We start from the raw sequence: 72,089 nt of genomic DNA, 5'->3' as shown, positions 1-72,089 counted from the left end.
AGCACATTTATCACTAACAAGGTGTCATTGTCTATTTCATTCATTCAGTCCATTAGACTCAAAATCATAAGTTGGAAGTCCATACACCAATGAGTTTCTCAATTCATGACCTTATGACAAAATAATAGTTTAAACAATGTGCGGAAAAAAAACGCGAAAAAGTCAAAGACCCAAAGACGGCTTAAGCTCTGCTAGGTTGTACATGAACCATACGACAAGACTTAAAGCATCACGAAAATGCGAGCTCAGCTAGATAACTATACATAACAGTATCTACTCTAGGAATTCAATTAGGCTCATAGATTTCCAACAGCCCTATATTAAAGTTAGTTGTTTCAACGGCTGGCTGTCTCATTTAAGTTTACCCGGACACAGGTGGGCTGTTTGAAGGTCGAAAGGTTTAATAAGGGATGCTGGTATCAGCGTAGTTTCGACTAGTAGGCTTTTTCAATTATCCATTTTTATTTTCGACTGACTGGTAAATTCGCTTATGTAATGTATATTTTAATGACCTACTCTGAGGTCCTTTGCCTTATTTTCCGGTTTCAAAACTAACCTGTAATTGTATCCCATTTTAGTTTTTATTATCTTTTACAACTTTTACAGTTTTTATAAGAGTAGAGTCGCTTAAGAATCTTTTCTTTAATTACAAAAGTAATATTTCATCCACAGACATCTGTTATTTTTAATGAGTTCCATTTATTACATGCTCTCTTTGTTTAAGAGTAAAAAAATCTTTTATTCCGCCATCTCGCCCGCGGCTGTATCGTCGCAGGGAATACGAAATATCCAGTGGTTACAAAGGAGATATAATTAAAATTAGATCAAGAAGTGTTTATTGTGGAGTTCCCGTTTATTCAAAAACTTTGCGGAAGTTTTTCGGTGTATTTGGGTGATTTTATTGAAATGATGTAATTTGTGCACACATTTTTAGGTTGGAATTACGCTGTAGTTTTGTTAGTGTTTTTAACTGTATTGTGTACTACTTTCATTTTTGTTGCGTGGTGTGTATATCACATGATTACACGTTTTCCTGTACGTGGGAAGTAATGTGTCCCTAGGATATTAAAGGGGTATAATACCAAACCTAAAAGCACAACTGTTGTCGGTGTGGAATTAAGACGGCGACATACGATGTGTAGTGCGCTCTCTCTTCCGCAACGGCAATTGTATTGTTTCAAGATTAGGCTCTAGGTAGCCTCAGGCGTTGGGTTTTTTCGACTTATTTCATTTAAATACACTTTTATCTTTATTATTTTTATGTGGATACTGGATGGCCTTTTAATTGCATGTGTGGGTTTTTATTTTTGTGGTTGACATTTAAAAGTCATTTGTTAACTTCAATTAAATGTCAATTTGGTCTCTGCTTTAGGTTTGCTTGGTGTATCTAGTCTGGTTGACTTGTATTGGAATGTTCAAAATATTTGCCTGCACGGATAGCAAAATGGTAAAGGTTACTACGCCAAGCCCACACTTCGCGACGTCTTAGGGGTTCGGTCCCCACGTATCCCAAGCATTTGTGGGATCCACTAAAAGTTCTTCTGAGTCCAGATACGATCGAGCATTTAAAAAAAAATGGGCTGAATATTTGTGAAACCCTCCACGAAACATGGATTAAATTACAGCACAAAGCAACGTAGTATTCGTAGTACCAAGTTTATGATACAACCATGTAAACCTCTATCTTTTATTATAAGTATGTAATTCCTGATTTCCCATTGAGATAGATTCTTATAACTAACAACCAACCAAACATTCTGGGTTCAACCAATTCTTACCTCCTGATCCATAAACATAACACATTATCATTCCCAGAAATAGTGAAATCGTATTCCATATCTCGGGTTCAACGTTTGACATTAACATCAGTCAAAATAAAGGCAAAAAGTTATCAAAATATGGGAACATATTTTTGGTTTCACAAAAGCAATGAAGTCGTATATTAATTGATATACTTTTCCTTTTTCCGTGACCTTTTCCTTAACTCTATCGTTACTCTTGTGTTTTTGATATTGGTTAGTTGGTGAACTATAACCTATAGTTGTTCCAGGTAATAGCGGAATTGTAGAAGATAAGAAAAAGCTGGACATGATTTAAGATTGATTGCTTAAAAAGATAGCAAGCGTTACATGCAAGCAACGTCGCAGGTGCAGCTGAATATCTAGTTAAGTTCAAAATTGTCTGTTTCCAGCCTTTGTTTTTAATTATTTCAAATGTTTATTTTGTCTGTGTTTTACGACAGCCGCTGGACGAATTCGCATAAATACAGCCTGTCTCGGATCAAGCGTTCCTTGATCACACAAATGTTTTCCCTATGCCCACAGCGGGTTAGCTTGGTGACTTGTACCTCTCGGCTATCTGTGACGAAATGCACAAATACAATGGATTCGAGCAGTAGGTTACGCTACATTATGTGAAAGATTTAAGTTACGTAATAAATATATTTTTGCCCAGCAGTGGGACACAGTGGGCTAGAGAAAAAAAAAAAAAAATAGTATTCAAATTTTTCTTGTTTATTTTAGCTCTCCCTCCACTACTGTTGTTAATCCTTAGAAAATTCACACATCATTACAAAAGCTCATACAATTCCAATAAGAAAATCAAAGTATCCTCACGTGTTAATATTCGCAATGAAAAACAAAGACAAAAAAACTCGAGCATCACGGAAGCTTTTCATTTGTTTTATCCTACACCCTCCCATTAATAATCCTGTCGCTTATCCCGTGTTCAGACAAACCGTTAACAGTAATTACGTTATCCTTACCTAACTAATACGTTTCCTATAGCACTGAGTAGTAAGTGGTATTGCCGAGGTCTGTTTTGGAACATTACCAAATCTCTCGTGACGTTTGGTTCCAAGGATCGGTGACCTTGAAACGACGTCCTCGTTTAGGAATTATGGTTGCTGGATGTGGATTCAGGTTGTGCTTACTGTTTAAGTTTGTTCCTGAAATTTGAACTTAGTTAAATACTTCGCAATGTCGCGTTGGGTATCAGAACTCCTTGCCTTTTTAGAGACGGTTGAATATAGACTAATAAAAGGGTAAGTGTGGGTCTTACGTCAATTTATTAAAATAAACTAGGATCAATTTCGATTAGGCGTTAACTGTCAGTACTGTGGCATCTCTCACTACCTCAGAGCAAGAGGTTGAAAATTCCAGTCGTTTCTTGTTCAAATCTATACTGTTTAGTTGTTGTTATTCTCAAATACATTCCGTCAGCAAACCAAATTATATCTTAACAATCTTCAAGAATCCAAAGTTTCCTTTTGTATTTATAATACAGAAAAGATTAACAGAAATTCATTGCCGAAGCGACGGAGCAATTATTCAACAATCAAGTCTTGGGTATTGCGGAATGTCTAAAGATCTAGAATTATAAGAATATTTCTTAAAAAAATTACCACAGCTTTGATTTTTGCAAGTTTGTACTTCCCATTTTATTTAATCATGCCCTTTATAACTTCTGATAGCTTTATGGTGGGACCATTGAACTGCCCAGTGGCAGGTCGGAAGTTTCAATCCCGACACGCCATTTCAATCTAGGAAAAGATGAAGCACCATGCTCTTAAGTTGTTCCTATGTTAAGATCAGCTTCCAGATTCATCCAGCTACCACATTTTGAACATAAAAACTCCCTAGTTATAAACCTCACGTACACAAAATTTAAATTTCTCCTACTGAATAAAGTCCTTGGAATATTTCTCTGAACGCATTATTTTAATATTCACGGAACCATTAATGAATGTGAACAGTAGTTATGACCAGGAAACTTGTGTATTGAATATCCAACCTTCACTTTAATGTTTCAAAATGGTCTAAATATATTGTTCATGCGAACTTCTGGTGAATAACAAACGACCTTAATGCATGCGACGTAAGATTCATTGTTTTGTTAATGATTTTGAATTTATGATGTTTTGACTAATTGCGTGTGCTAAAGGTAGAGAATTTTTGTGTTTGTTATAAAGTAAACCTGATTAATTTTATTGGCCTATAGCACTGTCCTGACGTATCGATGTTTAAAGGAATGATAAGTACCAAATGTTTACCTAAGGTACCTTCTAACTATACACAATACATTAGAACAATTCAATTGAAGTGCAACTGTCCACATTCTCAACACCCTTTACAATTTAATTCGAGCTAACGTCGTGCTCGTGCTACGAAACTTAAACGCCAATTATAAAACTGTCACTTAACAGAACGCTTCCAGTCGACTATAGCTACGCCCTCTAGTGACGTAATACGTGGGGGCGCAGGGCGTGGCGGGGAGGGGGGGTAGAGAGGGGGCTGTGAGGTGGGGAGGGTAACTTCTTCAACTTCACGCCACGCTCGGCGGCTGGCTAGTTTTATTCCTCCGCTAAGCCATTAGATAGGTACCGACTTTAATTCCTTAATCAAATGTTGAAAGTTTTAGATTATTGCTTTAGTTGTAAGCCCTTTGGATTTTCAAGTTGCGTATGTGAGGGTTTTAATTAATTTATGATTTTAGGAGATTATCCCTTTTTTTCTGGTACGGATTAATGATTTACCAAAATTTGTATTGAAGTTTCAGCAAGCAAAGCAACTCGCTTAACAAGTTTTATGAAAAAAAAAATCATTTATTCAATTTTCGGTATAAATTTTACATCAAGCGAACTTCAATCTTATATCTACAACATTTTTCAATCTTTAAGAATAAAATTGAAACTTCTTCCTTTGATTTATTCTAAAACTAACTGAAAATCCATTATTAAAACTCTTCCTACAATCTTTGTTTAAATGCTGCAGTTTAAATAATACGAACTCTTAACTACCCTGTGGTTGCGGACCACCATCTTTAAGAGAAAGCGTTGCGGAAAAGAGACGTCGTTATACGCCTTGTATCGCTCCGTCTCGCTTCCACGCCTGCAACAGTACTTATGTTAGAGTAGTGGTAGACCTCCAGTACACGTTGCATCAACTTCGCTTACTTGTTTAGTTTGCGGTTTGTTTCTCTTAGTTTACAGTTGAGACTACTTTTAAATATTTACCCTGGTTAAATGGGTTTTAAACTCTATTTAATGTGTACACTATTTTCTCTCCGATAAAGTTGTAGTTAAAAACTTTATTCTTTTTCATAGTTAAACGGAGCCGTATTCCTGAAGCTCCGTTGTTTGTCTGTCTGTCCATTCGTCCGTCACCAGGCTGTAACAGCTAGACAGTTGATATCACAGACAATGCATTTTTGTCACTGAAAAGACAACAAATACTAAAATAAATAAAAAACTCCCACAAAGGACAAGGAATTACGGGGACTGGGGGGGGGGTCCACATTCAAATCACATACACAAAGACACCCAGACTAAATAAAACGTGGATTAAAATTCCTATGCGGGGACTGAACACCACGCACATTGGATTTGTCGCTTTTCCGCTTATTTACAACTCGGCTACTGCAATTAAATGAAACCACAACCGAACAATATATCACAAAACATTTCACGTAATTTGGTTGACAGGTCTACTGATTTGTCAGAGAAGGGTGTTGGGTCCACTTAAGATCGGTAGTGCCCTACTCTACAAGGACTAATCTCTGGATACTAAAAGGCAACTTGTCCTTCAGACATTCTCAGACCTGTGTCTGTCTCTACTTTACACGTGAAAGTGACAAAGGCAGCATGAGACAATCGGTAGCTAAAAAGAGATTAAGATTTTAGGTACTTTTCGTTCTTTTCTTTCCGAACCAACCACGTCAGAATTCAGCAAGCAAAACCCTGAATTTTTGCCGAAATTCTTGGAAAAATAAGGATTGTGTACGGTCAATTTCTTTCCCGCTTTCTCGCAACTATTTACTTTGCTGCAATTTAAATGTAAGCACACATACACAAAGTAAAAGCAAAATACATTTAATCCATACGCCATTTATTCTCCTCAGCTTGCGGCCAAGCTTAATAGAGTTACAGTTTCTCGATCTCAAACAATATCAAAGTCGGGCAGGCGGATAATAATCCCACAATAATAAATACTAGACTTTTGTCAACAAAGTACGGTCGGCTACCAGTCAATCCAGTTGAGTCTTACGTGGAGTGATTGTCTATCTAACCTCTCACCGCATCCCAATTAATCAGACTTTCTAGCTTCTGACTACCAGTATCGGCTGTCGAAACCCATAAACCCATAAAACCCACCCTAAACTCAACCTCGCCAAGCGTTGCTTAACCTATCATTGTTATTTCGCCACGAGCTCTAATCCGCAATATAACAAGACAAAACATCGGCTATTGTTAATTTACTCAGTGCAGTCACGTCTCCCGAGTTTCTTACGGTAATGAGAAAAGGCAGATCAGGACGTGCGAATTGTTATCCTGGTTGTATTGTTCTAGATAGGATATGTCAAGCGATAGTTTTTGTTTCTAGTTATTCCTTTATCACTGCGAGGATTGGTCCTCTCGTTATTAGGTTGCCGTATTGTATTATTAACTCCAGCTGACTTTTAACAAGACTAAAATTATTACATACTTACCAATACTACCCATTTACATCAAAATCTTTTCTTTTTTGAATAAAGTCGAAGCAGTGTAAGTAAATGAAAGATGATGCCAAAAATACAATATTCCATGATATTTAAATAATTTTTTGACCTCCGGAAATTCTACCGAGCTCAACCTTTACCCTACGGATGTCATTAATAAAACACAAACGTTTAAATAAAACATATGTTTTCCATATTAAAACTTTATTATTACAGCAAATAGTAATTTAATATTCATTTACGAGATGACAGTTAATTTGAGGTTAAATATTGGCATGAACAAGGCGAGCTGTTATTGACAAGTTATATGTAATTGGCACCCAACGGGCTTAATAAAGTTGCTTGTGTGACTTCTGGTTGAAATCACATAATAATTGAATCAGTTTAAATGTATTCGAGTGTTTAGATATAACACTTGATTAGATGTTAGTAAATATTGCGAACGATTTTAGATTAATTTTGAAGCAGAAAGATAAATAAAGCCTACACTGATAAGTTGATTAGAGATTTTGGGGAAGCATGGCATTGATTAGATCTGTAATTGGCGCCCAACGTGGGGCTAGTTAAAATTGTGTGACTTTGACTGTGGACGTATTTGTGAGATTCGGAAGTAAGATCATGCTTAAAATTTTATAATTTAAAAATATTAATTTATATGTGCCATTTCCTTAATGAATGTTAGCCGACAATAATGGTTATTGTGTTTGATATGACAGGTGATAAAAATATGCTACGCTTAACCAAATTCATAATAAGACATCGCATAGCTTTAACTGTGCTCAAAACCTACTCTATTGGATATTCGTGGCACTGAAGAAAAGTCCTTCGGTGAAAAAAAGATTCTTAGAAATTACTCATGTTTCACGAAATGTATTCGCCTGAAATGCCCTTCCAAATTATTTTCGGCTTTTTCTTATTTCACTTCGAGTGCTTATTGACGTAAGTGTTTATATTTAGAAAATCTGTAAATAACATAAGTCAAGTGCCTACCGATATAATTGAATTATATTTGAAAATAGCTTTTGACGTTTTTGAGTGTTCGTTATATCTATGTTTATTGTATTATGAAGACACGCAATACAATGTAGCTAAACGCGAAAAACGTCAAAATAGTGTTTTCACTTATTTTAGTTTTTAACCAATTTTTCAGGTTTAATTTGTTTGCTTCAGATTATTTAAGACTTGAAGATATTTAAACTCTGTAAAATAAATTTAAATTAGTATACCTATTTTGTTAAAGTCATGACCACACAACATCTATATCAGAAGCTTAGTAGTGGTAACATCACAAATCAGTCACGAACGCCTTACACCGCCGTTTCTACGGTAAACCCGGTAATTTGGAATAACGACCACTGTGAGGGCTCTTCGAGGAATAAAACGAGTTTTTTGTATTAATTATGAGATATTTATTAAGTAATAAGCTAGATTGTCAACTAATGTTTAAGTTTGTACAGAGGATTAAGACCCTGTTCAACATTCTGTTTTGATTTTGATTTATGTTTCTTTCATTTTATTTTTACTCATGTATCTACCTGTTTTAATATAGATCTCTGTTGTCTGAATAAATAAATTATTAGTTTTAGGCAGAAAGTTATTCTGCTTATTGTTAGTATAGTAAGGTGTCTAAAAATTAAGTTAAGTTTTAAGGTGTCAAGTTGTTGTTGATGACTTTAGATAATTATTGACTGATTGGGTTTAAGGCAATTTTAATTTTTTAATAATTATCTTTATACCAATTTTTGCGAAACCCTCCGTGTCGCAGAATTAAATTCCTTAGTCGTTTTAAAATTAGCTACCTTAAAATTATACCTATTCATCCAAAATGAGCGAGAAATTAGTAAGAAAATGGATACATACAACCATGTAGCTCATTTTGAATAAGTAAATCATGTTCGTAAGAAAAAAGTAGGTACCACAAGCGTGGGCGATGATACCAAACCGGTTTCTGAGTTACTCCATTCGTTAATTTATAATAAACCGTGTGTGTTTTTGTTACATATAGTTGGAGGGTCGGGTTCTGAACATTACCTTTATGAATATACATAAACAGTAACGCCTACGTAAAATTACATAGCACTGAGTTATCAAATGTGGCTTGTGTGATGTATTTTAGCGGCGCTCATGTTTTAATTATCTGGCAAGGATTTTGAAATATTTGATTTGTTTTCATTTGAAAGGCAGGTAACACATAATTTGTAGATAAATATAACATGGTAATAAAGTTCCTGCAGGTGAGTCATTATTTAGTGTAGTGATAGAAATCGGTAAAACGAACGACATTCTGCCATTTTTGTAATCAGTACCTACACTGTTAGAAGCTAAGGCTTACAAAAATAGATACCCATTATATCTATGACCGTCTAACAGTTATCATCGATTTTAATTATTATGATTTGATAGTGTAGATTTTATGGCGACAACAGAAAAATAAGGCCTGTGACAATTTTAAGTGTCTCCCTATCAATGTGTAAGATACAGCCTGGTGTCAGACGAAAGGACAAACAGCGGTGCCGTAGTAGGTTCAATTTTTCCCATTTTGTAGCGATTCTTTAAAAACACATTGACTCTCATTGAAAATTTTTACTACTAACTCCAAAGCAATGAAACAAAACCCCGTAAGACCTCGCTTTTAAAACCAATCATTTCCCGGACATACGTTTTAAGGCACTTCTTCAGAACCGTACAAAACCAAGTACACCAGCTTATCTATTACGAGCGCAAGCAAAAGGGGACGATATAATCTTAACATCTGTATAGAAACCTGAGATTCCATTAAGGTAAGTGGATATCATTTCCAGACTCCCATTGTTCTCTAACAAAGATTCCGGTTATATTTAGGATGTTGAGATGTTCATGCCTAGAATATTCGTGGTTTGGACATCGTGTTTGTAAAATAAACCCTTAGGCACTATAGAACACAATAATTATGAGATGTTATTGTTCTAAAAACAAAGATTAAAATACGATTTTACGCAAAAATACATGTTTAATAAAGTTTCAAATTTTATTTTACTCAATAATTGTAAATCTCTCATTTCTATCGTCGAAAGTTCGAGATGATAAGACGAGCCATTAAATGAAATGAACATATTTAATCTAGTTACGAAAAGGATTAAACGTTCCAATGTGAATAAAAATATACCAAAAGGCTCCAATTTACAAAGGGAACAATAACAAAAATATTATTTCCAAATTAACATCTAAAGGGATACAATGATTCCGCTTTCGTTTCCGTTCACGTAACCGCTTGTTAATTGGATGTGAAAAGCTTTGGATTCAGCAGTTATGTCGCTTGCGAAAATTTGTTCAGAAACTGCTTTCGGTAGTACTTTGTACAGACAGCAACGAAAGTATTTGACCACAGACATAGTTTACTACGGCATCTGGTCGGGTTGGGGGAATCTGGGCGTTGTCCATCTTACTTTGACACTTGTATTGAGCCTATTTTTAAATACACAAGTTTGATGTTATTTTATGTTACGAAATGAGACGCTGCTCTACGCCTTAAAGGGCGCTGTCACGTTTCCAAAAATAAAATATTATTTCAAATTTCAAAGAGGTGAGGGTTACTTAATCGATTGCAATCTGTTGATTACTGTTATCAAACAAAACAGGTTTGATATAAGAACTCCGCAGAAAAATAGCTGATAACCTACCACTGTTCGAAAGGCCACCGCCTCGTCAAGTACTAATCGGGTATAGAAGAGAGATGCGACTCCACACACTGTATTGCGTTATCACATTTCCTCAACCATAATTTACTTTTAGACGTGATGGTACTCTCTAGATGATACTGAACAAGTCTAGCACTTTGCTAATCTGATTGTGTTCATCGCTTCATATCGCTGACTGTACACAACAGTGGCGATATTAAAGTATGTGTGTTTCGTTCCTTTCCTAGATAATTAGATCTCGATACGAAATCAGAGGGGCGTCGATAGAATCTCAAACAACCGAGGCTTTGTATAAAAACCTTGGCATGTTCCCTTCTGTTTTGTTGGCGTAATAAAAATATGTCAATATTCTTTGTTCATTGGTAGCTTTTCCGGCCCTTGTAATAAATGGAAATAATAAATACGCATTACCTATATACTCATCTGTAGTTGCTTGATGTTTTGGTATCATAAAACTAATTTGTACACAAAATTATTGCTTCTTGTATAATCATGATGATGTTTTAAGAAGTAGCTTGGACTGGATAAGGATTTTGGAGGATCGGGTGTTGTGGTGCAGCTTCGGGAGGTCTATGCCCAGTGGAGGAGTAGATAGGACGTGTTCGTTGATTGATTGAAATAATACCTACTTACATTTAAAAGCAGTTTTTAGAAGGACAATTTTTTTTTTCTTTATTGGAAGATAATCATTACTTTTCAGAACAGAAGTGGAAGATAACCCACTGTTTCAGATATTAAGCAAATTATTTCTATGAGGGTGATGGCACAAAGTTGAGTTAGTAACCGTTAAAAATATGGTGTGTCATTCAATCAAATGAAAACTACTATCTCTATTCTATATGTATATAGACACCTGATAGATACTGACAGTATTTGTGGGTGAAAGTTGTCAGAATACAAATAAATTCAATAAATATGTTGCGTACAGAAACCCACGTGAAAATACGAGGACAAAGTGAAATAACAAGCGAGGTCTACGTTTTTACGTTTCACGAACTGCGTTGTTTAATATACTTATTTATTTTGGCGGTATTTCGTATTGCGTAGCCGTATTTTCTTGGTTTTAATTGAGTGCGATGGGCGGGTGCTGTTGAAGCGTCATTTCGTGCCTATTTGCTTGTACATTCATTTTGGCTTAAAAACAATTCTAAGGCCTTTTTAACTAGAACACAAGGGATTATTTAATATATAGTATTTAAAGTAATAGTTTTTTGTCCTTTTTAAGGTAATTACATTAAAAAAATCTTTATTCTTTTTCTATGATCAGACCATTCATACCTCTCCGGTTATTATTCTGATACATTTTGTCTTAAAACATAAGATTAATAAATAAAAAAGTAAATATCGCCACGACAAAACAATTAACAATATTTTGAGAACTCTTTCAAACACCCTCTATTCACGTTCGTTTAACACTTCCTACACCAACTTTCACCAATAATTAAATTAAACCAGAAGCCGACTCTTCATTCAATCGTAGTTCAGAGGGCTCTGCGTACTGCGTAAAACGGAACGTGATCCCAGGGAGGGCGCGCCAAGGTAAAGGACAGATCGATAGCCACACACAACCCCTTTTGTTACTTGCACATTAGTATACAGCGTGCTCTCGAAAAGATAAAAGAAATAGCTCCATGTGATGGGTCTCGATGATTTGTCGATAAATATGAGTAAATGATTTAGGTCCGAGAATTTTTGATGAGATCTGAATGTCGGCTGATTCTTGTAATTTTAATTAAGATGAGTTTTTGGACATTTTATTGATATACTGTAACTTGTAGGCATGGTTCGAATTAACCAATAAAAGTGTTCGAAAATTGTAACAAATATAATATCCATTGATATGCATAAAAATCTTTCGCGTTTTAACTTAAAATCAATTAACTCAAACCAATGATGAGGAAATAATTGAAACTACATATGAAATGGATAAATCATGCGATATTATCTGAGATATAGTTTCTGTGTCCACCGCTTTTTCAGTGGGAGTGGTTCAGCCCTGAAGCTATAAAAACAAAAGAAGTCTGGCGTAGGAGTTATTGGTTATTTGACTACAATGACGCACAAACTTGAATATTTGATGCTATACAATACAGATATAGATATTTCTTATCCTAAGTCACTCTAAGGTGAATTTAAAGACTAATTATTTGATCGCTTAATATGAAATATTAAATACTGTCAAACTTGTCATAGCTCAAACGGTATTTCGAATATGACGAAATTCATTAGAAAACGACAATGTGTATATAATTGCCAATAATTGACTCAAAAGTTATAATTGAATTAAGTAACATTCATCATTCAATAGAATTCGAGGACTACCAGGCAGAATCGTAATCCTTACATATTATAAAACAAAGTCCCTCGCCGCGTCTGTCTGTCTGTCTGTTCGCGATAAACTAGAAAAGTACTGAACGGATTTTTATGCGGTTTTCAACGATTGATAGAGCAATTCTTGAGGAAGGTTTTAGTGTATAATAAGTTTAGGTTTTGTGTAAACTGACGATATTACAGCGATATTAGTTAAACATGTCGGAAAAAATTAAGCCATTCGAGAGCTTTCATCGAGAACGCTGCCAAAACCTTTCGAGTTACAACAAAACAATGTATGGCAAGTTTGTACCTCTTTAATAGATCTACAAAAAAGTCCGCGGTGGTATATGTCTATCTTCCAAGGATAACCCACAATAACCATTTTTATGTGTTTTCTTAATACAGTAAAATTATTGGTTACTTACGAACCTCTTTTTAACAATACAGTATTAATCCTTATCCAACTAAATAAGTTAGATATATTATGCATGTAATATAGAACAAATTGCCTTTTACACTACGCCAAAAACGTAAATAGGTAATGAGTTATCGTAATATTAAAATCTCCGCGCGAGAAATTAAAAATCGATGAAACGTAGCGAAGATATCGTTGGCATCTATATACTAATTGTACTATATATATACTAATTACTATGTATATACTATGTATGTACTATGTATATACTAATTGTTTGTTTGAACGCGCTAATCTCAGAAACTACTGGTTCAAATTGAAAAAATATTTTTGTGTTGAATATACCATTAATCGAGGGAGGTTTTAGGCTTTATGTATATCATCACGCTGCGACCAATAGGAGCGAAGAAAAAGTCATAACTTATATCTTCTAACCACGCAGACGAAGTCGCGGGCAACAGCTATCCTTATCCTTATCCTTATCCTTACATATTATAAAACAAAGTCCCTCGCCGCGTCTGTCTGTCTGTCTGTTCGCGATAAACTAGAAAAGTACTGAACGGATTTTTATGCGGTTTTCAACGATTGATAGAGCAATTCTTGAGGAAGGTTTTAGTGTATAATAAGTTTAGGTTTTGTGTAAACTGACGATATTACAGCGATATTAGTTAAACATGTCGGAAAAAATTAAGCCATTCGAGAGCTTTCATCGAGAACGCTGCCAAAACCTTTCGAGTTACAACAAAACAATGTATGGCAAGTTTGTACCTCTTTAATAGATCTACAAAAAAGTCCGCGGTGGTATATGTCTATCTTCCAAGGATAACCCACAATAACCATTTTTATGTGTTTTCTTAATACAGTAAAATTATTGGTTACTTACGAACCTCTTTTTAACAATACAGTATTAATCCTTATCCAACTAAATAAGTTAGATATATTATGCATGTAATATAGAACAAATTGCCTTTTACACTACGCCAAAAACGTAAATAGGTAATGAGTTATCGTAATATTAAAATCTCCGCGCGAGAAATTAAAAATCGATGAAACGTAGCAAAGATATCGTTGGCATCTATATACTAATTGTACTATATATATACTAATTACTATGTATATACTATGTATGTACTATGTTTATACTAATTGTTTGTTTGAAAGCGCTAATCTCAGAAACTACTGGTTCAAATTGAAAAAATATTTTTGTGTTGAATATACCATTAATCGAGGGAGGTTTTAGGCTTTATGTATATCATCACGCTGCGACCAATAGGAGCGAAGAAAAAGTCATAACTTATATCTTCTAACCACGCAGACGAAGTCGCGGGCAACAGCTATCCTTATCCTTATCCTTACATATTATAAAACAAAGTCCCTCGCCGCGTCTGTCTGTCTGTCTGTTCGCGATAAACTAGAAAAGTACTGAACGGATTTTTATGCGGTTTTCAACGATTGATAGAGCAATTCTTGAGGAAGGTTTTAGTGTATAATAAGTTTAGGTTTTGTGTAAACTGACGATATTACAGCGATATTAGTTAAACATGTCGGAAAAAATTAAGCCATTCGAGAGCTTTCATCGAGAACGCTGCCAAAACCTTTCGAGTTACAACAAAACAATGTATGGCAAGTTTGTACCTCTTTAATAGATCTACAAAAAAGTCCGCGGTGGTATATGTCTATCTTCCAAGGATAACCCACAATAACCATTTTTATGTGTTTTCTTAATACAGTAAAATTATTGGTTACTTACGAACCTCTTTTTAACAATACAGTATTAATCCTTATCCAACTAAATAAGTTAGATATATTATGCATGTAATATAGAACAAATTGCCTTTTACACTACGCCAAAAACGTAAATAGGTAATGAGTTATCGTAATATTAAAATCTCCGCGCGAGAAATTAAAAATCGATGAAACGTAGCGAAGATATCGTTGGCATCTATATACTAATTGTACTATATATATACTAATTACTATGTATATACTATGTATGTACTATGTATATACTAATTGTTTGTTTGAACGCGCTAATCTCAGAAACTACTGGTTCAAATTGAAAAAATATTTTTGTGTTGAATATACCATTAATCGAGGGAGGTTTTAGGCTTTATGTATATCATCACGCTGCGACCAATAGGAGCGAAGAAAAAGTCATAACTTATATCTTCTAACCACGCAGACGAAGTCGCGGGCAACAGCTATCCTTATCCTTATCCTTATCCTTACATATTATAAAACAAAGTCCCTCGCCGCGTCTGTCTGTCTGTCTGTTCGCGATAAACTAGAAAAGTACTGAACGGATTTTTATGCGGTTTTCAACGATTGATAGAGCAATTCTTGAGGAAGGTTTTAGTGTATAATAAGTTTAGGTTTTGTGTAAACTGACGATATTACAGCGATATTAGTTAAACATGTCGGAAAAAATTAAGCCATTCGAGAGCTTTCATCGAGAACGCTGCCAAAACCTTTCGAGTTACAACAAAACAATGTATGGCAAGTTTGTACCTCTTTAATAGATCTACAAAAAAGTCCGCGGTGGTATATGTCTATCTTCCAAGGATAACCCACAATAACCATTTTTATGTGTTTTCTTAATACAGTAAAATTATTGGTTACTTACGAACCTCTTTTTAACAATACAGTATTAATCCTTATCCAACTAAATAAGTTAGATATATTATGCATGTAATATAGAACAAATTGCCTTTTACACTACGCCAAAAACGTAAATAGGTAATGAGTTATCGTAATATTAAAATCTCCGCGCGAGAAATTAAAAATCGATGAAACGTAGCAAAGATATCGTTGGCATCTATATACTAATTGTACTATATATATACTAATTACTATGTATATACTATGTATGTACTATGTTTATACTAATTGTTTGTTTGAAAGCGCTAATCTCAGAAACTACTGGTTCAAATTGAAAAAATATTTTTGTGTTGAATATACCATTAATCGAGGGAGGTTTTAGGCTTTATGTATATCATCACGCTGCGACCAATAGGAGCGAAGAAAAAGTCATAACTTATATCTTCTAACCACGCAGACGAAGTCGCGGGCAACAGCTATCCTTATCCTTATCCTTACATATTATAAAACAAAGTCCCTCGCCGCGTCTGTCTGTCTGTCTGTTCGCGATAAACTAGAAAAGTACTGAACGGATTTTTATGCGGTTTTCAACGATTGATAGAGCAATTCTTGAGGAAGGTTTTAGTGTATAATAAGTTTAGGTTTTGTGTAAACTGACGATATTACAGCGATATTAGTTAAACATGTCGGAAAAAATTAAGCCATTCGAGAGCTTTCATCGAGAACGCTGCCAAAACCTTTCGAGTTACAACAAAACAATGTATGGCAAGTTTGTACCTCTTTAATAGATCTACAAAAAAGTCCGCGGTGGTATATGTCTATCTTCCAAGGATAACCCACAATAACCATTTTTATGTGTTTTCTTAATACAGTAAAATTATTGGTTACTTACGAACCTCTTTTTAACAATACAGTATTAATCCTTATCCAACTAAATAAGTTAGATATATTATGCATGTAATATAGAACAAATTGCCTTTTACACTACGCCAAAAACGTAAATAGGTAATGAGTTATCGTAATATTAAAATCTCCGCGCGAGAAATTAAAAATCGATGAAACGTAGCGAAGATATCGTTGGCATCTATATACTAATTGTACTATATATATACTAATTACTATGTATATACTATGTATGTACTATGTATATACTAATTGTTTGTTTGAACGCGCTAATCTCAGAAACTACTGGTTCAAATTGAAAAAATATTTTTGTGTTGAATATACCATTAATCGAGGGAGGTTTTAGGCTTTATGTATATCATCACGCTGCGACCAATAGGAGCGAAGAAAAAGTCATAACTTATATCTTCTAACCACGCAGACGAAGTCGCGGGCAACAGCTATCCTTATCCTTATCCTTATCCTTACATATTATAAAACAAAGTCCCTCGCCGCGTCTGTCTGTCTGTCTGTTCGCGATAAACTAGAAAAGTACTGAACGGATTTTTATGCGGTTTTCAACGATTGATAGAGCAATTCTTGAGGAAGGTTTTAGTGTATAATAAGTTTAGGTTTTGTGTAAACTGACGATATTACAGCGATATTAGTTAAACATGTCGGAAAAAATTAAGCCATTCGAGAGCTTTCATCGAGAACGCTGCCAAAACCTTTCGAGTTACAACAAAACAATGTATGGCAAGTTTGTACCTCTTTAATAGATCTACAAAAAAGTCCGCGGTGGTATATGTCTATCTTCCAAGGATAACCCACAATAACCATTTTTATGTGTTTTCTTAATACAGTAAAATTATTGGTTACTTACGAACCTCTTTTTAACAATACAGTATTAATCCTTATCCAACTAAATAAGTTAGATATATTATGCATGTAATATAGAACAAATTGCCTTTTACACTACGCCAAAAACGTAAATAGGTAATGAGTTATCGTAATATTAAAATCTCCGCGCGAGAAATTAAAAATCGATGAAACGTAGCAAAGATATCGTTGGCATCTATATACTAATTGTACTATATATATACTAATTACTATGTATATACTATGTATGTACTATGTTTATACTAATTGTTTGTTTGAAAGCGCTAATCTCAGAAACTACTGGTTCAAATTGAAAAAATATTTTTGTGTTGAATATACCATTAATCGAGGGAGGTTTTAGGCTTTATGTATATCATCACGCTGCGACCAATAGGAGCGAAGAAAAAGTCATAACTTATATCTTCTAACCACGCAGACGAAGTCGCGGGCAACAGCTATCCTTATCCTTATCCTTACATATTATAAAACAAAGTCCCTCGCCGCGTCTGTCTGTCTGTCTGTTCGCGATAAACTAGAAAAGTACTGAACGGATTTTTATGCGGTTTTCAACGATTGATAGAGCAATTCTTGAGGAAGGTTTTAGTGTATAATAAGTTTAGGTTTTGTGTAAACTGACGATATTACAGCGATATTAGTTAAACATGTCGGAAAAAATTAAGCCATTCGAGAGCTTTCATCGAGAACGCTGCCAAAACCTTTCGAGTTACAACAAAACAATGTATGGCAAGTTTGTACCTCTTTAATAGATCTACAAAAAAGTCCGCGGTGGTATATGTCTATCTTCCAAGGATAACCCACAATAACCATTTTTATGTGTTTTCTTAATACAGTAAAATTATTGGTTACTTACGAACCTCTTTTTAACAATACAGTATTAATCCTTATCCAACTAAATAAGTTAGATATATTATGCATGTAATATAGAACAAATTGCCTTTTACACTACGCCAAAAACGTAAATAGGTAATGAGTTATCGTAATATTAAAATCTCCGCGCGAGAAATTAAAAATCGATGAAACGTAGCGAAGATATCGTTGGCATCTATATACTAATTGTACTATATATATACTAATTACTATGTATATACTATGTATGTACTATGTATATACTAATTGTTTGTTTGAACGCGCTAATCTCAGAAACTACTGGTTCAAATTGAAAAAATATTTTTGTGTTGAATATACCATTAATCGAGGGAGGTTTTAGGCTTTATGTATATCATCACGCTGCGACCAATAGGAGCGAAGAAAAAGTCATAACTTATATCTTCTAACCACGCAGACGAAGTCGCGGGCAACAGCTATCCTTATCCTTATCCTTATCCTTACATATTATAAAACAAAGTCCCTCGCCGCGTCTGTCTGTCTGTCTGTTCGCGATAAACTAGAAAAGTACTGAACGGATTTTTATGCGGTTTTCAACGATTGATAGAGCAATTCTTGAGGAAGGTTTTAGTGTATAATAAGTTTAGGTTTTGTGTAAACTGACGATATTACAGCGATATTAGTTAAACATGTCGGAAAAAATTAAGCCATTCGAGAGCTTTCATCGAGAACGCTGCCAAAACCTTTCGAGTTACAACAAAACAATGTATGGCAAGTTTGTACCTCTTTAATAGATCTACAAAAAAGTCCGCGGTGGTATATGTCTATCTTCCAAGGATAACCCACAATAACCATTTTTATGTGTTTTCTTAATACAGTAAAATTATTGGTTACTTACGAACCTCTTTTTAACAATACAGTATTAATCCTTATCCAACTAAATAAGTTAGATATATTATGCATGTAATATAGAACAAATTGCCTTTTACACTACGCCAAAAACGTAAATAGGTAATGAGTTATCGTAATATTAAAATCTCCGCGCGAGAAATTAAAAATCGATGAAACGTAGCGAAGATATCGTTGGCATCTATATACTAATTGTACTATATATATACTAATTACTATGTATATACTATGTATGTACTATGTATATACTAATTGTTTGTTTGAAAGCGCTAATCTCAGAAACTACTGGTTCAAATTGAAAAAATATTTTTGTGTTGAATATACCATTAATCGAGGGAGGTTTTAGGCTTTATGTATATCATCACGCTGCGACCAATAGGAGCGAAGAAAAAGTCATAACTTATATCTTCTAACCACGCAGACGAAGTCGCGGGCAACAGCTAGTAGAAGGATAATTACAAACAGTAGATCTATTGCAAATCTCTTGATAGGTACTACTTTGATTCTATTTGACGAACGGCGGTATAACAATTTATCACTTAGTGTTCAGCCTCTTCCACTCGAAAATATTCGAGCATTCAGAGATGACAGATCAATGTCATAGTTGTCGAGACGAAATGTCAAATCTATACATTTGAGAGTTTTCTATTGACATTTAAGACTGTAGGAAGGTCACTTGGCTAGATCATCAGAATACAAAAATAGTAAGTAATTTACTGCAAAAGTTTAAAATCGTGCCAAAGTAATATAGTAAACTATTGCCAAATATTTCTTATAAACACGTGATAAAAATAATTTAACGTAGAACCATCTGCCATTACGTATAAATTAACATTTATTTTACCAAATACCTGACCTTACTTAGTCATATTGTCTTAAGTTATTGCCTAAACTTTGTGTCTAGAATAATGGTTATACTAAGTGCGGTTGGCCTAGGTTACGGCTGAATTAGGGCTAGATTAAATTTTAACGTACGGAATTTATTTTGTTCAAAGTTTTTAGTACACAGTTTCTATGATACTTTATTATGATCTTATTATTTAATTTATTGGCAATGAATGATATAAAAAACGTTGTATTAGTGTAGTAAAGTATTGCCGCTTTAAAAGAAGCTACATTTTTTATATTTATTGTCAAACGAGATACATGACTTATTCATGTTAAAAATCAAAACCTGTGTTTAAAATTCTTCTTTCTTCATTTAGTAATCGACAAGTAGGTAATGAGATGGGTTTGATTGATTGTCTTTAATTTGTAATGATAATATTGATAATTTTCCCTATGAACACATTTGATAGGAAGGTCATGAACGTTTTATCTATTTTGTTAAAATAAAAAAATGTAAAAACTCCTTGGATGACAGCTGTGTGGAGGCGTGACCCGCGACGAGCTGGCTGGTGAGAAGGAGCGAAGAATGTTATATAAGAATAAAATATTCAAAATTTACTCTTCTTTTATGTTTTATTATTCCACTAAATATTATTTACAGTTTGAAACTAATTAATGTATTGCTTTACTTCATGTTATTTTACTTGTTGTGTGTGAATATACATAATTATATTATGTTTGCTCCTCCAGGTATAAGGGAAGCACTTTCATTTATTTATTCACTCACAATCGTATAAGTCCTAATTTTATCCCAAAATTGCAAGATGAAAAAAACAAGCTTAAGTAATTACACTTCAATTAGAACTACATTACAAGAACATTATAGGAGTCTACGGAAATTTCTAGAATGTTTTCGAGAACCGGAATATGCGAGCGGCTTCGTCTCATGAATGTCAATTAAAACATGTCGCTCTATATTACTTTGGTCTACCTACCACCTTCTAAAGTAAGAGTTGTGGGAGTGAGACGCCACTCTCCGTGTAGTGCGCTGTCCCTCTTTAACAAGAGCTTCTGTCTTGCTATTTGTATTAGTTTTAGGCCTTCTGGAATGTTCGATACGCCCACGCGGTAGCACAACATGCCGTACAAGACCCATTACACACTCATCACAATTAGGCACTTCTATGTACTAAGTTAATGTCACTTGCCTTTTAAAGTAATTACGCTTTTTTATGTTGGATGTAACAATGTATTTTTTTTATGCGATTCGCCTTAGATTGTGTACTAGTTAAGTAGATTAGAGAATGAAGTTAAAAGGACACAGTTTTCAATGTTTTTGTATTAAAGTGGCGCTGGGAGATATAAATGTGTATTTACTTATTAAAGAAAGCTTCGTTCATCGATACAAAGTAGAAAAAGGAGAATATGCTTTGCGCGTGGATTTGTGATAGTTTTTATATCTATATAATTGATTTTGTTCCGGTCCATACAACGTACGTACTATGTATTTATCGTGTACTAGATTGCGTCGCAGAGTAAATAATGGAGCCTATCACAAAAATTTTAACCGGAAATATTGCGAAATTATATACCTTTGATGTCCGCATTTAAAATCGTTCGGTCATTAAAAAATTCTACGAAATATCTGTGGCTGGCTAAATACATATGATTTAATACTACAGTTTCAGGAATAGTCATAATTTTTTTATGGCCGTGTCGGCTTCGCCGAGTAACATAGCTTTTTATTTTTAGGTCTTTTTGTTTATATGAGGTTTTTATTACCAGCCAACGGCAATTTTTATGTTTTAAACGTCTTCTACTTATGAGCAAAGAATTTGTAGACTTTGAAAGCGGCCTTCATAAAGAAAAATGATTGAACAAAAATTTCGTTGAAAAAAAACCAATCAATTAAGCAAAAGCGCGTTTTAATGGTACTTAACGATTCAATTATTTATGATTTAAGGAGAATAAATTCTCTGTAATTTTGATTCATTGCTTCTTTTTTCAAATAGAAATTATTTAGTTCAAATTAAATGTCACGACTACGTGTTTTGTAGACTAACTGTCTGGTCCAGCAACAACCTAGATTTGTGATTATAATGTATGTATGGTAATGTATATAATAAAATGTAATGTATTTCGTATTTCGGTCATTACAATCATGGCAAATATTTTCACACTAATCTGTACAACTCAATACAATAGTTTTTCTTTGTTAAATTAAGTATTTAGCTAAATCCAGCTTTGAACGTATTATTATAAGAAGCTAACTATATACTATATGCTTTATACCTTTTCTTCTATAAATATGTGTCTTAGCGATGTTTAAGGATCACGAAATATATTTTAAAAGAGAGATTTCAGTGACCGTACACTTAATTTTGGGCTTCCAAAAATGTTCCCAATCATAAGCCAGAACAATTTGATATATACAAACCTACGGAACCGCTTCGATATAAAACCCATTAAAAAGTTTGTTCCTATAAATCCCTCGTCCCTAACCCTTGGGATCATGCGACTGTTTAAGGATCTAACAAGCTAATATAACTCGGACCCCTAAAAAGATTCACTTTGTTTGATCTCATACAGATTTAAATTTAATTTGATTGTGATTACACTCGTCGACATGACTTTAAATTGAATGATTATTGTGTTACAGTTGAATCAGATTGCGTCATTTAACAAGTGGAAACGAAATTAGGCTGAATGAGAAACTTAGGTTTTAAGGCAATAAGTCGTCACCACCTAGGTTTTTAATGTAGTCATAGGCAAAATTATAGAAAAAATGAGCATTTGACAGTTTTTGGAAAAAAAAAAACAAACATTTTCACAATATTTTGTCAAACTGCATAATGTAAGTTAGTCTCTAGTCTACTCAGACTTTGGATCATCAGTAAACCTCATCAAGTCTCTTAATTTCGAGAGCCTCATCCTAAAAGGGTCATTAAACATAAGCTTCTAAATTTTCCTCTCGTGTAATTAAGTCGCAAAAAAGACGATTGAGCGAAGCGGTTTGGCCTTGATCTTGGTGTGACGTCATAACGTCGGGGTGGGACTCACACCCACGAAGGGGGTCTCATTGTAAGCTTGCCAAAGATAATAGCTGAATTCGGTATTCCGTTATACAAAGGTGAGAACGAACGGAATTTTCTTGGCACCGTCTCAAGTGAGTTTAAATTGTAATTTATATCCTTTTGTAAAACGAATGACCTCTTTGGAATTGAGTTGGTATCGTAGATATTTTTGGAGAAGACGACGTTATTTTGGGCGGCAAAATAGTTTTGAGTGTTTATGGTGATATAGTTTAGTGTTATTTTAGTAATTAAATCTCTTAATATAAGTTAAGTTTCGAAGAATGTCCAGGTTTTATTAAAAAGTAGATGCCATTTTCTAAACTCTTTAGAAGTTCGTGTTGCTTCCTTTCCCTTTTAATTTGCGCTGCGCATCTAACTTAATTACTACACAACGACAAGGTTCATTAAGTTCATTTCTTCGATAATCTTCGTTAACACTGGAGAGTCTGCAAAGATTATTTTATCAGGCATAAAAGTTTTATTTAAAGATCTTCGTAATAGCCGGCGCAAGTCTGCTGCTTAAGTTCTGTACTTAAGCATTACGTTTATTGATGTCATCTTTAGAACCATATGAAGCTTAAGTACATTCATAACTAGCAGGAATTTACTTATCTAGGTACCAAAATCTCGCTAAGCTTCGACTTCGATATGTATAGTCTTTTCCCTTAAAACTGTTTCCTGGTAATTCATTGCTTATTTGTTCATTCAACAAATTCAAGTTCAGGTGTTTTTTTGTATTGAATTATACTGAGAAGCATGGCATAGTGGGTATTCATTTTGAAAATCTCCTGTTGCATGTGAATAAGTCAATTTTCAATAGAATTTTCTGGCATTAGTTTCTTACTTTTACAAATAGTCTTTTAATACATAAGATTTAAAAAGTATCTACATTAAAGTAATTATTTTATGCTCAAAATACAGCTGAAACATTTGGAATGATTACGTAATTTTAACCAACTCTAACTCTACGGTAGTCATTTAAAAACGTTACATCATCTAGGCATAATATTGTCTAAGGCTTTACGAAAATATTATTATCGAAAACCGTTGCCACAGCATTGAACAGACTTAAAAGAAAGCCAAAATAATTAAACGATCAACCAACCGGTTTCAATATTCCATTATTTAGTATCGTTGGGGGTCACAGGGCAACCATATCAGAACTGTAACCTTGAAAAGGTTACTCACTTTCCGTAACAACGCCTGTTACATCATAAAATAACAATACGGAGATCTCGAAATTTTATTAGAAGCTATAAAAATGAATATCATAAATTGACGAATTTTCCTTTAACATTCTTCTGGAGTATACTTTTTGCGATAGTAAAATTTTCACTGCTGCCCGTTTCGGAGATGACTTGGGAATCATGGTCCTTTATTTGTCCTTTTTTTCTTTCCTTTCTTTTTTTTTGTCTTTTTTTTTAATAATCATTATAAACCAAGACGTTTCGTAAAATTTGAAATTTTACAAGGTAGCTTCCAGTTTTTAGATTTAGCTAAATACCGCATTCAAAGCAGAGATCATGATTCAATGATCAACGATAACTTTTTAGTTTTGCTTTGGTTTTATCTAGGTCTATGTGACTTGAACATCAACGACACAAAAACTGTCATAAATGTAATAAAAATTAACAATCAGTCACGATTTTAACTTTCAAACAAGGAAATTATAAGTAAACATGTTAAAGGTGCTTCTGCTCACAACGTTAAAAGCGCAGTATAAGTGACATTTAAACCAGCATTGCAAAAGTTATCTCCAGACATTTGTACAGCAATCGTTAAAAAAAGATTTCTGTCACACCGAAGCGTACTATGGGATTATTCTTCTAGAATAATTTTATGAGTATATTGGATTATTCTTCTAGAATAATTTTATGTATATATTTTGTTGTAGATAGAAGAGAAAAAGAATATACCATATTATGTAAAAGTTTATCAGGTTCTATCTCATGAAACGTGATAGCCATATACACTTGAAAATACTACTGCTATAAGAAAAATACTAAAATAAGCATCAAGGTTAAGTAACGCTTGTTCCGTCCATTTTGTTGGTGGGTGACAAATAAATTTGTTTGTTATCTATCTTTACCCTATTTATACGCACCTTTTCGAAAGCGTAATTCGTACAAGAAAGACAGATAATACGTTATTTTGTCTTGTGACCTTGGTTTACTGCAAAATTAACAGCCGTCGACGTTCTCATATTAACAAAGGCATGTCCCGTCACGTCACGAACCATCGCCCACGCCCAATAAAGGGTTCAGCCTTCTGAATCACATCTCTCCTTTCTCCATTATAATAAAGACAAGTTTAAACTGTACAAAATGTTCGCATAGAAATTACAAATAAATTTTAATTACTGTTATAAATATTAAAGACGGTGTAAATGCAATCTGTCTTTACGACTTTACTACACAAACGTGACGTCAGACCATTAAAACTTGGACTGTCTGTACTTATTATCTTCCCCCTTTTTCACTCCATTTGCTTTAGTAGGGGGAGGGGAGGTGTTTCACCTTACACTGGCTCTTTAGTGATCCGTCGGAGCTTTTGAAATTTTAGATGGCAACAGTCCTATTTTAGTCGACGCATTACGTTCTCTGTATTGAGTTTCTAAATGTTAATTTTGGTTATAAAATTCTGATGTTAGGTCCTTAATGTAAGTTTGGTTCTTTAAAAGATACCTTCTTTGAAATATGTATTATGAAAAGAAATAGATGCACGGTTTTTAAATTTGATGTGAGGAAAGCTTATGTTAGCATATAATAATATAGTCACAACATATGTATATGCTAATATAGTTTTTTGCAGATGACAAAAGATTTAATGATTCAACACGGTATATTCTGAAATATAATTGAGTTTACTGCTGCCTCAAATTTTCATAGAATATTGTTCATGAATTTAAGTTAGTAAATGATGCAGATAAATGTCAGTAGGTAAATGCATCTCTTAATTACAAGTTAAACCACATTTCGAACAACAGTTTTCTATAAAGTAACATTTATTTTTATCCCAGCGTGTCCTATTAAAATGCAAATATATTACAAATGTAGGATACGATATTTTCTCGTTAACGACACCGAATAACATGTCTAAATATCTATGACTTACCAGCCCTTATAAAAAAGATATAGTTTTCTTAATAGCCAGTTACATACTTACTTAAAAATATTCAAACGATATAGGTACCATGTTATCTCACCTTCCAGAAACAGAATTAAAATAACACTAGTATTAATCATAAAACAATAAACGGTCTGTCCTGTTTAACCCATTTACCGTGTAATAATGTGGGTATTTGTACTCTAAGCTTCTCATTTAAAATCATGTAGTTATATTAGGGCTTCTAAAAGCTAATATTGATCATGTTTAACCAGAGCACGCTCGTTAGCCGGCGTGGCTTTCGTCAATCAGGTCGCAACCGCTTCCAATAATCACATTCTGATGAATCGGTTTGGTCCAATCATAGTCACGTGTACAATGGTGATTTTAATTTTGCAATTTGTATTTCTCTCCCTTTTATTATTTTTGACTGAAATCCAATTAGGTGACATTAAGTCTAAATTGTAAAGATTTTCTTTTGATCTCACATCATAACATTTTGGGCCAGAATGTCGTTAGCAAGATCGCTGGGAAATTGTCTATTTACTCGTAAATTCAAAACACCTCTCGCAAAACCATACATTAGACAAAAGCATTGCGTTAAAATCCCAATAATAACTCACGTATGAAAATACCTATACAGATACGTAGAATATTTTACAGCTTACGTCAAACCTTGATACGACAATTATGCGGATGTCACAAATGTTATCACACCTGTGACCTGCATAGAACAATCAATAAGAACATGGCTAAATGTCTCGCAGTTCTATTTCAGGATACTCATGCAACAAAACAAAACCCACCCTATACTGTAACACATAGGACTTAAAATCAAATAAAGACGTGTGCACATATTGACCTGAACAAGATCGGGAACAGAAATAGGTCAGGCGGGGTCGGTGTCTCACTCCAATTCTTTTTAATTGCTATGTACGATAGTCGTGTGTAGGTCTACTGAATTCACCTGTGGATATTGTCGGCTTAACAGATGACTTTGACCAAGTTCAAATGACGTTTGTATTTCTATTGTATTGACGTGGGTGAATAGATCGGATTAGGGACGAAGGAAACTTTGCGTGGGTGAGATTGGACCACAATCATGTGAATTAATTAATTACATTAGGAGTAGCTAAAGCATTTTGTAGGGCGTCAATGTTTCTAGAAAACGAAATTGGGGCAGTGTCCTGACCTAGTTCATGCGACAATGCTCAAGAATTTCAGGGTGCAGTTTCAAGCTTGCCAAAAGCGGTTTAACATTTTGGGCGTATTTATGAACTATTGTTGAAATGCGTCTTGTTTTCAGATCGGTTCTGTTTTAGGGCACCAACAATGGAAAAATGGAAAGGAGGCATACTATAAAAGTATCCCCTGTGCTTATAATTGTTATTATCAATTACCGTTATTGTTTAAAATTAAAGCGTCGTACAGTGCATTTTGAACTTTTATTTGGCTGAACACCCTACATAATTGGGTGTACATGCCACGTCTAACGAGTTTTCTAGCAGTCATAAATTCGATGGTTACCAATTCTTTTGATACTTTGTTTGTTTGTTACTTTATCCTAGGAACTCTAAGTGTAGCATACTTGTCGGATGACTGACTCTGACCGGTTTATTTTGAACTCATAGTAATGATATAAAAAAGTAGTATTGCAATTTGATATATTGGTTGACATCCCTGACTTTTCCCAAATTAATATAAAATGTTAACAAAATTTTAAGTATACAACTGTTATGATCGTTTAATTCTGACCAAATATACAAATACGTGTTCGCACACTCAATCAATCATATTCGATTAGAAGGTCAGGAATGATGAATTAGTTTGTTCATGAAGCTGCAATACAGATGTTTGCATGATGCAGTTTTGATAAACATTGAAACATTCTATAAAACTGCTTGCTCTACATTCTACATTTTTAGTTTTCCATTTAATTTTTATAGCTATAATCTTTTTAAAATTGACATTGATATTTTAATTTTTTAAATAACTTATGTGTACGAGTGGCATAAACGAAAATTCAAATAAAATTCTTAACTCTCTTGCCCGAATTGGAATGGATGACTTCAACAATTTGTTACTAATATTTTTAAATAAACATGAAAATTGCTATACCTTGTGACTGACTATAGCAATTCCACGATTGACCACTTTTTTGTGTCAGACAGTTTACATAGATTTTTATCAACGTTAATATAAATAAATCAATTGCGTGTTTAAATAATTTACTGTTTTAATGACAATTATGAAAAACTCAACACTTTTGAAAGAATAAAGTCCGGGCTACTAGTACAAAATACACTTACGTAGTACCTAAGGTACTCTCAATATAGCTTTGTGCAAACGTACAACCATGACGAGATTAAATCAAAGAGTCTCTAAAGTAACAAAACAGCGAAGCAAACAGGGAGGTCCCATTTGTTTGCGTAGTTTAATCAATCGACTTTAGGGCTGGCACGTGAAAAGTTTTCACGACAATTTTCCATTTACATTTATATAGGATACTTCAATTGCTGAAGTTATTTGAAGCGGGTACCCAATATCGAATACAAAAAAGCTGCCAATTTCGATCGGACTCGGATGGTTGGTTATACCAGTATTTTGTCTAAACTGATTAGATATGGATATTGGCAAAAAACGGTATAATACTGAAAAGTGTAGGTGTAAAATCACATGTTAATTGCCAACTTGTATGTTATAACGATGATTTCTTCATAAACTTTTCTGTTAAAGTAGAACAAGCAATTTTCAAGAATATAACACACCTTTACTAATACGACTTCTTTAAAAATTGTTAAAAAAGTATTTAAATAATAAAAACGGATTGCTATTTTCAGAGATATGACCAAATCTAGTCTGGTTATTGAAGTAAGTGAGAACTCAAAACTTTATGAATCTATAATACTTTTTATAGCTCTAGTTACGAACAACACGACTTTTAATAAACATAAAAAACGAATGCCCTTAACAATGAAAAACACCTCACATCTTTCCAAGTTTTTCACGTCTCCGACATCCTTAGTCCTTTTTATTTATGGCATCGTAAAGAGAAAATAAAGTTCTTTGTCAAGGTTATCCCCGTAGTTTATTTTCTATCTCTGTTATCGGCGAGAGGTTTCTATCGGCGAGCACTGAATTATGACGCCATTTTGCAAAAAAGGTCGAATTGAAATCGAAATTATCGACGTCTCCATAATAATATGGTGTTTTTACAAGGTTTATTTTTATTTCACCTGTCCCATTGTATGTTTGGCTGTCGCTTTGTAATTAAGTTGAATTTGATTCATTTTCCGGTTTCCGATCGAGCTGAAATCTTGAAAGCGATTGTTAATTGCGTAACGATGAAATATTATGGCATGGCATAGAGCTGATCTGATGCTGGAGCTGGAGTTCCGCTGAGAACACGATCGAGTTAACATTCGTTTGAATTGTCTTTCGAGTACTTTAATAATAAAGGCAAAATCAATCTAAAAGTAGTTTTTTTTATTAGCTTTCAGTCATAATATTCTGTTACCATAAAAATTGATTAAGTCCGTCGGTTAGTCAGTAAAAAAATCAGATTAGTAAAATTAAATACGTATTTTCGCCTTTTTCTGAAAAGATAAACTGCTCTGACGCGATGTAACGATTTCGTAAAATTTCATTCGCAACCCTGGAAAAATACGTATAGATTTTAGGCAGAATTGTTAGTACCCATTAGTTAATTTTCAGGTAAATCTTTCTGGAACAAAGTTATCTATTAGTGGTAAACTGTGTTCTGCAATAAATTTATTATTTGTTTTACATTCAGCCGGAAACTGCAATTGTATTTATTGGTGTCGGAAATTAAAACATATTTTTATAATTCAACTTACAGTTGGAAGTTGTATTATCATAATATTGATTACTTTTTTTAACTGAATCATATAATTTTAATGGACAACGGATGATATATGCTATAAATTTGGTTTTATTTGCAAGCTTACCTTGTTTAAATTTTGTCTTAGTTTTGGTTTTAGTGTTCCGTACTGTTCATAATTTGACTTTTTTTTTAATCCTCAAGTCATCATACATGTATAATAAAGTATAGTCTTAAGGATTTTTCTCCTTGCAAATTTTCTTTGCATTTCAGATAAGTTGTCGATGCAGCAATTTTTTGTTGCGTTTGTAAGTCGTTTCATAGGATTATCTAAGAAACTAACTAAAAACATATTTACGAAGAGAGCCAGTTGCCACCAAGCTGGTCTACGTTAGTACTTTCAGCTGTACTACTTAACAGGGGTAACCTGCAGGAGTAGTGTTGAACTGACTAAGCAAAAATACACTCTAACACTCTCATACTAGAACTGATATTTGCTCAATCACCAAGACTTCTGCATGACCTGATACATTAAAACTCTTTTATTCAAATATTTTCTTTCAAGACGGTTTAACTCTAATTATAATTATTTTGATTCGTTTTATTTTATTGCTTTTAAATTACATATTTGTAATAACATACTGGTATATAAACGAGGTAATGTCTACCATTACTGAGTGAGAAGCAGCTCCGTGATATTCGTCATGAAAGTGACCGTGGCGTTTTTGTTATGTGTGGTGGCTTGTGGTGAAGCCATTATATACGAAAATGCCAGCTATTCCCCAGAAGAAAGGCAGTTCTTGGATTTCAAACTGAACAACCCGGTAAGAAAATTCTTCAATTTCAATTACTTTAAAATTTGCTATATACTATAAAATTTCACAAATCTCTCCCTTTTTTAGAAAACAATCGTATGGACCAAAAGTTCGGGTGATCCTGTTGAAATACGTGAAGTTGTAGCTGTCAACACGGACCACTTCAATAACCAGCTATTCGTTGACACGATATCGAGTTTTAGTGCAGAAAGATTACCGGAGAGAATTACCAACGCAAAGGGCGCTGGAGCTTTCGGTTACTTTGTCGTTACCAATGATGTCTCAAAGTATACATACGCAGACCTCTTTAACGGCATAGGCAAAAAGACGCCATTAGTTGCCAGATTTTCAGCCGTGGTACAAAACAAAGGGGGCACTGATCTTGGTAGAGAATCGCGGGGTTTTGCAGTAAAATTTTACACCAAACAAGGAAACTTGGATCTCGCGTGTCTTCACATACCCGTTTTTCTATACAGAGATCCCAATTTCGTTTCGCATTTAATGCATGGTGTTTCGAGAAACCCTCAAACAAACTTAATCTCGTCTACTAGTCGTTGGGATGTAGCTATACAAAGACCAGCGACTCTAAACACGTTATTCTGGCTTTATTCCGATTATGGTATCCCTAATGGATACAGAAAGGCAGACTTCTTCCCCGTCCATACTTACGAACTTGCGAACAAGCATGGAGAAACACACTATGTCAGATTTAACTTTAGAACTGAACAGGGCTTCTCGGCATTCACCAACCAACAAGCAGCTGAGGTATCAGGACGTGATCCCGACTACTTCGTGAAAGATCTGTTTAATGCTATCGGACGAGGAGATTATCCTTCATGGAGATTAGAAATGGACGTATTGACTAAACATGACCTACAAACCGTAGATTACAATCCTTTCGACGTGACCGGTCTATGGACGAATGGAACGTTTACCACAGTACAAATTGGGCGTTTGGTTTTAAATAAAAACGTCGAAAATGTATTCAGAGACTTAGAACTGGCAGCATTTAATCCCAGTAATTTGGTACCTGGTATTCCAGGACCTGTGGATAACTTGTTTAAAGCTAGAAGAACTGCCTACAGAATGGCTCAAAATTACCGTTTAGGAAGCAACCCCAACAAAATTTTAATTAATATGCCACTGTACGCCAGAACTTACAACCGCGATGGAAAACCACCTGTTAGGGGAAACATGGGAAATGCACCACACTACCATCCAAATTCTTTCAACGGACCTATGCCCTACGTTGACGAGAATCAGCCGGCAAAAACGTTGCGGGTGTTAGGAAGTATGGCGGTAGATTTTCAACCTTTGACTTATTTCTACAATCACATTATTGAAAGTGAAGCCCATAGACGCAGATTTATAAGTAACCTCGTTGATTCTTTAGAGTCAGTCGTTCCGCCGGTGTTGGATAAGGTTTTGGAGTTGTTTGATCTAATTGATCACGATTTGAAGAGGCGTGTAGCTGTGGGACTGGAAGCAGCGTATGCACGGCGACGAGCTGATAGAGGACCTCCTTCAATAAACACACCCATTAGAAACTTTCCAACTGCTGTAAACTACTGAGTATTTAAGTATAAATGACTGACTGATCGAATGATTATCATTTTTTCGTCCTTTGAATATATTTGTTTCATGAAATTATGCTTTTTTTTTACTTTTAAGGCCTTCAAATATTTTTATAAACCCGAAGTCTGTGGTGTTCCTATTCCTTTAGAATATCAATGTAAAACACCATCAAAATTCTGTTGTAGGTTTTTTACATCTTATAGTCGTTGCTATTCAGAAGGGTTGTTGCGTTAATAACAGTTTAAACGACCGATGATACATTTCTAGATTTCACATTAAATTACATCATATTTTCTCATACTGGGCATCAAACTCTCAGCACTTAGCATTGTTGATTAGCGTCTTATAGTGGATCCACTCGGATACGAAGGCAATCAACAATAATTTAATTAATAATGCTTCAAGTTATGTTTCCTTGCCATGCATTTTAGTACTAAAAGTGTTTATTTACTACTTTATCCGTATATGTGATTAAGTATATAATGAGACGTGATTAGGTACATTATCAATTTAGTGCAAGGTAAACACTGGAGGTCAAAATAATACGGATTCGCGACACTAAGGGTTCAGTAACAGAAGGTTAAAGAAAAATATATTTTTAAAGAAAGAACGTCGCCTCTTCTTGTTATGACTCCACCAAATGTTGATTCATGATTTTGATGGTGATTTTTTATTATAGTGGCAACATTAGTGGCATTTTGCCTTTGGGTAAGGTAACCCAAAAAAAAACTGTCGAAAAACTATACCTTGCCCGACTAGTTTCAGACCTAACCAGAGTCCTTAATCACGAGCAGACGTGGCGACGGCATCAACTAAAAGAAGTTATTATTATAGGATAGAGAATAACATGGTAGAGACCTATCCTTTGTGAAATCAGTTTAAAAGAGTTCGCATATGACCGATGTAAACGCGAAAAAATGTCGGGGCGTACCGAGTAGTTTAATAAATTACGATGTCCTTGATTCACGTTCCGAGTAACTATTAGCTACTTAAAACACGCATATCCTTTTATAATCTACACAATCAATTCTTAATTGTAGATGAATTATGAAACCTTTATTTAATACTAGCTGTTGCCCGCGACTTCGTCCCCGTGGGTAGAAGATATAAGTTATCATTTATACCTGCTCTGTTTTTCACATTTTCAATTGTATCTTCGCTCCTATTAGTCGCAGCGTGATGGTTTATAGCCTAAAGCCTTCCTCGATGAATGGTCTATTCAACACAAAAACATTTTTTCAATTTGGACTAGCAGTTCCTGAGATTGGCGCGTTCAAACAAACAAACAAACTCTTCAGCTTTATATATTAGTATAGATATAGATTGTTTTTGTAATCATATTTTACTTATGAATACGTTTTAAAGGATGTGCTTGTCCTTTTTTATACTGTTAGGTTAAGGTATAGGGGAGAACTGTTTGCGATTTGATAGAATTGCATAAATCAAATGTAATGTTATTCGTAATTTAATGATCGTGGCGTTGAAACGATACGTTTTAAATTACTAAAATTAGCATGTCGGTTAATTGATGTTTGTTATTGTTTATTCGCAGAGCTATTGAAGGAAAATGTTTTCTATGCATGTTGCGTATATTTAATACTATTTTATGAAGTTTCCCATTTTAATTTAATAAATTTTTGCTTTTAGTCCAATGTCGGACACAAAAATAGAAGAATGCAAAGAAATGTTTTTTTTATGAAATAGATTTTCTGACTGTCTCAAATAGTTGGAAAATATACTTATGTCTCACTAACAGCATACAACAAAACTGCCTTATTTTTTATCAGAACTCCTTTATTTTTCAAAATAAATAATTGACGTCATATTCTGAATCATCACATTAGTATTTCCACTGTTGGATAAAGACTTTCCTTCCCTCCTGTAATTGGGCTGGTTCCATGCAGCCCAGAAGAGAGCATCAAGGATTAAAGAGAGGGCCTTTGCCCAGCAATGGACACAGTGGGCTAGATAAAAACTAAAATTTTAATTATATTTTGACGTCATAGCAATTAGAATTAAGTGTAATCTTTCTTATATTTAACCCAGACCGATTGAATTCATTCCGTCATCTTCTTGAAGATGGGGAACCTATAAGTATTTGTAAGCCAGTAAACTAACAAGTTACAAGAATAAAAAAATGTCGATAGTAACAAAAAAATATGTTCTAACTCACGAAATAAACGGACTTGTATTGACAGCCTAAACGGCAGAACAAAACAATTATCCACGTTATTAAAGTAATGGAAATAAATGAACGAATCGTTTTAACGTTTGTAAGTATGTATTTACTACTGATAAGTGATTTAATTCGTAGATCAATTCAACCTTGCACGCAAACAGCTGATGAAGCAACAAGAGGAAACGATTAAGGGATTTTATGGCACCTATTTTGATGACGTAGGTGTTATGGTTTAAGGCAGAATGATCTACGTTAATATCATCTATACGATCTATAGACAAGTCGAAATAGCGGCACCAAATTCGAAAAATAGGTAATTCATTCAACGACGGCTTATAACAAAATTTTGTCAAAATACATATTTTAATACTTAACTTTCTCTAAAATGTATTCAACTCAGAAATTGTTAAGGCAGAAAGCGACATGGGCTAATCGGGATTTTCAATAGTTGCATGCATTCCAGTTCTTCAGTTGAATTGATGCACTGTTTTATTTTGTTATTTCCGGTAGAGATGTTACACCAACATTTGCTGTTCGTTTGGTACATTTCTATGAATTAAGGGTAAGAAAATTATTTAAAAAAATAAGCATTTTTTGCGAATCAGTAAGTAAGCTAGTTAGGCAAGAGAAATAGTATTTCCAGAAATCAACAAGCTTTTTTAACATGTAAATAAAATATAATGATCTATTTTTATCAGGAAATTGCTGATGGATAGATAGTACATTAGCTTGAGAACATTTCATACCGTAGTATAGAAGTTGGCTTGTCAAGGATAGTTCCTAGTTTATCTGATCCACGTATATGGTGTGTCGATAGATGATGAATTGCTACTGTTCGTTGTAAAAGGATCATTCAACGAATAAGCGGTCCTCTCAGATGGTTTAGTAAAGCTGAATACAACTCCTGTTTAAGAAAGTCCCTTTCTTGAATGGCATTTTTGACTAAATCTAAAATTCAGACTAGGTACGTCTCGTGTACTGGAGCATTTGTAAAATCTCATACATTACAATCACCCGTACCCAAATGCAAAAACGGGATGGAATTAAGGCTACACTGTTTGCCCGTCTGATACCAGGCTATATCTATCTCATTGACATTGTAACACATAATTGATTTTTGATCCGTCAATAGCAACAAATATATATACAAGGTTAAGCAGCGATGACCAGTTTTTTCTGAAGGCTATGTACGGAGTCCTCAGTGTCGTTAGTCTAAATCACATATTAAAGGTATTTTTTAAATCTCATTCGCAAGGACGACATAAATCTCTCTTCATTCAGTAACAGCTGTCAATGGATTCTATGTTGCAACTGACTCTTAGTAGTAAATAAAAAAATGAGAAATGTACCAATATCAAAAATATAATAAATCCGCATGTAAAGTTGTTAATCTAAAATAAAAATAGAAAACAGGTTTTCTTGTCTATTGAACAGTCCGCTCCTGTTAATTGCATTAACACTTAAACCCAACTAATATAATAACTAATTACCAATGAAATTACAAAATGCACTTTAAGATGTAATTGCTAAATCGCTCTAATTCGTAAGATATCCTTTATAAGGAGGTTACAGTGATTCTATGAGGAGCACGCTCAACTTCCATCATGAGAGTGATTGTCGTTTGTCTGTTGTTCGTAGTGCTCCAAGGCGAGGCTGCGATTTACGACAATGTCACTTACACACCCGAGGAAAGGCAGCTCTTGGACTTTAAACTGGAACACCCGGTATGTGGGAATTTTTCAACATTACTTAAGAAGCATAGGACTTTTAATACATATTTGTATATCTTTTCTGTCACGGGCTAACTTCATGGGAAGAGACCCGGTCCTTTTAAAAGGCGTGCTCGGGGACGCAGGTCCAACATGGAGAGGCCTTGTTGAGAAGTTTAATCTAATACCAAGGGCCATCCACCTCTGCTCTGTAAAAGAACAAAGATTGATCGCCCAAGGTAGCTACAACACTATTGTAATTATACTATTGTATAGTTTTATCCCCCAGGATAAAACTAATTTGGGCTATTGGTATTATTGATTATATTTTAATGGAAAGACAGGCGCTGCTGGTTAGTTTGTTACATCTTTATCTCTCCTGTAACTAGAGCATCTAGGAAGCGGTTCAGTGTGAGCGAATATTAGTGCTTTTGAATATTTGTATTTTGACCTCAAAAAAGTGCTACTGAGGTGGCCAAAATTGCCAAAAACTATATTTTATTTTGATTTAGCTATCCATAATTATATTATTATTTGATTTTTGAGTATGGATTAATGCTTCCTCGATTAGAGGAAAATATAAATTTTAAGGTTTTTTTTGCGGTCTTCTGATAACTCAAATTAAGAAAAATATAGTTTGGTGCACGATTAAAAATGTGTTAGAACTGTGAAAATGAGGCTTTTAGTGACGAAATTCTTTTTGCAGCAAATGTATTCCAAATCCATAGGATTCGGAAGATGATTTGTTTCAGCGAGACAGAGAAATCTAATCTCCAACTATTCAAATATGTGTAAAGTGTATTTTATTCCATACATGTATACGTTGTACAACAGTAGGTACTTGAGGTCAGGCTCCAAATACTCTTATTCGCAATGCATAAGAATGTTGCAATAGTTTTAAAAAAAGTATTTTTATCAAATAAAATAGTGCATGCTTATTTAGATACCCTATATCATTGACACTTATTTTTTTAGGACCCCATCGGACTATGGACCAAAAGTTCGGGCGAACCTACCGAAATACGAGAAATATTCACAATCAACACGGATCAATTCAATAACCAGCTGCTAATTGAATCAATGACTAATTTCGATGCTGAGAGAATACCTGAGAGAGTGGTCCACGCGAAGGGCACTGGAGCTTTCGGTTATTTTGTGGTCACTAATGATGTATCTAAATATACGTATGCTGATCTCTTTAACGGCATCGGTAAAAAGACACCGTTGAACGTCAGATTTTCCACAGCAGTACAAAACCTGGGGGGACCTGACCTGGCCCGAGAGCTAAAGGGTATGGCAGTGAAATTTTACACAAAAGAAGGAAATTTAGACCTTCTTTGTCTGCAAACGCCAGTTTATTTATACAGAGATCCATTGTTATTCCCCCACTTGGTGCACGCTTTTAAGAGAAATCCCCAAACTGGCTTATTCTCGTTTACTAGCCGTTGGGATATGATAATACAAAGACCAGTATTGTTACACACTTTCTTTTGGGTTTTATCTGATTATGGGCTCCCGGATGGATACAGGAAGATGGATGCCTTCCCTATCCATACATATGAACTTGCTAATAAACATGGAGAAACACACTATGTCAGATTTAACTTCAGGACTGAACAAGGATTCTCAGCAATCACTTCTGCCCAAGCAGCTCTAATACCAGATCCAGATTACTTCAACAGAGACTTATATAATGCTATCGGTCTTGGAAATTATCCTGCGTGGAGATTGGAAATGGATGTAATGACTCCACACGACATTAAAACAGTCGATTATGATCCATTCGACGTCACAAGACTTTGGAAGAATGGAACATTTACCACTGTACAAATTGGTCGTGTGGTGTTAAATAAAAATGCAGAAAATCAATTTAGAGATATGGAATTAGGAGCGTACAACCCATCAAATTTGGTGCCCGGTATTCCTGGGCCAGTAGATTTCCTTTTCAGAGGCAGAAGATCGTTCTACAGAGACACTCAAAACTATCGAATAGGAACCAACCATAACAAAGTTTTAGTAAACAAGCCATTGTATGCCAAAACTTACAACCGCGATGGAAAACCGCCTGTTTTGCGTAATATGCGAAATGCTCCTAACTATTATCCGAACTCTTACAACGGACCTGTGCCGTATGTAGACGAGAGAAAACCGTGGGAAAAGTTGCAAGTGCTAGAGAGTAATGCAGTCGATTTGCAACCAGTGTCATATTTCTACAATCATATTTTGGAAAGTGAAGATCACAGACAAAGATTTATTCTGAACCTTGTTGTCTCTTTAGTGCCGGTCACTCCGCCAACATTGCAAAAAGTTATCAAGCTTTTGTACCTTGTTGATCGGGATTTGGGTACACGAGTTTCCGCAGCGCTGGAAGTTGCTTATGCTCAGCGAGCTGCAGGACAAGCAGCGGCGCTGGTCACGCCAGCTCCAAGCGTACCTTTAAGAAACATACCAAACGCTGAAGAGAAGTGTAAAACACCTGATATTAAAGCCGAGGGAGCCAAGGGTGCCGAGGGAGCCGAGTGAGCCGATGGAGTACATACGCATCTTGTGATGATAGTGCATTCATAGAAAATTTCCTTTCAGCTTCTATTTCTTTGTGTTTGACATAAATAAATTGCAATATTTTGCTTTTGCTTTTTAACACCAATAACAATACCCTGATTGATTCTCATGGCTATTAGTTAGTTTAGCTTAGTGCTATAATGAATGTGCACGAATAGGCACTGTCTGCCAACGTGCAAGTCCATACGCTATGATTATTGTCATAATTATTACGTGATGCCTTAAACAGACTGTTTTTATTTTAAACGATTACACAAAAATATATTTTTGACAATTTATGTGTGATTATCTGATTGTTCCTCAAAGTTGTCCCACTGTAATCATAATTATCTTGTAGTATTTTTTATATTCATTATAATACTGGCATAAAATTAAAAAATAAGCTAAATGTAACTGGCTACGACGCGCTTAAACATTCAGCTTTCATTTAAAATGATTGAAGATCGAAGATGATTTACGAAACAATAAATTGTTTCATTCATCGGAAAGAATGAACACTACATTATATTATTTAAATTACAGATAATAGTGTTAATTAGGTGTTCCGAGTTAGACATGTTGTTAACATTAGAAACACAGTAACATTATGGGCTATTATTTAAAATGATTTGATTCTACGTAATGCATTATTTAAGACGGCCGCTGTGCCAGTGGCGTTTGATGTTAGTCAATGTGTTCCGTACTGTTTGTAACATATTCCTTTTACTAAACAGCTCTTTTGAGGAATCAACCAGAATAAATTATGTAAGTCAACCAGAACAAGATTTTTGTAGATTGCAGCAATTCCTTTGAAAAAAAAAAAATTAATGTAGGGAGATGACAGGTCAAGAACACGAGACTAATATATACTGTTTTTAAAACTTTGAATGTAGACCCTAAGGATTATAAAAAGGTCGATTAGCTAAAGGGGCAGACACTATAACAAAATAAAATCGCTAACGATAAAAACCAAACAAATTCAGGTCACTTTTGGAATTAAATTCAAAAAACTGAAATATCAAAATACTACCCCGTGCGTAAATAAGAACATCCCAATCACAAGACTAAAAACGTATTACATAACATTTAATATTGTTTAAAAAGTTACCTGCACCCTAACAATTAAAATCCTCTGTCAGAAAAATACTCATACATTGTGTGTGACTCCACGGGTAACCCAGTGTTTCAGCCGTTGCAGGACACTATGTCAAACCCTACGCATCCTTGTGCGATCAACGTATGCTCGTCCTGAGTCTGACTTTAAGCATGTGACTTGAATGTTTATGTACCCCAGACACAAGCATGAAAATGCAAATAGCGGGAGTCGTTAAATAAATACAAAGAAGCAGAAATGGGTGACCCATACATATGAAATATGCAGCCCAATCGCACGGCCTGGTAAGCTCTAGATAATCAAGATAAAAAGGGTAAATTATGAGACCAAAGGCTCTCTGGTTGTACTGATTCATAGGCTCATGTTCAATTTACTCACGCAATCCTTTAAGGGATGTGTGAGTACATGAAAATTAATACCTATGCCCATTTTAAGGCGCAAACTTCCGATAGTAATTGCCAACGATTACTAAAACGTTATATAATCAACAGCAGTTTTGACAGAAAACAAACGAGCTACCACCGTCTATTAGAGGAGCTCACGCTCGATTTTTATCATGAAAACGTTACTCGCGTGTCTGTGGTGTGTAGTTTTGCACGGGGAAGCTGTGATATACGAAAACGTTACTTACACACCTGCAGAAAGGCAGCTTTTGGACTTTAAACTTGAACACCCGGTACGTATAGCAAATTAGATTTAACGCATCCTCAGAATGAAATAAATAACATTTTGTATGATATGGAGATGGTGATACACAGTGTAACATACAAATATGAATCTTAAAAGGTCATCTTTCCAACAGAATTATAAAAAAATTGCATGCTGGCATATAAGTAAATAAGTAAAATAATGATCAATTCTCTTCCCATGATGTATTATTGATTAAAAACTAAATATACATATTTATTTTATTTCAGTTACCGATTGGACTATGGACAAAAAGTTCCGGAGAGCCGACTGAAATACGAGATATATTTACGGTCAACACAGATCAATTTAACAATCAGCTATTACTTGACTCTCTGATGAATTTTGATGCCGAACGAATACCTGAGAGAGTAGTCCACGCAAAGGGTACTGGTGCTTTTGGATATTTTGTAGTTACTAATGATGTTTCGAAATATACGTACGCTGATCTCTTTAACGGCATCGGTAAAAAGACACCATTAAATGTCAGATTCTCCACATCAGTACAAAACCTTGGAGGTAATGACTTAAGTCGAGAACTCAAGGGTATGGCAGTGAAATTCTATACGAAGGAAGGAAATTTGGATCTTCTTTGTCTTCAAACACCTGTTTATTTATATAGGGATCCCGTTTTGTTTCCGCATCAAGTGCATGCGGTAAAGAGAAATCCTCAGACGGGGTTGTTCAATAACCGTTGGGACTTTATGGTATATAGACCGATTCAGACGCACGCGTTATTCTGGACTTTGGCTGATTATGGTCTTCCAGATGGTTACAGGAAAATGGACGCTTTCCCTATCCATACATACGAACTTGCCAACAAGCATGGAGAAACACACTATGTTAGATTTAACTTCAGGACTGAACAAGGCTTTTCACCAATTACAAGGGCCCAAGCAGCTCAAATACGAGACCCAGACTATTTCAACAGAGACTTATTTGATGCCATCGGTCAAGGAAACTTCCCCTCATGGAGATTAGAAATCGACGTGATGACTCCTCATGACATACAATCAGTTGACTATGATCCCTTCGACGTCACTAGACTTTGGAAGAATGGAACATTTACCACTGTGCAAATTGGTCGTTTGGTGTTAAATAAAAATGTAGAAAATCAATTTAGAGATGTGGAACAGGGGGCATACAACCCATCAAATTTGGTGCCCGGTATTCCTGGTCCGGTAGATTTCCTTTTCAGAGGTAGAAGAGCATTCTACAGAGACACTCAAAATCACCGCTTAGGGACCAACCACAATAAAATTTTAGTAAACCAGCCACTGTATGCTAAGACTTACAATCGCGATGGGACACCGCCTGTTTTGCTTAATATGCGAAATGCTCCAAATTATTATCCAAACTCTTTCAACGGACCTGTTCCGTATGTAGACGAGAAAAGACCGTGGGAAAAGTTGCAAGTGCTAGAGAGTAATGCAGTCGATTTGCAACCAGTGTCATATTTCTACAATCATATTTTGGAAAGTGAAGATCACAGACAAAGATTTATTCTGAACCTTGTTGTCTCTTTAGTGCCGGTCACTCCGCCAACATTGCAAAAAGTTATCAAGCTTTTGTACCTTGTTGATCGGGATTTGGGTACACGAGTTTCCGCAGCGCTGGAAGTTGCTTATGCTCAGCGAGCTGCAGGACAAGCAGCGGCGCTGGTCACGCCAGCTCCAAGCGTACCTTTAAGAAACATACCAAACGCTGAAGAGAAGTGTAAAACACCTGATATTAAAGCCGAGGGAGCCAAGGGTGCCGAGGGAGCCGAGTGAGCCGATGGAGTACATACGCATCTTGTGATGATAGTGCATTCATAGAAAATTTCCTTTCAGCTTCTATTTCTTTGTGTTTGACATAAATAAATTGCAATATTTTGCTTTTGCTTTTTAACACCAATAACAATACCCTGATTGATTCTCATGGCTATTAGTTAGTTTAGCTTAGTGCTATAATGAATGTGCACGAATAGGCACTGTCTGCCAACGTGCAAGTCCATACGCTATGATTATTGTCATAATTATTACGTGATGCCTTAAACAGACTGTTTTTATTTTAAACGATTACACAAAAATATATTTTTGACAATTTATGTGTGATTATCTGATTGTTCCTCAAAGTTGTCCCACTGTAATCATAATTATCTTGTAGTATTTTTTATATTCATTATAATACTGGCATAAAATTAAAAAATAAGCTAAATGTAACTGGCTACGACGCGCTTAAACATTCAGCTTTCATTTAAAATGATTGAAGATCGAAGATGATTTACGAAACAATAAATTGTTTCATTCATCGGAAAGAATGAACACTACATTATATTATTTAAATTACAGATAATAGTGTTAATTAGGTGTTCCGAGTTAGACATGTTGTTAACATTAGAAACACAGTAACATTATGGGCTATTATTTAAAATGATTTGATTCTACGTAATGCATTATTTAAGACGGCCGCTGTGCCAGTGGCGTTTGATGTTAGTCAATGTGTTCCGTACTGTTTGTAACATATTCCTTTTACTAAACAGCTCTTTTGAGGAATCAACCAGAATAAATTATGTAAGTCAACCAGAACAAGATTTTTGTAGATTGCAGCAATTCCTTTGAAAAAAAAAAAATTAATGTAGGGAGATGACAGGTCAAGAACACGAGACTAATATATACTGTTTTTAAAACTTTGAATGTAGACCCTAAGGATTATAAAAAGGTCGATTAGCTAAAGGGGCAGACACTATAACAAAATAAAATCGCTAACGATAAAAACCAAACAAATTCAGGTCACTTTTGGAATTAAATTCAAAAAACTGAAATATCAAAATACTACCCCGTGCGTAAATAAGAACATCCCAATCACAAGACTAAAAACGTATTACATAACATTTAATATTGTTTAAAAAGTTACCTGCACCCTAACAATTAAAATCCTCTGTCAGAAAAATACTCATACATTGTGTGTGACTCCACGGGTAACCCAGTGTTTCAGCCGTTGCAGGACACTATGTCAAACCCTACGCATCCTTGTGCGATCAACGTATGCTCGTCCTGAGTCTGACTTTAAGCATGTGACTTGAATGTTTATGTACCCCAGACACAAGCATGAAAATGCAAATAGCGGGAGTCGTTAAATAAATACAAAGAAGCAGAAATGGGTGACCCATACATATGAAATATGCAGCCCAATCGCACGGCCTGGTAAGCTCTAGATAATCAAGATAAAAAGGGTAAATTATGAGACCAAAGGCTCTCTGGTTGTACTGATTCATAGGCTCATGTTCAATTTACTCACGCAATCCTTTAAGGGATGTGTGAGTACATGAAAATTAATACCTATGCCCATTTTAAGGCGCAAACTTCCGATAGTAATTGCCAACGATTACTAAAACGTTATATAATCAACAGCAGTTTTGACAGAAAACAAACGAGCTACCACCGTCTATTAGAGGAGCTCACGCTCGATTTTTATCATGAAAACGTTACTCGCGTGTCTGTGGTGTGTAGTTTTGCACGGGGAAGCTGTGATATACGAAAACGTTACTTACACACCTGCAGAAAGGCAGCTTTTGGACTTTAAACTTGAACACCCGGTACGTATAGCAAATTAGATTTAACGCATCCTCAGAATGAAATAAATAACATTTTGTATGATATGGAGATGGTGATACACAGTGTAACATACAAATATGAATCTTAAAAGGTCATCTTTCCAACAGAATTATAAAAAAATTGCATGCTGGCATATAAGTAAATAAGTAAAATAATGATCAATTCTCTTCCCATGATGTATTATTGATTAAAAACTAAATATACATATTTATTTTATTTCAGTTACCGATTGGACTATGGACAAAAAGTTCCGGAGAGCCGACTGAAATACGAGATATATTTACGGTCAACACAGATCAATTTAACAATCAGCTATTACTTGACTCTCTGATGAATTTTGATGCCGAACGAATACCTGAGAGAGTAGTCCACGCAAAGGGTACTGGTGCTTTTGGATATTTTGTAGTTACTAATGATGTTTCGAAATATACGTACGCTGATCTCTTTAACGGCATCGGTAAAAAGACACCATTAAATGTCAGATTCTCCACATCAGTACAAAACCTTGGAGGTAATGACTTAAGTCGAGAACTCAAGGGTATGGCAGTGAAATTCTATACGAAGGAAGGAAATTTGGATCTTCTTTGTCTTCAAACACCTGTTTATTTATATAGGGATCCCGTTTTGTTTCCGCATCAAGTGCATGCGGTAAAGAGAAATCCTCAGACGGGGTTGTTCAATAACCGTTGGGACTTTATGGTATATAGACCGATTCAGACGCACGCGTTATTCTGGACTTTGGCTGATTATGGTCTTCCAGATGGTTACAGGAAAATGGACGCTTTCCCTATCCATACATACGAACTTGCCAACAAGCATGGAGAAACACACTATGTTAGATTTAACTTCAGGACTGAACAAGGCTTTTCACCAATTACAAGGGCCCAAGCAGCTCAAATACGAGACCCAGACTATTTCAACAGAGACTTATTTGATGCCATCGGTCAAGGAAACTTCCCCTCATGGAGATTAGAAATCGACGTGATGACTCCTCATGACATACAATCAGTTGACTATGATCCCTTCGACGTCACTAGACTTTGGAAGAATGGAACATTTACCACTGTGCAAATTGGTCGTTTGGTGTTAAATAAAAATGTAGAAAATCAATTTAGAGATGTGGAACAGGGGGCATACAACCCATCAAATTTGGTGCCCGGTATTCCTGGTCCGGTAGATTTCCTTTTCAGAGGTAGAAGAGCATTCTACAGAGACACTCAAAATCACCGCTTAGGGACCAACCACAATAAAATTTTAGTAAACCAGCCACTGTATGCTAAGACTTACAATCGCGATGGGACACCGCCTGTTTTGCTTAATATGCGAAATGCTCCAAATTATTATCCAAACTCTTTCAACGGACCTGTTCCGTATGTAGACGAGAAAAGACCAAAGGAAAGGTTATTAGTCTTAGAGAGTAATGCAGTCGATTTGCAACCAGTGTCATATTTCTATAATCATATTCTGGAAAGTGAAGCTCATAGACAAAGATTTATTGAGAACCTTGTTGCCTCTTTAGAGCCTGTCACTCCGCCAACAATACAGAAAGTTATTAAGCTTTTGTACCTTATTGATCGGGATTTAGGTCGACGAACAACTATTGGATTAGAAGTAGCTTATGCACGACGGGCAGCCGAGCAAGCAGTGGCGCAGGCAAATCGTCAACGAAACGTCACAATAAGGAATTTCCCGACTGCTGAGTCAGACTGTAAGAATTAATACCCAAAGAATAACTTCTGGATAATGGGTTAAGTAAAAGTACTCTCGTTTGTCTAAATACATTAAATGCTCTTGAAAGTATGGTTATTCCTTGAGTTCTAACAAAATATTTTCTGTGTCGAATGTAATTTAATTATTACGGGTTAAGAAATTGTACGCAAAATTCGATAGACAGTCAAATGCGCTGACAAGCATTGGTGTCTTATTGCTATTATTAAAGCAAAGGCGTTAATAAAAATTGCTTCGATTGCTTATATTTTTTTCTCCCTCGCAGCTCCAGAACGAAATTTTAGCGGTATATCAACAAAACAAGCCTGAACTAATACTCTTTTTGTTAAGGCAAACATAAAAGGGTAAACAAGCTTGTATGCTTTTTGTCTAAAAAACAATAAAAACTGAAACGTGACTATAAAACAATGGTAAAACAACAATAAAGATCACCAAATGATCAAATATGGCACAGAAATAAATCAACCGTTTATTTAGTTTGTATAAAAAGACACGTTGAGATAGTTGACCTTCTTTAATACGTAAAACCTTAAACACTACTTTGAAAATATAGACAGAATAATCATTTTTAAAATGAAAAGACATTTATTGCTACTAAAATTAATTAGTATTCATAAAAAATTAGTAATCATAAAAAGAAACACCTCATTGTGGAGCTATAACGTAGTGTTAAAATTTTTAGCAAGGATTTGGTTCAGAAGTACGACAGTTCAGTTCAGTTTTGTAAAACTAACGGTTTCAGATAAATAAGAATTAAATCAATCAACAATATTTTCCAATCTAAAAGTTTCATAGCAAATTTAGCAATCGCGTTTTGCTGTGAGTTTTCTATGAGTTCTAAGTAAGTATAATTTATTATTTTAAAACGTAAGTCACAAGCATAAAATAATATAACATATACTACTACATTCACACTGTTGAATAAGACGATTTTATACATAGTAATATACTTTTACTTTACATTTTTTGATATACACGGTGATTTTTTAGTCGTCTTACAAAAGTAGCCCAGTTCATGTATCCGACGTAAAATACCCCTAGGCGTGATTATTATTTTTACATCATAAACTAAGATAATAAGTACGAAGAAAAATTAAACAAGAGAAATCTGAAATATACTCTTAAAGATGATAAAAACGCCTCCGCCCGCGCCCCTCGTTATTGTTACAAGGCTTGGACCGCGCTCGCAACAGAGCTGTGTTTCAAAGAAACTACGAATTGCATCATAATATTGAATAAAAATTACATATTAAATTTATTCGAATCTCATAAATACTTTTTTTTTAAATCATGAACGTGTTCTAGTCATTGGATACATGAACTGGGCTGCTTTTGTAAGACGACTAAAAATCACGGTGTATAGGTACAGTGAAGGAAAAACGTAGTAGTGGTGCGTGTGCGCCATGTTGTTGGTTGCTGCAGAATTGAATGCTAAAATGCGCCGTCTCTCGTCGCGGGTCATAAAAAACAATATGATTGACCAAAATCTATAAGTGCTGTGTTAAAAATAATTTTAGTATAAAAACATACCATTTTTATATGGTGTAATGTAAGTAACCAAGCCTGAAAACATTCACATTATAATGAACTTAAATGATATCGGTATCGCCCGACGAGTTTCAAACCGCCCGACTAATTCGGGTCAAGTGGAGTGTTGATAACGATCGATATGTTGCTTTCAATTTATGCATAGAGAAACAATTGAACTGGAAGCAGTTTAAGCACAGCAAGCAGTAGGGGTGCATAAAACAACGTCTACAAGCACGCCTATGAGAAATATTCTAGCTACATATCGGAGAAAACTGCGGTTATAAAATTGTTCTGTTTAAAGGCGTTAGCCAGGACAAATTGCTGAAAATACACCTTTTAGTCAGTTAATAACTCTGAATATGCGACGTTTCTTCAATTTTTTTCCCTAATTTTTACCACATGACTTTACTTTTTTTTAAAGAAATGGTTTTTTTTATCAGTATGTTATCAATATTAATTTGTGTTTTGGATCTCTTCCCAGGGGAGGTTCTTCATGCTCTTACAAATGAATTTCAATATAATAGTTCAGGTGGTCATACAGTGTTTTTGTGCCACATGATATATGTTGGGCGGGAAAGAAAATCTCGTTCAATTAAAAAAAAATTATAAGTCCTGTCATAACTATTTTCATTCTCTCTCTCTCTTTTGTTTGTTTCGGTCCTAAGCAGTTCTTTCTTCTGTGTTTTCTAGGATTGTTAATTCCATGTTTATGGAATATGGGTGCATGGGAACATGGGTGCTGCCAATTTTATACTGCATGTAAAACTTTCTCAGGCTATAAACTACCTGTGTAAAAAAATTCATTACAGACAGTTCAGTAGTTTTTTTGTGCGAGTGAGACAGACAGAGATACTTTCACATGTATAGTATTAGTATGGACTAAACTATTTATTTTGAGCTCCAAATAAATTCTGACTCCTCGTTGTATTGTCCTTTGAAATGAAGAGCTTCCCCCTAGTTTTAATCCTTGTGTCACTGATGTGGGTTGCTTCAAAAATGTTAATCACTTGCAAAAATACAATGTATTGTGCGAAGTTATAAGTGATAATAAGATAATTAGTACTGATAATTAGACTCACAATAAAAAAATCAAAGTACTTTGTATAACAATGTATTTCGCGTAGCTACTTAATTACAAGTGTTGTGAAAGTGAAAATTGGGTTGTAAACAGGAATTAGTTTAACCTATAAACGGTCAAGCGTGAGTCGGACACAAAGGGTGTCGTACAAATTGAATAAACATAACAAATATTCAAAAAATAATTAATATAAGTTTTAGTTCAAAGAGCCCGTATCATCTGTATTCTCTTCTTTCATTTGTTCAATTGTCCAATTTTGTCATTTTTTCAGAACCCGATGTTTTTTCTCAAAGAGAACAAACAGGTGGAGAGAATGTTATAAATAGACTAGCTGACCAGCAAACGTTGTTTTGCCGATTTTTTTCCTAGTTGTATGTATTTTTAATGCCAAATTATAAAAAAAAAATAAAAAAAACAATTTCGTCCAAAAAATAATATATTTTTTTTTAGTGTGAGCAACCCTTGACACTAAGGGGTATGAAAAATATATGTTGTTCTATTCTCAGACCTACCCAATATGTATACAAAATTTCATAAAAATCGCTCGAGCCGTTTCGGAGGAGTACGGTAACTAACATCGTGACATGGGAATTTTATATATTAGAAGAAGATTTTATATCATCATTGGCCTAGCCTTTTCCCAACTATGTTGGGGTCGGCTACCAATCCAAACGGTTTCAGCTAAGTACCAGTGTTTTACAAGGAGCGACTGCCTATCTGACCTCCTTAACCCAGTTACCTGAGCAACACGATACCCCTTGGTTAGACTGGCTGTCAGACTTTTTCAAGCTTCTGACTACCTGTAACGACTGTCAAAGATGTAGGAATAACAGCCGGGACCCACAATTTAAAGTGCCTTCCGAAACACGGAGGAACTCGTTATGACAAAGATGGTCACCCATCTACAGACCAACCGCGTCAAGCATAGCTTAACCTGTGATCGTATCACTTATACGGTTATAGCTTAGCCACGAGAAGAAGATTTTATATATTAGATAGATATTCAGGCATGTATCGGTTGGATCAAAAAAGTTGTTCGACGTAAAAAATGTAGGTAGTTTATGAAATTCGAATTATACGAAATAATAAAATCCTAGGTTTTTTAGACTTATTAAAATAGTACTGGTACTACTAAAAATTTAATATTTAAATTTTACGATATCCAGTGTTGTTTGCCAGTCCATTCGTAAATAAAAAAATTACAGCAAAAAAATTAATTAGATAATTGCAATCGTAATACATTTTTTGAACTTAATTTTACTGCTCATAATTAGATTGGTCTTAAATGTGTTTGAATTAATTAGAACTGTTTTAAAAAAGCACCGTCTTTGACCAAATCGTGAGAAGCAGGCGTTGAGTTGGCATCATGCGATTGTTTGTCGTGTGTCTGTTGTGTGTGGTGTGTCATGGCGAAGCCGTGATGTACAACAATGTCACGTACACGCCAGATGAGAGGCAGCTTTTGGACTTCAAACTTGAACACCCGGTATGATATTAACCAATTTTCACGTTTGGACAATTTATGAGTAATAAGAAAGGTATAGCCTTTTACGTTTAGGCAAACGTAGTGTAGGACGCCCTGCGGCACGGTGAACCGAGGTTTTGAAGAAGGTGGCTGGCAGCGGATGGATGCGGGCTGCCCAGGACCGTGATGGTTGGCGCTCTTTGGGGGAGGCCTACGTTCAGCAGTGGACGGCAATAGGCTGAGATGAGAGCCTTTTACGATAATAATGTTAATGTAGAATAATACTGAACTATATCCCACTACTATGCACAGGCATCTTCCAATATAAGGAACGTTTAGTCGTTCACCACGCTAGCTCCTTGCGATTTGATAACTATAGTTAATATTCAAATCTTGGTTTCCTTACCGTGTTTTCCAGTCCTTTGGGAAACTCAAAAATGAATGTGTTTTAATAATGGATAACTGTCATTTGATAAACTTTCATTTTTTAGGAAACAATTGGACTATGGACCAAAAGTTCGGGTGAACCTACTGAAGTACGAGATATATTAACAATCAACTCCGATCAATTCAATAACCAGCTTTTAATCGATTCGATGATGAACTTCAATGCCGAACGAATACCCGAGAGAGTGGTCCATGCAAAGAACACTGGTGCTTTCGGTTACTTTGTGGTTACCAATGATGTCTCAAAGTATACATACGCAGACCTCTTTAACGGCATAGGCAAAAAGACGCCGTTGGTTGCTAGATTCTCCCCTTCGTTACAAAACCGAGGCGGTAGTGACCTTGTCAGAGAAGCTCTAGGTTTAGCAGTGAAATTCTATACCAAAGAGGGAAATTTAGATCTCTTATGCCTTCACACACCTATTTTTTCATTCAAGGATCCCTTGTTCTTTCCGCTTGTTTTGCATGCGGCGACTAGAAACCCTCAAACTAACCTGTTCACTTTAACTAGCTTTTGGGACATAGCGGTTCAGAAACCATCGGTAATTCACGTTTTCTTTTGGCTCTTTTCTGATTATGGTATTGTTGATGGATACAGGAAGTCGGACTTCTTTCCTATTCATACCTACGAGCTTGCTAACAAACATGGAGAAACACATTATGTCAGGTTTAACTTTAGGACTGAACAAGGTTTCTCAGCAATCTCAAGTGCTGAAGCAGCTCTTATAATAGGACGGGATCGAGACTACTCCGTACGAGATCTGTATAATGCCATTGAACGAGGTCATTATCCTGCTTGGAGACTTGAAATGGACGTGATGACGGAACATGATATACAAACAGTAGAATACGATCCATTCGATGTCACTAGATTATGGGAGAATGGAACTTTTACTACCGTACAAATTGGTCGTTTGATATTAAATAAAAATGTAGATAATGTATTTTCAGACATAGAACTAACGGCTTATAATCCATCAAATCTAGTACCTGGAATTCCTGGCCCACCAGACGGCTTATTCAGAGGCAGAAGAATATTTTATAGAGACACACAAAATCATCGTTTAGGGGCCAACCACAACAAAATCTTAGTTAACAAGCCATTGTATGCTAAAACTTATAACCGTGATGGAAAACCACCTGTTTTGCTTAATATGCGAAATGCGCCAAATTATTATCCGAACTCTTTTAACGGACCTGTACCGTATGTGGACGAGAAAAGACCACGAAAGAAGTTACAATTGCTAGAAAGAAATGCTGTTGATTTTCAGCCGATGTCTGATTTCTACAATTATATTCTTGAAAGTGAGGATCATAGAGGTAGATTTATTCAAAACCTCGTTGCCTCTTTAGAGCCTGTCACTCCACCTGTAATACAGAAGATTCTTAAATTATTTTATCTAATAGACCCTGACTTGCATAAAAGAGTAACTGTTGGACTGACAGCTGCTTACGCTCGGCGAGCAGCCGAGCAAGCCGCGGCACAGACGACGTCCACAAACACACCTATTAGGAATTTTCCAACTACTGTACCAAATCGTAGAAACTGATTACTTTACTAGATGTTTCTCAGACTGAATTTTAGTAAATCAGCCATCTTACCTGCGGAATATTTTTAAGCCTTTTTTCAGTAATAGTTCTTCGTGTCATTGTTTTGAATATATATTATTAAGTGGAACGTCTTTATCGGTGCCGGCGTCGAAAAAAAAATTACCGTCACGTGACACATTTTTTTTAATCTTACTAATCTAATGGACAGTGTGAATATGAGCAGAGCACGTGACTCGAGCGGGGTCGAGGCGTCATCTTTTTTTTTTGAAAGGAGGTTGTCAATATTTCCTTGGCGGCAGATTATTATTGAGTTGAGAAACGGAACCTGTTGGATCGTGGCGATAGTTATATCGTAAATATAAAGAGAGATCGGTGCCTTGAACCCGCTGCCCAATCTAAACAGCTTATTTTTCATTTGAGATTATAGTGAAGAGTCAGAATATTGTTAAAAACTCATAAAAATATTGTGAAATTGTGATTTTTGCAACTCAATTTTGAGGCACTTCCCGATAAGCTAGCAGGCTGAAATTGTCAGGGTAGCTTCAAACCCAATGACAATGCAATTTACAACTATAAAATAGACTAAACCAATTTTGATAAAATTCTAAAAAGTGGGTTTTTAGATTTTTTAAATCTACTTATTTTCTATCCTCCTGCCGGGATCAAACCCGCAGCACTTTACAGTTCACTGGTGCGTTGAACTCCGCCCGTTTAAATATCCGGGCAGTGAATAATAATGAAAAATGATTATTTTCCACAAATGCTACCTTGACATGCACTTAAGTAATAAAATTATTGATTTATAACAATGATATAATTAAAATACAGATTTTATGTAATAATACCTGTTTAATGTATGATAATAATATGTGAAAACTGGTCGTTCGCAATTCTTGCCGCGTTAGTGTTCCGTACCGTAGATGTATTTTTTAACCCCCAAAGGGTTATGTTAAATGTTTGACGTATCTGCCTGTCTGGATCATTATAACTGAGGATTAAGCGATTTCAATTTTGTTTGTATTCATTAAATGTGAATTATGTGCCAGTGTGCTTTGAATGTTTCATTTTTTAACGACTTCCCGAAAATAATTTTATCCTAATGCCTCAGATGATTTCATTCAAGTCACATGCACAAAGACACCCAGATTTAGATCAAGCATTCGTGGATCAAATGCTTTTCCTGCGCGGGGATCAAACCTGCGATACGTCGCGCTCTTTGGGATTGGCGAGGTGACTATTCGTGCAGTCATTAAAATAGGTTCCTCAGCACCACCTCTTGGTTGACTGGTAGAGAATGCCTCTGGCATTAAGTCCGCCATTGTACTTGTTTGTATAAGAAGTATTAATAAATTAATAAAGTTTTGGAAATCCGTTCAGTCGTTGCGATTCTGCTAAAAATGATATGTCATATGGGTTCTCAACCTCTTCTTTTTAAATTTGTGTATTTTACTAAGCTGTTCACTAAAAATCTTTCATTCACACCTTGAATGCTTCTGCATTTGGAGTAGGAGAATCGAATGCATCATATATTATTATATCTGATTATCATAATATATATTTTACCTATTACTAGAACGTCGCACAATATACACATACCAAAGTTATCGTTCTTAGCTGTCATGCTATTTTGTGTCAAAAAATGGAATTTAAGATGGATCATTCAACTCCAAATGTTTCAGTAAGCCTATTTACTCGCGATTTAAATAAATATTATCTACAATTATTGTTAGAATTGATTTATAGGCTTATTATATATACAACAGAGTGTTTAGTAGTGAGGAGCACGCGCTCGGCTTCCATTATGAAAGCGATCGTCGTGTGTCTATTGGGTGTGGTGCTTCGAGGGGAAGCATTGTACGACAATGTAACGTTGGCGCCGGCGGAAAGGCAGCTCTTGGACTTTAGAAAGGAACATCCGGTAGGTAGTAAACCTTATTATTTTTATAAACACTAAACACATTTGAATTATTTTTATTGAGATCTTGGAGCTAAGTAAGATAACGTCCATTTTCCGTGAGCGACGGGTCATGGTTTCGATCTCCGCTATTTTTGCGACGCAAGTATTGAAATTCCTTAATACGGGAGTCGTAATTTAAACAAAGAAAACAATAATAAATGTCAATATAATATAATAATGCTAAAATGTACGCTAAACGTATGGAAATGACAGTCGTTTCAATAATTCACTTGGCTGACACGTTTGGCTTTGACCGGTCATCTAAACTTTATCGATAATAGGAAGATTGGTTCAATGCATTTTTAGTTACCTAACTTTAATACACGACGTGACCGGAGAAGGATCAGGCGCAAGACCCACATTTTTATGCGTTTTTCGGAACACGGAAAGTTTGTTTTGCATCAAAAAATAAGTTCGTGTCTTGGGAACAAACTCGAGACCTTTGACTTAGCAGTCTTGATCTCTTACCACTTACTTATTCTGTTGGCTCAGCGACCCAAAATGTGTCTTGGCCTCTGATACAAGAGAGCGCCACTTTACCCGATCCTTGGCCACTGCCCGCCAGTTTTCTTACCACTAGGCTAACACAATAGCTTCATTAAGTCTAGTTAAACTAACCGGGTTACGAAACAAGTCATAGAACGTGAATAATAAAGTTAATACTTCATTAAATTATTCAAGGTGGATATGCTAAGTATTATGATCATTTGCATTCCTTTTAGTTAGATTTGCCTATAAATACATATCTAGGCTAATTAGAATAATCGGTCAAGTGCGAGCCTGTTATTTGCATTGAGAGTTCCGTTCAAGTTTTGGTATCGGACAATTCAGTTATTAAAGAACACGCAACTACATTTATCAAAGGAAAAATGTTGATATATTGACTGATATAGGTTTAAAAATATAGTCTTATAATAGTTTATTTTGGTCATTGTGTTTTACGAAAACTTAAAAATGCGGTTAAGCGACCCCTTTGCTCACTCATTATGTTATAAGTAACTACATTATTTAAAAACTACAGGACGGATGGATATACATTTTTTGGGCTATAAACTATGATTGTAATCGTTAAACCTCGTACGAACTAACAAATACTAACTAAAAACGAACAAAACTGTTTACAGAACTGTTAAGCTGAGGCTACATTAAATTGAGAAGCGATTTGCGTATACAAGATCGATAAAATTTATAAATAGACTGGTAGCTGAATATTTCAAGCGATATTTGATTTGTTTAAGTATTAGTAATAAAAGTGGTGTAGTCACAGCATCAACTAAAATGAATTGACTGATTCTATGTATATTTTAATGGGTCCTGATGTTGTCTAATAGCGCAGCCTTACCACACCTCACGCGAATTGCTTTTCAAGTTAAGTTGAATCGCTAATTGCCTAGTACTAGGCCGCTACACTGCCTCGAATTTTGCTGAGCGGCGCGGCACCCGTGCACCTCGATGCAGGAATAGCGAGATGTTTTGCATAATTATAATTAACTAGCTGTTGCCCTCGACTTCGTCCCCGTGGGTAGAAGATATAAGTTATGATTTACAGCTGCCCTGTTTTTTTTCACATTTTCCATTGTATCTTCGCTCCTATTAGTCGCAGCGTGATGGTTTATAGCCTAAAGCCTTCCTCGATGAATGGTCTATTCAACACAAAAATAATTTTTCAATTTGGATCAGTAGTTCCTGAGATTAGCGCGTTCAAACAAACAAACAATCAAACAAGCTCTTCAGCTTTATATATTAGTATATAGATAGATTAGAACGAGCTATTTTTGATTCTAGTCAAGCAAAATATTTTGCGGTCCCGCAAAGGGCTTGCAAAAGGTAAAATTCATTTATCCTTTGACTTAAACAATATCATTTCCATGAGAATAAATTATCAACACGTAAATATACTCATTAGGACAATCTAACGTTTATTGAACGCACTGGCTAAATGACATCAAGCTCAACTATTTAACACTATTATTGGTTGATAGTAACCGGGATAGGTAATTTTTTATAATAACTATCGTGAGACTGATTCATTGTTAAATGATGTAACGGTTTACTCACGCGTATTTATCGGGGTAGCCCGACTAGTTTCGGATAGTTAATATTTAGGAAGAATTTGGTCACAACAAAATTATTTGATTATATTTTGTGATAAAGCCAGAGTGGTGTCCCGCATACGAAACAACCTTTTTTGATCGGAGTTGAAAATAATCTAGTTTTCATACTAATCCACATGCTTATGTGTAAAAGCATCAAAGACATACACCAAAACAAGTGTAGTGCGGCTCCCTGTCCGCTTGAATTAGCTGCCTTCGACACGACCGCCGCCCCACCGCCTTTTCGCGAAATTCAAGGCAGCGCCTTAACTTCCACATAAAAACAAAGACTTGAAACTCATTACCGGTTACTTTTTTAATAATATCGAGCAAATGGCTATATCCTGAATTTATGCTAATATAAATACATTGTAATGTTTTGGCGTTTCTCACTAATATCTGCCGTGTTTATCAAGGGCCTGTTGAGATGAAGCTCCTGATAGTGTGTGCTTGTATTAGTTTTTTGGATTACGTCACGAGCGAGCAATGTTACAATTCTACTTTTGATGCAGCATCGCAACAGTGGTGTGACTTTAGAAGACGAAACCCGGTATTTATTATTTTATTTTAGATAATTGTTTTACTGAAATGCAAATAGATGTGAGGTATCCTGTGTTTTTAAAAGATTAATAATCAGAATGAAGAAGTGCATTTTTTAGTAGATATTTTTTTTGATCTTCATTTTAATGCTGCGGAATCTGCAATTCAAAGTCATCAGTCAGGAGTGTAGACGACGCTATTGACATTCGCGATACTATTACTTTGAACAGTGATGTGTTTAATAACAGACATCATTTCCATCAAACATCGCATGTTATTAGGGAACGAATACCTGAGCGGGTCGTACATGCTAAAGGTGTCGGTGCTCTCGGATATTTTGAAGTCACCCACGATGTATCAAAGTATACTAAAGCCGATCTGTTCAATGGAATCGGCAAAAGAGCACCAGTATTTGGACGATTTTCCACAGCTAATCAGAACTTAGGAGGATCCGATCTTTTAAGGGAAATGAAAGGCATATCCATGAAATTCTACACCAGGCAGTTAAACTTAGATCTATTATGCTTGCATATACCAATTTTATACAAAGACCCCTTTGAGTTTTTAGGTTTTGTCCGAGCTATCAGAAGGAATCCTCGTACAAGATTATTTGATACTATACAGTTATGGGATTTCCTTAATTTAAAACCTGACTTTTTACAAATAATACTTTGGCTGTTTTCTGATGCCGGTCTCCCAGATGGCTATAGAAAGATGGATAATTTTCCATTCCATACATACGAGTTATACAACAGACATGGCGAACAATATTTTGTGAAATTTAATTTTAGAACGGAGATTGGTTTGTATAATCTTACCAATGCGCAAGCGCAAGCAATAGGAGCCAATGACCCGGACTACTACATGCGAGATTTAATAATGCAATAGCAGCTAAGGATTATCCTAGTTGGAGGTTGGATATGGATATTTTAACAAATGAACAATTGACGAAAGTTGATTTTGACCCATTTGATATGACCAGACTTTGGAAACGAGGAACGTATCGTACTGTAACGGTTGGGCGACTGGTCTTAGACATATAATCGTGACGGGAAGCCACCTGTTCAGGACAATATGGCGGATGTGCCGAACTACTTCCCAAACTCATTCAACGGCCCAATGCCCTATGTTGATGAGAGTCGACCAACTGAAAAAATATTCGGCATGCATAAAAGTGCCACTGATTTACAACCAATGGCTGAATTTTATAATGAAATTGTTGAGAGTGCCACACATAGGCAAAGGATAGCTGAGAACTTCGCTGCCTCCTTAGAGGTTGTACCTGGCGATGTAGAAAAGAAAGCCTTGCGGATACTAACTTTGATAGATGTTGATCTAGGGAGACGAGTCAGATCAGCGCTGAAGGAAGTTAGAGCTCGAGCTAAGATACCTCCAATGGAAAGGTATAACCAGAGGGCACAATGTCTGGCAAATAATTAGTTATGTTCAACTTATTTCACGGTTAAAGACGTAGAAGAGAAGGGGTTTATGTATGTAATATATAAGCTACAAATTGTGTATTTTTTGTTAAAATATTTATACCTATGCATTTGAACTTACATGTTCACCCGTGACAGTGCATAATTTACGAAATTAACTAATAAAATATCTATCTTTTTTATGACTTTTATTACAAATATGTATATACCAACTAAAATGGTTCGTAAGCAGTAACAGTAACCTGGAAATTTTATTTATTAATTTGTTTTTCTTTAGGTAAAGACTAATTTACCTTCTAAGTCTCCAGTCTTATTATCCTCAAGACTCACATTAGTAAGTTGTAGCTACTATACTATCCCTAGCCGAGATATTTCTACTAAATCTAAAAAAACACCAATAGGAACTGCCTATTGTACTGAACTAATATTGTCTTTCTGGGCCAACAGATAGGCAGGTGCCAATTCAAGTAACAGACATAGAGAATAAAACTGAAACTACATATTTCTTTTTTCAGAAACCAATTGGAGTACTTACTACCAACAGCGGAGAGCCACTAGACATAATAGATACTCTAGTTGTAAATACTTTCGATGTATTTGAGAATAAATATCATTATCTACTTGGAACGCACTTCAACAGGGAACGTATACCTGAGAGAGTGGTACACGCTAAAGGTTATGGTGCTTATGGATACTTTGAAGTGATTAACGATGTTTCTAAATACACTAAAGCTGATGTATTTAATGGGATCGGAAAGAAAACACCAGTCGTTGTACGGTTTTCATCACAGTTTCAAAATATCGGCGGTAATGACTTAGTTAGAGAAGTTAAAGGTATAGCCATTAAGTTTTATACACGACAAGGAAATCTAGATATAACAGGTCTTCATATACCTATATTTGTAATTAAAGATCCTATTGATTTCCCGCATTTTGTGCGTGCATTTAAAAGGAATCCTAAAACCGGGTTATTTGACAACACAATGAGATGGGATTTTATGACATTAAGACCTGACCTACTTCACGCATTTCTATGGCTTATGTCTGACCTGACTCTAGGGGATGGATACAGAAAAATGAATTATTTTGCTCTTCATACATATCCATTGTATAACAAAAAAGGAGAACGATATTTCGTGAAATTTAACTTGAGGACGGAGATCGGTCTATATAACTTAACAAATGCTGAAGCATCGACCATCGTTACGGAGAATCTTGACTACTATAATGCAGATTTGTATAACGCAATTTCAAAAAAGAACTATCCAGCGTGGATACTTGAAATGGATATTCTTACGGAAAAAGATTTAACTACGGTAGATTATAACCCATTTGATATTACTAGCTTGTGGCAAAGAGGAACTTACCGCACGGTTCCTATTGGACGGCTGGTTTTAAATCGAGTCGTTGACAATAACTTCAAAGATATTGAGCAGTCTGGGTTTATCCCAAATAATTTGGTACCGGGAATAGGGGAACCTCCAGACACTGTTTTTAAAGCCAGGAAAATTTTATATGAAGACGCTTTAAATTATAGATTGGGAGCCAACCACGCGAAAATAAGGGTGAATGCACCTGTGTACGAGAAGTCATACATCATAAACGGTGTGCCACCTGTTTTGGATAACATGAAAGACGCGCCAAATTATTACCCTAATTCCTTTAATGGACCTATGCCCTATATTGAAGAAAATCGACCAAGAGATAGAATAATTCTTCTTCACAAGAATGCAGTGGACTTGCAACCTCCAGCTGATTACTACAATGAAATAGTTAAGTCTGATGCTCACAGGCAGAGAATTGCTGATAATTTAGCACGGACTCTGGTCGATGTGGTTCCAGATGTTGTTAAAAAAGCTCTCCAGATGATTACTTTGGTTGATATAGATTTAGGCTGGCGTGTGAGACGGTCACTTAGGGTATTGAAGGCAGCAAAGCCGCATCAGAGACAAAAGGAAATGGCAGAATGTATATTTGATGCGATGGATATTACCAAACCCTAGCTCACTCCGCACGTGTCGCAGGTAATTAAAGTCATAAATTACAGGTCAAAACATTTATTTCGAACCAAAACGCGATGCGGACATGTCATTTTATTGCGAAGCGTCTATAGTCACCTTCTAGCGCCAGCATCGAATCAGAGCTGTGTATAAAGATGTTAAAAACCAAGATTTGATTACAGAAAATGATAGTGGAAAATAAAAGTTTGAGAAAGTTTCAATGAATCGCAACTTAACCTTTAGAGTGTGTTTTTCGACTAAAATGGCTTGAATTTTAAATGTACATAATGTATGCGAGCTAATCTGCGACTAGACTATTAGAAGTAGTGATTCTTTTTAAAGATTTCCTTATTTATTGCTGAACAACTGCGATTGTTGGCACAATTGAAATAAATAAATCACATCAACTTGCAACATCAATGAGCATTAACGCAGCATTGGTTTGATTACCATCATGAAATTGCAGTACTTTAAATTAGTTTACATAATTGAGAAAATATTTATCATTAATGTATTTTATCATTATTATCATCTTGATATTCATCATTTCATTACTTTTTAATATGGCACTCATCAATAGTTTAGTCTTAGCTACAATTTCAAACGAACAAGTTGGACTTTGAAGATTGCATTAGCAACGCGCATATTCTTAGCTTGCTTGTACTTACTGTAAGGGAAACAAATCAATGAATGACTGTATTTGTAATGCCAAAACTGTCTCACGTGTAATAAGTATTAGAAATTAATGAAAACATGACACGTGTAATTAGGGTGTCACATTTCCTAACGTTACTATCAAAACACAACTTTCTGCTTTCCATCAACTGACACGACCGTTGCTATATTGCCCGTAATGATTAATTGCGATTCTCATGATCTATTTACAGTTAAGAGTTTCTAGAAAGAAAAGGTGAATTAAGGCTACTGTATAATATATTTCATTCTAGGTCAGTGAATACGATAGCACCTTGATTCGAGTCCTGTCTGATTTGAATTGTTTAGATTTATAATTAATTGCATATATTTAACATATATTTAGAAAACTTGATATTCGTTAGTTTCGTAAATTCGGCCTTAACTAATTGATTTATAATGCTGAATTTGGTTTTAAAATATTTGTGGAAGTCTAAGGGATATTTAAATACCGACATGTAGACAGCTTCTAAAATTGCTGAAAAAGACTGGTTACTTATGCACATATTATATACAGAACTGCAAACACGGGCTATCACAAAACCATTGCATTAATAGTGAACATAAGCAAAAACATTTTAATACTAACCAAATCGATTGGCAACAGGGCCCCAATTCTGCTATTTACAATGGCCGATGAATTAATGAAATTTGGCGTAAAATGACAATTTTCGTATTCTCTTAAGCATTTTTCTTCAAGATCAATGCAATCAAGTTCCAATTATTGTATTGGCAAAACGCTTAAGAGAATAGAAATAATTTCAAATTTAATCTAAATGCCATTCATTCATTGGCCATTGTAAAAAAGCAGAATCGGGACCCTGGTCTCTCTACTAAAACATTAATAATGATCATTACCAGAGTTGTATTAAAAGTAGGTGGAAAGGGAAATAAGTAATTAAGTATTCAGCTTGAAACTATTAGACGAATCACTATTATATTGGAATTACTTAATATAATTGCTTTAGACAGGCAATATCTTATTGGTAGGGCTGTCTGGTATATGAAGGTTTGCAACGCATTGCCATACACCGACACAAAAATGCGGATGACGTAGCACAGCGGTTCAGGTTTAATCAGTAAGATCTGACACTACACATTTCCTCCTCTGAGAGAGTGGGTGTCCATGAGGATTCCCTCGCCTTAACAAAATAAGTGTTGGCATTTATGAATCCATTCAGTTTATAATGGTCAACAAGTTGCACCACACACCGGTTTATTTTGTCATTAATACAATCTATTTTTCAACCGACTTCAAAAAGGAGGCGGTCCTTAATTCGTCTGTATTTTGTTTGTTACCTCTGATTTTCTTCTTTTATCTGAAGTGAAATAGGACTGTCATTTGTTCCCATAACATTTTACCAACTTAAGCTTGGCTCAGTAGTTTTTTTGTTTAAATCGGTTGTTTTTTTGTTAAAACAGTTATACCAAACATTATTTTATAGCCTCTTTAAGATTCCTCTGCAGGGCTTCATCTTTTTTATCCAAACCTCTTTATATTTCGCGATTTTCTGTTGCTCCCCTCATATCTGACAAAACATTTGCCGCTGATGATCTCAGCCTCATTATATCTTTATTTTTTAAGTCCACTAGGTTACGATCTATGTCCATTGCGGCATTTTAGTAAAGCTATATTTGCGTGACGTTACTTGCCAGTTTCCACCTAAGCTTGGCTTTTATTTCTCCATAATTATAATTTGCATTTGGAGAGCACTGTGTTGTTTCCAACTCAGTTCATAGTTCTGTCAAATAAATGAAGCCAGTTTTCACTTAACGCACTGGCTATCTGTGATGATAATGGCCCGACGTGAAAATACCTAAGTCCCAAACCGAATGTCTGATGACGAATCGTATTGAAAAAGGTCAACGAGCAGAAAAAGTTTATGTGAAACGAGATGCCCTGACTCACGAGTAATAATTAAATGCTAACTATAAACACTAAGACAGCAAAATCTATAAAGCTGCTTTTTTATTCAGTTTTTAGAACGTAGGTAAAATTTTTTTGTTGTATACTCCCATTTAACATCTTAATGGTACGTAGTGTTTTACATTCAAAGGTTAACTGTAATGTATTAGCGCTAACATTTATATTATTATTGTTAAAATTAATAACTATGAGTAGTCCGTAAATTACTCCAATGTAATTATTTGCAAAAAAAAGGTATATTGTAAATTTTTAAGTAACAATTACTTATATTATATAAGTTATATATAAGTGCTTAAGTACCTATGTCTTAATTAAACTAAGTAATAAATATAAAGTGTGTTTTATTTTTCCATCTATACTACCAAGAAGAAGGTGTAACTGTATTTGTGTTTTTTCTTTAAAATGAAAAGAATATACAATGACAGCACTGGTTTATTCAAACACTAGTAGGTATGTTAAATTTTAGGCTGACTGTCCTTACACAGCAACAAATACACCGGGATCAGTCGGCTGTGAAATCTGTTTGTACTTAGTTACAATTAACTTAAATTAAAGATATTAAGTATTCCTGTTTTAAACGCATTTAATTTGTATAAAGAGGTGCGATTGAAAATTTGTACCTACTTTGTTCTAACGGCTATAATGAGGCAGGTTGTGGCTTACGTTTGTTTGTGTGCAGTTGTGAATTATGTGACGGGCTACGAGCATTACAATGAGTCGGTGAACGCAGTCCCTCTACAGTTGCCAAGTTTCAGACATGAGCACCCGGTACGAATAAATAATGCTTTATAATTCTATATGGATCATCTTCCTCTTCAATGTTAGCGTTTGCAAAGGAAGTTTCCTTGCCCTAACTGTTTTTTTTTTCTTCAAAAAAAAATTAAATTGCTGAAAATGAGTTTTATATTTACAAGTTGCAAATTTGCATATTATATTGGAGGTATTTGTGACCAATTGTAGTAATAGTTACTACTAATAGTTTAGGATTAGTTTCTCTCATTCAATCCTTTCAGTATATTATACTTAAGGAATTCAGACGACAAAAAATAAATAAAATAGATACGCAAATCTGAAAGGCAAAAATATCGTATTTTGAGTAAAAGAGTAGTATTTGTTCATTTCGAATCGCTTGTCCAAATGCTTGGTTGTTTATTACAGGAAACTATTGGAGTATGGACTAGAACCACCGGCGATCCCATAGACATACGAGATACCGCATTCCTCAATACGCCTGATATATTTGAAAATAAACACCACTTTATTATGGGATCGCACCTCAACAGAGAACGTATACCTGAAAGAGTTGTGCACGCTAAAGGTTATGGTGCTTATGGATACTTTGAAGTAACACACGATGTTTCTAAATACACTACAGCTGATGTATTCAACGGGGTCGGCAAGAGAACACCCGTCGTTGGAAGATTTTCAATTGCAATCCAAAATCTCGGAGGAAATGACTTAGCTAGAGAAACAAGAGGATTATCTATGAAGTTTTACACTAAGCAAGGCAATTTAGACTTAATATCGTTACATTTGCCAATATTTTTATACAAAGACCCCATTAATTTTGGCCAGTTTGCACATGCCTTCAAAAGAAATCCTAAAACTGGAACATTTGATAATAACATGAGATGGGACTTCCTCACCTTAAGACCTGATCACTTCCACACAATTATGTGGCTCTTGTCTGATATAGGTTTACCTGATGGATACAGAAAAATAAATTATTTCCCAATTCATACATACGAGGTGTATAACAAAAAAGGACAACGTTATTACGTTAAATTCAACTTCAGGACAGAGCTCGGTGTGCAAAACCTAACAAATGCTGAAGCAGCGGCCATCTCTTTAGAGGATCCTGACTATTTCAACACAGACTTGTACAATGCGATTGCAAAAAAGAACTATCCAGCATGGCAAGTCGAAATGGATATTCTTACAGAAAAAGACTTAATTAAGGTTGATTATGATCCATTCGATGTTACTAGGTTATGGGAAAGAGGCACATATCACACTGTTCCTCTTGGACGGTTGGTTTTCAATCGCCTCGTTGACAATAACTTTAAAGATGTTGAGATCTCAGGATTTTGTCCAGATAATTTAGTTCCAGGAATAATGGGACCATTAGACGTTGTTTTCAAATCCCGTAGAGTTTTCTATCAAGATGCTCAAAATTATAGATTGGGAACAAATTACGCAAACATCAGAGTCAATGAACCTATGTACGATAAGACGTACTCTCGTGACGGTGTGCCACCTGTTCTGGATAATATGAAAGACGCGCCAAATTATTATCCAAATTCCTTTAACGGACCCATGCCCTACGTTGATGAAAACCGACCAACAGATAGAATAGTGATTTTTCACAGGAACGCAGTAGACTTGCAACCTATGGCCGAGTTTTACAATGAAATTATTGAGTCAGATGATCACAGACAGAGGCTTGCCAATAATTTAGCAGAGACACTGGTAGATGTGGTACCTGATATAGAGAAGAAAGCTTTCCATTTGATGAGTTTGATAGATGAGGATTTGAGTCGTCGCGTGAATGCTACACTGACGGCTCTGAGGGCAGCCGACCCGCAGGAGAGACAACGTGAAATCGCACAATGTATAGCCAAGGCTAATGAGGTTTAAAAACACTACTAGCTCCTTCTGCGCTTATCGTAAAAGGTGATTATGGGATACATCCAAAGTAATTTGTAGAAGCACCCTGTGAACCTTAGCAAAGATTAAATGATTTGCAACTGTTTTTCAAGTCTTCATGAATAAAGATATTTTATATATTTTCCGCAAATATTTTCCGAATATTCTTGCAATGCTTATTAGTGTTTGTTCATTTCTGATTCCCAAATAAAACTATTGGTTCATATGCATGTAATTATAACCATGAGTTAACTCTTCGATAAAAATATGATATAGGTAAAGAGACCAGTATTTAAAGCAATATTTAAACCAAATAAATTTATTTTCATCATCTGAGATTGGGATATTTAGCCAAGAATATAAATGAAGTCAAATGGGGAAGCTTTGCCCGTTTAGGATACTTATTGAGATTAATAAAAAAAACTAAATATCCATCTAAGACCATCACATAATTGATTGCCCATAATGACACAAAAGTTTCATGTCGGTGGTATTTTTTCCCCATCTTTTTGAAGTTTGCAATCATATTTTTATCGGTGTTCAGTTTTGAGAACTTAAATCTTCATGAAATAAATGGTCATTTTTTTTATTACGACTATTACTGCTGAGAGTTTTTTTTTACATTAGAGTTTCAGTTTCAGTTTGCAAGAAAGATTACTCAAATAACTACAGACAATCTGTAACGCTAAGAAGTCCACCTGTGTGATGAATATAGGCTGCTATTATTATTTATTCATTACAAAATCTAAAAAGTTTTTTTAACACCGATTATTTAAACGATTAAGAATGATTGTTTATGAAATGTATGTTAACGAGATAAGTGTTATTATTGCTATTAAGAAACAAAGTGTTTTATTGCATTGTAACACTTGCACAAATGTATTAGTTGCGTGATTTTAGGTGGAGAGATCCGGTACGTTGCACTCGTGTAATAAATAGGCACATAAAACTCATATGTAGGTAATCATTAAATAATCTGTTTGCTTAACAAATGAAAGGTACTTTAAATTGCTCTGATAACCTTCTGGTTCTACAACTAAGTAAAGAAGGTTTACAAAGAAAAGATAGAGTTAGTAGAGCAACGAAAAAAACGGTCAAGCGTGAAACGGACTTACGAAAATACACGGACGAAATATAATTTAGCCAAAATAAACTATTTTATTTCATTACTGGACAGGAAATCTAAATAGGAACTTACGGAAGCTACTAAAGTTGTTAAAATTTAGGCTAAGATTATTATATCATAATAATCTTAGTGTGAACGGAAAGAGTGTTGAAGAATAGCAATATAATAGAAATTCAATAATTCTTCATTGCCTTCTCAATTGTTTGTTTTAACCTCTTCACTATTTTACTATTGTGTGTGTATATCATTCGATTCTTACAGCTATTATACAATCAAAGTTAATTACGTTAATGTAATGTTCATTTAACAAACAATTATATTCCGAGTAAAAACCGATGAGTACGTATTTCCTTTCAGATTAAATATATAATTTGTAGAGAAACTCAATATTGTATTAAATTTATTACATTGATTAGTTAATTACCGATATCCTTACGTAATATACCATGTGATTTTACAAAAGCAGCCCAGTTCATGTATCCGACGTAAAATACCCCTAGGCGCGATTATTATTTTTTTATCATCAACTAAGATAATAAGTGCGAAGAAAAATTAAACAAGAGAAATCTGAAATATACTCTTAAAAATGATAAAAACGCCGCCGCACGCGCCCCTCATCATTGTTACAAGGCTCGGACCGCGCTCGCAACAGAGCTGTGTTTCTAAAAAACTACGAATTACATCATAATATTGAATAATTTTTTTTTATTATGAACGTGTTCTAGTCATTGGATACATGAACTGGGTTGCTTTTGTAAGACGAGTAAAAAATCACGGTGTATAAAAACGGGACCGATTTGTGTGAGACTTCATAATTAGATTTTTATGAAGCATATCAAGCAAACGATAAATCTGTCTTAAATTAAATTTGATAATTGATTGCAAAGCGATCGTTTTTCTTAATTAATTATTGGTTTACTAATGAGGTATGTCCGTTCTTCTGTTTAGCATTTTGCTGAACTCTGGGCCAAACATCATAGGGCCTTTTATTTTAAAATACAGTCTAAGGTGTTCATAAAAGTAAAATATAAAATTAGTCATCTTGGGTTCTATCTGCATACAAGTTAAATTTTGCCAAGCGAAAGCTGAAATGTCAAAGGCACATCACTTGTCAAACAGGAATGTCATTCTTTATCCTTTGAAGTTTTCTTTTCGTTTTCTACTGTAATGCAATGCTTACTTTCTGTGAATTATTTTTTTATCTTTCTTGATTTTACAAAATCCCTTGCATTCTTCGATTTTATGATGTATTACCTGATTCTTTAACAATCTTTTGGTACATACCAAGATAGAATTTACAAATTTAACGCATGACTACTCCAAGTTAATTAAAAGTTGTCATCATTTCCATATTTCCTTCGCTCTGAGGCTATGGAAAATTTAAATCTATAAAAATATAACAAGGATGGAATAATGATATCTTTACGCTATGAATGTAGAGGGTTGTGCGAGATTCTGCGTAATATATGGTATGTTCTACTGCTGGACAAAGGCTTTTGGTGGATATTCAACACGCTTGGTCACTTGCTAGTTGGGGATTCAATAGCCATTTCCGAATGCTGGGAGCTTCTTAAAATTACTTATAAGTAATAATAGTGCAATTGTTGACTGTAGATACTGTAAAAAATTCATAACTGCAATAATATTATTTCACGTGCACTTTAGGTCTTTGACGCAATTAAAACAAATTATTACTAGCCTGATTTAACTCTGTGCTGTTCACACGAAAAGATACATCCTTAATTATGAGGATTGAAGACAATTTATTTTTTAAAGAGTATCTTTCTGTGTGCAAATATATGTTTGGAAATCGTCGACAACTTAGGTCTCGAGGGTGCATTAAAAAAAGTGTCCCCTGCAAGCATCTCTGTGTAGACTCAGCTTTATACCACGTCGTAATTCCCTCACAGCTCTGCTGTTGATTATGTTAATTCTAGCGCTAACTTCGGCTGTGGAGCGCTGTTTATTCACTCCCAGCGTATTAATTATGGAGACTCCAGTGGACATGCAATCAACATACCTAGAGGTAACATTGACTGTACAGATTATGATAATCGGAACGAAGAATTTAAATTGTTTGTTCTATATTTATTTTTATGGTTCCGTATCCAAAGAATAAACATGGAATCCTAGTGCTAAAGGTCCGCTGTTTATCGTATCGTCTGCTAACAGGCTTTATGAAGCTCATGAACCGTGATAATATAGATGAATAGAAGGTAGACAGTTGTATATTACACAGATTATGTATTTTTGCTGCTGGTGTAAAATGTACGAAACCATTGTTGTCACGAGTCGAACTCGCGACCGGTTTTCGACTAACTATTATACCTGAAAGTGCCTTTTTATGACAAACCGGATCGGGATCCTGTATGCTATTAAAATAGGTTCACCCAAAAATCAAATATTAATTTGTATATTAGCTGCAATTATTTTAATCGAGACAAGCCTGTTAAATGTAAACTACCATCAATTAATCGCCAGAAAACCAAATTATAATTAGGTGCAAATAGGCAAAAACATAATTACGAGTAATTTGTTTTTAATTAAGTAATAACCTGGTTCTAGATATGCAGGTATAGTATCAATTTATTGAAATACTCTGCATTAGTTTATACACTTCAATTTGAAAATTGTTTAAAGAGAACCCTGAGTTTGTTTCGACATTTCTTCTTAGGGTAGTCAGCTAGGAAATGTCGGCTCCATCGTTCTCAAAAATGACATGAAAATAAATAAAAGTGATAAATAAAAGTGTAATAAATAAAAGTGATAAAATATTGTTTATTTTTATTTAAAAACAATTTTTTTAATATAATAAAATTATCTGTATAAGTTTACCAATATATTCATAGTATGTACATATACCATGTAGGGTATATGACAAAAAAGTTGTTTATTCCATCAGGTAGTTTCGCCAGAAAGTATTGAATATGTAAGATTTTTTTCTCTTATCTCGTAAACAAAAATGTGAAGGGGAAACAGTGAGTATCATCTAATTATGACGTCACTTACCAATGCGCGTTTTACTAGCTAGTGATGTCACTAGCCCCCCCTAACATACATGCTATCATTTTAAGTGATTTTAATCTTCCTAGCTTTTAAAGATGAGATAAAATGATTAACGATAGGGCTGTAAAGAGTGAGATTCTTGATTCTTGTGAGATAATGGCCGATAGGAAGGTGTGGAAGAAGATGACATGTTGCGCCGCCCCAAAATAAAATAATTGGGATAAGGGCAGGGGAATGATGATGATGATGAGATAAAATGAAAATACTTATTCAATATTTTTGGGAAACCTATCTGACGGACTACTTAGGTTTTTGTTAGTCAAATACCCTTGTTTGTTGAATGGATTACTTGCTTATTGGTCTTGGTCTCAAAGAAATAAATAATTTGTGACATATAGTTGTTTGTGGAACATAAATAGCGGTCACTCGCGGTGACCTGGATTTTACGTAACATAAATGTGACAGACACAAGTAGAAGTGTTGGAAAAATAAAACACTTTATCAACAAAAGTTTAGTCATAAAATCACTTTATTATGTCCCCGTTTTCAAGTTCAGAGGACCATTTATTTCGTACCAAGAAAATAAGGCTGTAGATTTATGTCTCAAAGATATCATAGATGTTATCAAGGCGTTTTTATTGGTCTGTCATTTAGGTACTAGGTACAGTTAATTTTCAGACCTATATAAAACAAGATAAAGTAAACAATTGAAAGTTGTTTTTTTATCAAAGTATTGAGTAAGTGTCTGTATCGTAATACATAATGTTAATAATTAGACGAATTAATTCTGATATTTGAAAAACACTCTATTTATTTGAATTTAGTGACACAGAATTAAACATCTTAGTATAACTAACGTACTTGGGTATTTTAAGAAAATGTTTTTCCTAATTATTCGTAGTAAAAAGCCTTTTAGCCATCACATAAACTTTGGATCAATTTATTGGTCCTTTTACCCAACTTATCCGATAACTGTCAAAATTCCCGGTCCTTTGAGCGTACCCTTTATTCTTTTCAATATCCGAAGATTTCGTAGCAAAGTTGCGTTTGAGCGAATTTCTAAGAGGCCAGTAATATTTCACCAGTTTTTGGTTGATCCTTGCGATAAAAATGTCTCGACTCAGCTGCCTCTAAAAGTACCTACTTAATAGATTATAGTTATTGTAATAATTTTTTTTTTATGAATGGACGATTTGTTATAATAAAGCACTTTGTAGATGTATTTATATTATTGACGTTTAATTAGTGAAAGATAGAAAAGTTCTATGAAAATGTTATCGTTATGGCACCTCAAAGGCGGCTTAATTTCTCAAATTTGTATTGGGTGATTGATAGCTTTGCGCGAGAGTTAGAATTAATTATAATAAGTTACCCAAATATATTATTGAAACTACAAAAATATCGTTCCTCTAAATGAGACCAAAAAAAACACGCCGAACGAACAAAATAAATCGGCCACCAAAATAAATCGCCGAACATTAGTTTTCAAAAGCAATTATTGAGTGCGCAAAAAACTTACTTAATTTGCCTCTTTAGCATAATCCGAGGTAATATTTTAGTCTAACCCTGGTCGATAGCTACCAGGCTCACAGAAGCAAAAAGGACGCGGAAAGGGCGACGTCAACGTAACAGTTGGTTATATACGTGTTGCGTCTCATCGGATTATGTAAATAGGAGGCTATAAGCGGAGGGTCGTTCCGCGCCCGTTGTTTCGGAAAACCCCTCCACTCCCCTCTCCGCCCCGCCACCCCCTCTCGACCTGTCCACTGTACTGGAAGTTCTATCCACGTATGTATAAGAACTTCACTAGTCTGTGGAAAAGGCCTTTTTACTGGTGGTGTATTGTGCGGAATTAATGAAAGGATTTGTCGCGTGAATGTAAAATGTAATAAAGGATGGGAACTATATTTGAAAGGGAAATGGCATGATTGGTGGTTTTAATTAAACACATTTGGATTGCTTCAAAATCGGCTACATAAAAAAGTAAAGGATCATAGTGACGAGAAATGAATGAAATAACATTTACATTATTGGTTCTCCTTGAAATGGTGTGGCAAATAACAAAGATTCTGATCAGAAACATTGTTCAGCGAAAGTATTTTGACAACAGCCGTATTTATTCCTATATCTACACCAGTGTACAGTTTGTACTAGTTATTGGGACTGAGCTAGGAATAGGCTGTCAATTCAGCACTGAAAAATCTAGATTCGTTTTGTAATTGAAATTGAAGTGGGTTCACAGCTGAGTGTTTTTTGTTCTGTTTTTTAGGGCAATCCCAAAACCTCTATTATATGTAAAGTGTAGTTTTAACACTAAGGTTTACGTATTTATCAACCGACTACAAAAAGAAGTCTTGATTTGTCCGTTTCGTTATGTTTGGTACTTCAGAAGCATTTTCTGAATGAATTTTTAGTTTAGATCTGCATTTTGGTGATTATGTTGTATTTTACATAAAATTATTTGGCCCCATATTTTTGCTCAGTTACCTTGACTGTAGGTTTTTAATGTGTAAACAATATTATAAGTTTCGCCAAACAAAGAACTTGCCAACACTTGAAATGAACGTTTTATAACAAAGAATTAAAAACATGCTGAACGATGAAATTTCTTTAAATTAACCATTTGAACGTGTGGAAATTCTAAACTGTTTTGTTAGTTTCCTCGTATTATCTTAACGTCTTCCGCAAACACTTAATTGCAAACAACAATCTGTTGCGAGAATAGTTCTAAACTCACAACTTAGAGGGCTTTATACACGAGGCAACTCCAAGGATATTCGGA

General features: G+C 34.9%; 4 protein-coding genes and 4 pseudogenes across 4 annotated transcripts; all 8 read left to right on the top strand.

Moving 5' to 3' along the window:
- The first annotated feature begins 30,566 nt into the window (after nt 1-30,566).
- LOC113505267 (catalase-like) lies at nt 30,567-32,249 on the top strand. The gene is made up of 2 exons (XM_026887883.1): nt 30,567-30,686; nt 30,765-32,249. The coding sequence occupies exons 1-2, from the start codon at nt 30,567-30,569 to the stop codon at nt 32,247-32,249; spliced, it is 1,605 nt and encodes a 534-aa protein (XP_026743684.1).
- A 3,563-nt stretch (nt 32,250-35,812) lies between these two features.
- On the top strand, nt 35,813-38,791 carry LOC113505349 (vegetative catalase-like). Its single transcript, XM_026887991.1, has 2 exons — nt 35,813-36,155; nt 37,116-38,791. Exons 1-2 carry the CDS (start codon nt 36,036-36,038, stop codon nt 38,661-38,663), a joined length of 1,668 nt encoding a protein of 555 aa, XP_026743792.1. The 5' UTR covers nt 35,813-36,035; the 3' UTR covers nt 38,664-38,791.
- A 1,915-nt stretch (nt 38,792-40,706) lies between these two features.
- On the top strand, nt 40,707-42,382 carry LOC113505362 (annotated as a pseudogene).
- A 1,915-nt stretch (nt 42,383-44,297) lies between these two features.
- LOC113505266 lies at nt 44,298-45,800 on the top strand (annotated as a pseudogene).
- A 4,037-nt stretch (nt 45,801-49,837) lies between these two features.
- On the top strand, nt 49,838-51,879 carry LOC113505265 (catalase-like). Its single transcript, XM_026887882.1, has 2 exons — nt 49,838-49,903; nt 50,374-51,879. The coding sequence occupies exons 1-2, from the start codon at nt 49,838-49,840 to the stop codon at nt 51,877-51,879; spliced, it is 1,572 nt and encodes a 523-aa protein (XP_026743683.1).
- A 4,738-nt stretch (nt 51,880-56,617) lies between these two features.
- On the top strand, nt 56,618-57,910 carry LOC113505264 (annotated as a pseudogene).
- Nucleotides 57,911-58,985: 1,075 nt separating this feature from the next.
- Nucleotides 58,986-59,912, top strand: LOC113505263 (catalase-like). Its single transcript, XM_026887881.1, has one exon. The coding sequence runs from the start codon at nt 58,986-58,988 to the stop codon at nt 59,910-59,912; it is 927 nt and encodes a 308-aa protein (XP_026743682.1).
- A 3,505-nt stretch (nt 59,913-63,417) lies between these two features.
- Nucleotides 63,418-65,166, top strand: LOC113505262 (annotated as a pseudogene).
- The last annotated feature ends 6,923 nt before the right edge of the window (nt 65,167-72,089 follow it).

Source organism: Trichoplusia ni, chromosome 25 (genome assembly GCF_003590095.1).
Source record: "Trichoplusia ni isolate ovarian cell line Hi5 chromosome 25, tn1, whole genome shotgun sequence".
Taxonomy (NCBI): domain Eukaryota; kingdom Metazoa; phylum Arthropoda; class Insecta; order Lepidoptera; family Noctuidae; genus Trichoplusia; species Trichoplusia ni.
The sequence above is the reverse complement of the archived record's forward strand: the minus strand, read 5'-3'. Positions and strand labels throughout refer to the sequence as shown.

What these genes read in the sequence shown, in the direction of transcription:
- LOC113505263 (XM_026887881.1), top strand. Translation starts at nt 58,986, where the DNA reads ATGAATTATTTTGCTCTTCATACATATCCATTGTATAACAAAAAAGGA.
- LOC113505349 (XM_026887991.1), top strand. Translation starts at nt 36,036, where the DNA reads ATGAGAGTGATTGTCGTTTGTCTGTTGTTCGTAGTGCTCCAAGGCGAG. An exon ending in ACTTTAAACTGGAACACCCG is followed by an intron (nt 36,156 to 37,115) that starts GTATGTGGGAAT and finishes TTATTTTTTTAG; the next exon opens with GACCCCATCGGACTATGGAC.
- LOC113505267 (XM_026887883.1), top strand. Translation starts at nt 30,567, where the DNA reads ATGAAAGTGACCGTGGCGTTTTTGTTATGTGTGGTGGCTTGTGGTGAA. An exon ending in ATTTCAAACTGAACAACCCG is followed by an intron (nt 30,687 to 30,764) that starts GTAAGAAAATTC and finishes TCCCTTTTTTAG; the next exon opens with AAAACAATCGTATGGACCAA.
- LOC113505265 (XM_026887882.1), top strand. Translation starts at nt 49,838, where the DNA reads ATGTACAACAATGTCACGTACACGCCAGATGAGAGGCAGCTTTTGGAC. An exon ending in ACTTCAAACTTGAACACCCG is followed by an intron (nt 49,904 to 50,373) that starts GTATGATATTAA and finishes TTCATTTTTTAG; the next exon opens with GAAACAATTGGACTATGGAC.